The sequence below is a fragment of the Papio anubis genome, chromosome 20 (genome assembly GCF_008728515.1).
Source record: "Papio anubis isolate 15944 chromosome 20, Panubis1.0, whole genome shotgun sequence".
NCBI classification, from domain to species: Eukaryota; Metazoa; Chordata; class Mammalia; order Primates; family Cercopithecidae; genus Papio; species Papio anubis.
In genome coordinates this window covers 40,161,869-40,233,053 of record NC_044995.1, presented here as the reverse complement: position 1 = coordinate 40,233,053, position 71,185 = coordinate 40,161,869, and the positions used below count along the sequence as shown (strand labels likewise).

Genomic DNA, 71,185 nt, shown 5'->3' with positions numbered 1-71,185 from the left:
AGTTGGTTTATGTCCCACTGGCCTTCTCGGGTTCTGCACTGACCATCATGGGGAAACCCTGCCTTTACTAAAAATACAAAATTAGCCAGGCTTGGTGGCGCATGCCTGTAATCCCCACTACTCAGGAGGCTGAGGCAGGAGAATCGCTTGAACCCGGGAGGTGGAGGTTGCAGTGAGCTGTGATCATGCCATTGCATTCCATCCTCGGCAACAAGAGTGAAATTGTCTCAAAACAAACAAACAAACAAACAAACAAACCAATACTGCAGTTTTTAAGTTTCAACAATTTAGAGTTAAAAGTTATTTTGGCAATCTAGGACTCATTCTTCTTTTTTTTTTTTTTTTTTTTTGTGGCTGGGAGACGGTGTCTCGCTCTGTCGCCCGGGCTGGAGTGCAGTGGCCGGATCTCAGCTCACTGCAAGCTCCGCCTCCCAGGTTTACGCCATTCTCCTGCCTCAGCCTCCCAAGTAGCTGGGACTACAGGCGCCCGCCACCTCGCCCGGCTAGTTTTTTGTATTTTTTAGTAGAGACGGGGTTTCACGGTGTTAGCCAGGATGGTCTCGATCTCCTGACCTCGTGATCCGCCCGTCTCGGCCTCCCAAAGTGCTGGGATTACAGGCTTGAGCCACCGCGCCCGGCCTAGGACTCATTCTTCATTCTGGGTGCAGACAGAGCTGTGGATAGGGAATGCCACACATATTTTTGAGGTTATGTTGTCTTTTATGTTAAATGGATAAATGGCGTACATTTCCACTTTGCATTTCCATATGCAATGGAAGGCTAATGCAGCAGAATCCCTTGAGGCCAAGACTTAAAGACCAGCCTGAGCAATATAGTCAGACTGTGTCTCTACAAAATATTTTTTAAATTGTTTCTATAATTTATGAGATTCCAGTGTTATGCTGTCAGCTCATATTAGGAAATTATTAGGTATGACTATGGTATTCTGGTTATGAGAAATGCTTCAATTTTTTTTTTTTTTTTGAGACGGGGTTTCACTCTTATTGCCCAGGCTGGAGTGCAGTGATGTGATCTCAGCTCACTGCAACCTCTGCTTCCTGGGTTCAAACGATTCTCTTGCCTCAGCCTCTCAAGTAGCTGGGATTACAGGCAGGTGCCACCATGCCCAGCTAATTTTGTATTTTTAGTTTCACCGCGTTGGCCAGGATGATCTCCATCTCTTGACCTCCTGATCCACTCACCTCAGCTTCCCAAAGAACTGGCATTACAGGCATGACCCACGGCGCCCAGCCTCTTTTAGATGGGGTGTGGCTCTATCACCCACGCTGGAGTGCAGTGGCGCGATCTCCACTCACTGCAAGCTCTGCCTCCCGGGTTCACGCCATTCTCCTGCCTCAGCGTCCTGAGTAGCTCAGACTACAGGGGCCTGCCACCAAGCCCGGCTAATTTTTTTGTATTTTTATTAGAGATAGGGTTTCACTGTGTTAGCCAGGATGGTCTTGATCTCCTGACCTCGTGATCTGCCCGCCTTGGCCTCCCAAAGTGCTGGGATTACAGACGTGAGCCACTGCGCCCAGCCTTTTTTTTTTTTTTTTTTTTTTTTTTAAACAGAGTCTCGCTCTGTCACCCAGGTTGAAGTGCGGTGGCGTGATCTTGGCTCACTGCAACCTCCACCTACCAGGTTCAATCGATTCTCCTGCCTCAGCCACCTGAGTAGCTGGAAATACAGGTGTGTGCCACCACGCCTGGCTAATTTTTGAATTTTTGGTAGAGATGAGGTTTCACCATGTTAGTCAGGCTGGTCTCAAATTCTAGACCTCACGTGATCTGCATGCTTTGGCCTTCCAAAGTGCTGGGATTACAGGTATGAGCCACTGTGCCCAGCCTCAGAAATGCTTCCGTTCTTGCGATGTGAAAATTGCCTTTTTAGATATACATTTAAAAAAACAGAGATGGAGTCTTGCTATGTTGACCAGGCTGGTCTTGAACTTCTGGCATTAAGCGATCCTCCCATTTCGGCCTCCCATAGTGCTGGGATCACAGGCATGAGTCACCACACCTGACCTTTAGATATACATGTTTTTTTGTTTTTTTTTTTTTGTTTTTGTTTTTTTTTTTTTTTGAGACAGAGTCTCGCTCTGCCGCCCAGGCTGGAGTGCAGTGGCGTGATCTTGGCTCACTGCAAGCTCCGCCTCCTGGGTTCACGCCATTCTCCTGCCTCAGCCTCCCGAGTAGCTGGGACTACAGGCGCCCGCCACCTCGCCCGGCTAGTTTTTTTGTATTTTTTAGTAGAGACGGGGTTTCACCGTGTTAGCCAGGATGGTCTCGATCTCCTGACCTCGTGATCCGCCCGTCTCGGCCTCCCAAAGTTCTGGGATTACAGGCTTGAGCCACCGCGCCCGGCCAGATATACATGTTTTATATTTGCAGTTTTTAATAAAGCAAGCTCAAAAAGGGCAATTTTTAGGATAAATGACCTTAGGCTGAAAACATTTCTATTTACAAGGAAAAATTTGTGAATTCATTCCTATTCCAAAAAATTACATCCAGTTCATTTACTATAGCATGAAATTTTATTGAAAAGAACTTAATAATTTCAAATGTAAGCAGAAGTTATTTTATTCTTTCCTTTCACTTACTGTCTGTCTCCCTGAGTTTCTATAAGCCTTTTGGATTTTTATCTGCCATATAGATAAAACCATGGTCAAAAGTGATACAGAAGGAGGTGGAGCAAGATGGCCAAATAGAACCCTCGAGTGATTGGCCCCCCAACAAGAACACCAAATTGAACACCTATCCACACAAAAAAGTAACTTAGGCTGGGCGCGGTGGCTCACACCTGTAATCCCAGCACTTTAGGAGGCTGAGGCAGGCAGATCGTGAAGTCAGGAGTTCAAGACAAGCCTGGCCAATATGGTGAAACCCCATCTCTACTAAAAAATACAAAAATTAGCCAGACATGGTGGCGTGCACCTGTAGTCCCAGCTACTCCAGAAGCTGAGGCAGGAGAATTACTTGAACCTGGGAGGTGGAGGTTGCAGTGAGCCGAGATTGTGCCACTGCCCTCCAGCCTGGGCTATAGAGCGAGACTGTCTCAAAAAAAAAAAAAAAAAAAAAAAAAAAAGCATAAGAACCAAACATCAGCTGTACAATCACAGTACCTGGTCTTATATTAAGTAAAGAGGCATGAAAGAGGGTGGGAAAGCAGCCTCGAATTGCCTATGCCACCACTTTCCCATCCTCTCACAGAGGCCACATGGCACAGAGAGAGAATCTGTAAGATTGGGAGAGGGAGAGCACGGCGATTGTGGGACTTTGTATTGGAAGTCAGTGCTGCCCTGTCATTAGCAGAAAGCAATATGGAGCAGAACTCAGCCAGTGACCATGGAGGGAGCGTTTAGATCAGCCTTAACCAGAGTCGAATTGTCCATTCCAATTGCCAGAACCTGAGTCCTGGCAAGCCCTGCCACCGTGGGCTAAGATGTTCCGGCGTCCTAAAGAAACTTGAAAGGTAGTCAGGGTCACGAGGACTGCAATTCCCGTGTGAGTCTTGGTGTTGGGTGGGCTTGGAGCCAGTGGATTTGGAGTGCTCATGACCTAGTGAGACACTAGCTGGGGTGGCGAAGGGAATACTTGTGCCACCACTCTCCTGACCCCAGGCAGTACAGCTAGCAGCTCAGGGAGAGATTACTTCCTTCTACTTGAGAGGAAAGGGGGAAAGTAAAGAGAACTTTATTTTGCAACTTGGATGCAAGCTCAGCAACAGGATAATAGGGCACCAGGCAGAGTCCCGAGGCCTCTATTCCAGGCCCTAGCTCCTGGACACTTCTAGATACACCCTGGGCCAGAAGGGAACCTACTGCCTTGAAGAGAAGGACCCAGTCCTGGCAGAATTCATCACCTTCTGAACCCCTGGGCCCTGAGTGATCAGCAGGAGTAGCCAGGCAGTACTTGTATGGGCCTTGGGTAAGACTTAGAGCTGTACTGGCTTCAGGTGTGACCCAGCACATTTCTACCTGTGGTGGCTCTGGGGAGAGACTCCGGCTGCTGGAGCAAAGGAGAGTAGCCAGGCACAGTAGCTCATGCCTGTGATCCCAGCACTTTCGGAGGCTGAGCCCAGGAGTTCAAGACAAACCTGGGCAACATGGCAAAATCCCATCTCTACAAAAAATACAAAAAAATTAGCCAGGTGTGGTGGTATGCACCTGTAGTCCCAGCTACTTGGGAGGCTGAGGTGGGAGAATCACTTGAGCCTGGGAGGTCAAGGATGCAGTGAGTCAAGATTGCACCACTGCACTCCAGCCTGAGAAACAGAGCAAATCCCTGTCTCAGAAACAACAACAACAACAACAACAACAACAACAACAAAAAACTTCTGTACAGCAAAAGAAACAGTCACAGTCAACAAAGTGAAGAGACAACCCACCAAATGGGAGAAAATATTTGCAAATGATCCATCTGACAAGGGATTAATAAACAATATATAGGGAGCTCAAATACCTCAATAGGAAAAAAATTGAATAATTCAAATTTAAAATGGGCAAAATATCTGAATAGACGTTTCTCAAAAAAAGACATATAAATGAAAATCAGACATATGAAAAGGTGCTCAACATCATCAGAGAAGTGAAAAGACAACAATACAATGTCATCTCACCCCAATTAAAATGGCTTTTATCCCGAAGAGAGGTAATAACAAATGATGGCAAGGATGTGAAAAAAAGAGACCCTTGTACATTGTCGGTGGAAACGTAAAATAGTAAGCCACTGTGGAGAACAGTTTGGAGGCTCCTCAAAAATGTAGAATCAGAACTACCCTATGATCCAGCAATCATATTGCTAGGTATATTCCAAAAAGAAAGAAAATCAGCATATGGAAGAGATATCTGCACTCTGATGTTTATTGCAGCACTATTCACAATAGCCAAGGTTCAGAAGCAGCCTAAGAGTTCATCAAAAGATGAATCGATAAAGAAAATGTGGTACATATTGTCTGGGTGCGGTGGCTCACGCCTGTAATCCCAGCACTTCGGGAGGCTGAGGCGGGTGGATCACGAGGTCAGGAGACTGAGACCATCCTGGCTAACACGGTGAAACCCCATCTCTACTAAAATACGAAAAAAATTAGCCAGGCATGGTGGCGGGCACCTGTAGTCCCAGCTACTTGGGAGGGTGAGGCAGGAGAATGGCATGAACCTGGAAGGCAGAGCTCGCCGTGAGCCGAAATGGCACCGCTGCACTCTGGCCTGGGTGACAGAGTGAGACTCCATCTCAAAAAAAGAAAAAAAGAAAATGTGGTACATATACACAGTAGAGTACTATTCAGCCATGAAAAAGAATGAGATTCTGGCATGTGTGACATCATGGATGGAACTGGAAGTCATTAAGTGAAATAAGCCAGGCACGGAAAGGCAAACTTCACATGTTCTCACTAATTTCTGGGAGCTAAAAATTAAAACAATTGAACTCATGGAGATAAAGAGCAATAGAATAGTTACCAGAGGCTAGGAAGGGTAGTGGAGGAGGAAGGAAAGTAGGGGTGGTTAATGGGTAGAAAATTATACTTAGAATGAATAAGATCTAGTATTTGATAGCACACAGGGTGACTACAGTCAACAATAATTTATTGTACATTTAAAAGAGCATAACTGGATTGTTTGTAACACAAGGAAACAATAAATGCTTGAGGTGATTAATACCTGATGTGATTTGATATGGCTTGGTTATGTCCCCACCCAAATCTCAACTTGAATTGTATCTTCCAGAATTCCCACATGTTGTGGGAGGGACCCAGGGGGAGGTAATAGAGTCAAGGGGGCCAGTCTTTCCCATGCTATTCTCACAATAGCGACTAAGTCTCACAAGCGCTGATGGGTTTATCCGGGGTTTCTGATTTTGTTTCCTCCTCATTTTCTCTTGCCGCCACCATGTAAGAAGTGTCTTTTGCCTCCCACCATGATTCTGAGGCCTCCCCAGCCACGTGGAATTTTAAGTCCAATTACACTTCTTTTTCTTTCTAGTTTTGGGTATGTCTTTATCAGCAACTTGCAAATGGACTAATACAGTAAATTGGTGCCAGCAGAGTGGAGTTTTGCTGAAAAGATACCCAAAAATGTGGAAGCGACTTTGGAACTGGGTAACAGGCAGAGTTTGGAACAGTTTGGAAGGCTCAGAAGACAAGAAGATGTGGGAAAGTTTGGAACCTCCTACAGATGTGTTGAATGGCTTGACAAAAATACTAAGTGATATGAACAAGAAGATCCAGGCTGAGGTGGTCTCAGATGGAGATAAGGAACTTGTTGGGAACTGGAGCAAAGGTGACTCTTGTTATGTTTTGGCAAAGAGATTGGTGGCATTTTGCACCTGCCCTTGAGATTTGTGGAACTTTGAACTTGAGAAAGATGATTTAGGGTATCTGGAGGAAGAAATTTCTAAGCAGAAAAGTATTCAAGAAGTGACTAGGTGACTTGGGTGCTGTTAAAAGCATTCGTTGTAAAAGGGAAACAGAGCATAAAAGTTTGGAAAATTTGCAGCCTGATGATGCAGTAGAAAAGAAAAACCCATTTTTTTGAGGAGAACTTCAAGCTGGCTGCAGAAATTTGCATAAGTAGCAAGGAGCCAAATGTTAATCCCCAAGACCATGGGGAAAATGTCTCCAGGCCACGTCAGACACCTTCACATAGCCCTTCCCATTACAGGTCCAGAGGCCCAGGAGGAAAAAGTGGTTTCACAAGCCAGGCCCAGGGTCCCTGTACTGTGTGCAGTGTAGGGACTTGGTGCCCTGTGTCCCAGTCACTTCAGCCGTGACTGAAAGGGGTGAATGTACAGCTTGGGCTGTGGCTTCAAAGGGTTGAAATCCCAAGCCTTGGCAGCTTCCACGTGGTGTTTAGCCTGTGGGTACAAAGAAGTCAAGGACTGAGGTTTGGGAACCTCCCCCTAGATTTCAGAAGATGTATGGAAACACCTGGATGTCCAGGCAAAAGTTTGCTGCAGGGGTGGGGTGCTCATGGAGAACCTCTGCTAGGGCAGTGCAGAAGGGAAATGTGGGGTCAGAGCCCCACTACAGAGTCTCTACTGGGGCACTGCCTAGTGGAGCTGTGAGAAGAGGGCTACCATCCTCCAGACCCCAGAATGGTAGATCCACTGACAGCTTGCACCGTGCACCCGGAAAAGCTGCAGACACTCAACACCAGCCCATGAAAGCAGCTAGGAGGGAGGCTGTATCCTGAAACCTGCAAAACCACAGGAGCAGAGCTGCCCAAGACCATGGGAACCCACCTCTTGCATCAGTGTGACCTGGATGTGAGACCTGGAGTCAAAGGACGTCATTTTGGAGCTTTACAATTTGACTGCCCTATTGGATTTCAGACTTGCATGGGCCCTGTAACCCCTTTGTTTTGGCCAATTTCTCCCCTTTGGAATGGCTATATTTACCCAATACCATTGTATCTAGGAAGTAACTAGCTTGCTTTTGATTTTACAGGCTTATAGGCAGAAGGGACTTGCCTTGTCTAGATGAGACTTTGGACTGTAGACTTTGGGATGAATGCCGAAATGCGTTAAGACTTTGGGGTACTGTTGGGAAAGCATGATTGATTTTTGAAATGTGAGGACATGAGATTTGGAGGGGTCTGGGGTAGAATGATGTGGTTTGGCTATGTCCACACCCAGATCTCAGCTTGAATTATATCTCGCAGAATCCCCACATGTTGTAGGAGGAACCCAGAGGTAGGTAATTGAATCGTGGGGATGGTCTTTCCTGTGCTATTCTCATAGTAGTAAGACGGGTTTATCAGAGATTTCCACTTTTGCTTTTTCCTCATTTTCTCTTGCCACTGCCATGTAAGAAGTGCCTTTTGCCTCTCACCATGATTCTGAGGCCTCCCCAGCCATGTGGAACTGTAAGTCCAATTAAACATCCTTTTCTTTTTTCTTTTCTTTTCTTTTTTTGAGATGGAGTCTCACTCTGTCACCCAGGCTGGAGTGCAGTGGCACAATCTTGGCTCACTGCAACCTCCGCCTCCTGGGTCCAAGCAATTCTTCTGCCTCAGCCTCCTGAGTAGCTGGGGCTACAGGCTCTCACCACCATGCCTGGCTAATTTTTGTATTTTTAGTAACGACGGGGTTTCACTATCTTGGCCAGGCTGGTCTCGATCTCCTGACCCCATGATCCACCCACCTCAGCCTCCCAAAGTGTTGGGATTACAAGCATGAGCCACCGCGCCTGGCCAATATATTTTTCTTCCCAGTCTCAGGTACGTCTTTATCAGCAGTGTGAAAATGGACAAATACATGATTATTTCACATTGTATGCCTGTATTAAAATATCTCTTGTACCCAATAAATATATACACCTACTATGTACCCATACACACACAAAAGATAGTGTTCTTTGTGTTTTTAAATAGGTTTTGCTTTAAAGTCTAGTTAGTATGATAATGGTATATTCACTCTTGTTCTCTTTTGGTTGCTATTTGCATGGAATACTTTTTTGCCTCTGTATTAGGCTTTTCTTGCATTGCTATAAAAATACCCAAGGCGGCCGGGCGCGGTGGCTCAAGCCTGTAATCCCAGCACTTTGGGAGGCCCAGACGGGTGGATCACGAGGTCAGGAGATCGAGACTATCCCTGGCTAACATGGTGAAACCCCGTCTCTACTAAAAATACAAAAAACTAGCCGGGCGCGGTAGTGGGCGCCTGTAGTCCCAGCTACTCGGGAGGCTGAGGCGGGAGAATGGCGTGAACCCGGGGGGCGGAGCTTGCAGTGAGCCGAGATCTGGCCACTGCGCTCCAGCCTGGGAGACACAGCGAGACTCCGTCTCAAAAAAAAAAAAAAACAAAAAACAAAAACAAAAACAAAAAAAAAAAAAAAATACCCAAGGCGGCCGGGCGCGGTGGCTCAAGCCTGTAATCCCAGCACTTTGGGAGGCCCAGACGGGTGGATCACGAGGTCAGGAGATCGAGACCATCCTGGCTAACATGGTGAAACCCCGTCTTTACTAAAAAAATACAAAAAAACTAGCTAGGCGATGTGGCGGGCGCCTGCAGTCCCAGTTACTCGGGAGGCTGAGGCAGGAGAATGGCGTAAACCCGGGAGGCAGAGCTTGCCGTGAGCTGAGATCCGGCCACTGCACTCCAGCCTGGGCGACAGAGCGAGACTCCGTCTAAAAAAAAAAAAAGTTATGGATTGGTTTCATTTAATGGCCTGAAAACACATGTTAACATTCTCCAAATCCCTGGTTCTTCTCTCTTGATAACCCTCATATGATGATTGCTCTGTGGTTCCTAAAGCTGCAATGTTTTCAGGTGCTGAGGTATGTGGCAGTGTAGATAAGTCAGGGGATATCAGTTTAACTTGAATTTTCTATCAGGACATCCAGAAGATCATCTGCCAGAAGAACTAACATCTGATTGCAGATGTTGCCTCTTTGGTGGAAGGTCAATAACACAAATGTTGGATCTGTGGTGTTTGAGGGCTGAAAATATTTAAGCATTGAAGTTTCAGTCTTTTTTCTTTTTTTTGAGGTGGAGTCTCTGTTGCCCAGGCTGGAGTGCAGTGGCGCCATCTCAGCTCACTGCAACCTCTGCCTCCCGGGTTCAAGCGATTCTCCTGGCTCAGCCTCCTGAGTAGCTGGGATTACAGGTGTGCACCACCATCCCCTGCTAATTTTTGTATTTGTAGCAGAGACAGGGTTTCACCGTGTTGGCCAGGCTGGTCTGGAACTCCTGACCTGAGATGAGCTGCCTGCCTTGGCCTCCCGAAGTGCTGGGATTATAGGTGTGAGCCACCGCACCCCGCTGAAGTTTCAGTCTTCATAATCGCAGATGCTTTAGTTGGAAACGTTGTTATAGGAAAAGCTGTTTTTTCTTTCTCTTTGAAGCATCAAACACATCTTGCAATGGTTTTGCTCATGTTATCTCTGGTGACCTGGAAGTGACTTTGATATTAAGCTTCAGAGTATGCTGAAACAAGTCAAGACTTTTGGTGCTGTTGGAATGGTATGAATGTATTTTGCATGTAAGGCTGTAAATTTAGGGGTCAGGTAGAAAATTATTGCTTTATTTGTCCCCTGAAATTCATATATATTTTTTGAGACAGCGTTTTGCTCTTGTTGCCTAGGCTGGAGTGCAATGGCACAATATTGGCTCAATGCAACCTTCACCTCCTGGGTTCAAGCAATTCTCCTGCCTCAGCCTCCCAAGTAGCTGAGATTGCAGGCATGCGCCACCACACCCGGCTAATTTTTTGTATTTAGTAGAGACAGGGTTTCACCATGTTGATCAGGCTGATCTCAAACTTCTGACCTCAGGTGATCCATGCACCTTGGCCTCCCAACGTGCTGGGATTACAGGGATGGGCCACCATGACCGGCCCTGAAATTCATATTTTGAAACCTTACCCCTAATGTGTGGAATGAGGAGATTAGGATGCCTGGGAGGTAATTAGGATTAGTTGGGATCACGAGGGTAGAGTCCTCAGGAATGGGGCTATAAGGTTCCTTAGAGAGCTTGCATTTGCTGTCTATTATGTGAGGACACAATGAGATGAAGAAAGCCTCATTTGAACAAGGAAGCTTGCTCTTACCACGCACCGAATCTACTATCACTTTGATCTTGGAGTTCACAATCTCCTATATACTGAGGAGCAAATGTTAGGTGTTTAATATGCCCAGCTTATGGCATTTTGTTTTAGGAGCCCCCAGTGGATAAAGCACAACCCCATTAAAAGATAGGTCAAGGAGTTGAATAGACATTTCTCTAATGAGGATATACAAATAGACAATAATTACGTGAAGAAGATGTTCAGCATCACTCATGGTTTAGGGAAATGCAAATCAAGAGCAAAATGACATCTATATCCCCTCACCCTCATTAGTTTGCTTCTGTCCAAGAACAAAATAACATGCTGGCAACGATGTGGAATAACGAGGACCCTTGTACGCTATTGGTGGAAATGCAAAATGTCACAACTGCTGTTGAAAACTGTATGGCAGGTAATCAATACATTGAAAAAATGGAAATAACATCTACCATTTTTCCCTTCTGGGAATATAACCAAAAGAATAGAAAGAGGGGCCCAAAATGGGTATTTGTACACTATATTTAATGGGTATTTGTATGCTATAGCAGCATAACTTACCAGTAGGGAAAATGTGGAAGCAACTGTCTTGTATATTGACAGATGGATGATTAAGCAAAAGGTAGTATATGCATAGGATAGAATATTACTCTGCCTTCAAAAGGAAGGGCAGCCTGAGAAATGCTACAACACTGATGAACTTTGAGCACATTATGCTAAGTGAAGTAGTCCATTCATATAAAGACATACTTTATAAGGTCGAGTCACTTGATTTCTTGCAACCTTTCTCCAGACATGGGCTCCTTAAACTCCAGACCCAAAATGTGTTTGCTTATATGAGGTACTCAGAGGAGTCAAATTCATAAAGTAGAATGGTGATTGTGTGGAATCAGGGGAAGCGGGTAATGGAGACTTATGATTTAATGACATAAAGTTTCAATATTGCAAGATGAAAAGGGTTCTGGAGATGGATGGTGGTGATGGCTGCACACCAATATGACTGTACTGAAAGCCAGTAATTCTACACTTAAAAATTAAGATGGGCCGGGTGCAGTGGCTCATGCTTGTAATCCCAGCACTTTGGGAGGCTGAGGCGGGTGGATCACCTGAGGTCAGGAGTTGGAGACCAGTCTGGCCAAAATGGCAAAACCCCGTCTCTACTAAAAATACAAAAATGAGCTGGGCATGGTGGTGCATGCCTGTAATCCCAGCTACTCAGGAGGCTGAGGCAGGAGAATCACTTGAACCGAGGATGCTGAGGTTGCAGTGAGCTGAGATTGTGCCACTGCACTCCAGCCTGGGAGACAGAGTGAGACTCTGTCTCAATAACAACAAAATTGTTTAGATGATAAATTGTATTTTATCTGTATTTTAGTACCATTAAAATGTGTGGGCTTGGTCAGAGTGGTGGGGAAAAACTGTAGAGAAAGGATGCAAACCTTCTGAGAGGTTGGAAGGTTCTGCAGAGCCCTGGGGGAGAATAGCTGAAGGCAGCTGTTCTATAACCCTGAGGCAGAGGGCATGGAGTAAGTACAGGGGAGTGTGGGGGAATTTATCTTTTTTTTTTTTTGAGACAGAGTCTTGCTCTGTCACCCAGGCTGGAGTGCAGTGGCCGGATCTCAGCTCACTGCAAGCTCCTCCTCTCGGGTCCACGCCATTCTCCTGCCTCAGCCTCCTGAGTAGCTGGGACTACAGGCTCCCGCCACCTCGCCTGGCTAGTTTTTTGTATTTTTTAGTAGAGACGGGGTTTCACCATGTTAGCCAGGATGGTCTCGATCTCCTGACCTCATGATCCGCCCGTCTCGGCCTCCCAAAGTGCTGGGATTACAGGCTTGAGCCACCGCGCCGGCCCAGGGAATTTATCTTAAACAGGCTTGTTTACTTGTGTTGACCAGGAACTGACCTTTGATCCTCCCTGTGCCTGATGTTCCCTGATAGGGGAACAATAAGTGTTAATTACCTACAGGTTGTGTTGGCTGCAGGTTTTCAGCATTGTGCCTGGACTGAATAAAAGCAAGCAGCCCCAGCTTCTTGGGGCTGCTTTCTGGCCACTAGAGCCAGGCAGTCACCTAGTTGCTGTTACTGTGCATACCTGTGTCTGGGTACTCATTTCATCCGTTGGCCAGGGTTTTCAGGACAGACCCGGCAGATGGTGCCCCGTGTGAGGAATGCTGCAACAGATCGCCACGGATCCCTCAAAAATGAAAGTGAAGTTAATGTGCAGTAAGTAATTGGTGCCTGCTGGGGGTTTCCAAGTTCAAGGGGATTTTCAAGCTAGGGTTCCATAATGGGACAACAGTTATCAGCTCAACAGCAACAGTATATAAAGTATTGAAACAGCTGCTCTCTGGCCACTAGAGCTAGGTAGTCACCTAGCTGTTCTTACACTGCATTCCTGTGTCTGAGTACTCATTTCATCTGTTGGCCAGGGTCTGTGGGACAGACCCGGCATTAAAAGAGTGGGGAGCACAGTAGTGCAAAGACCCCACTGGACCACCAACATACCAAGCAGTCCTTGGTTCAATCCCTCCTTAACACTGTTTTTCCATTTTTCTTGTCCATGGAGGACTTGTTTCCACACACTTGCTTTGACTCTGATGTCACCTTTAGATTTGATCCTCAGGTGTAGCTCACTTACTGCCTCATCTTTTCTCTACTGATCTTGTTGTTGATGGCTGCTGTGAGACCTTGGTTGTTGCCTTTTTAGTTTAAAAGGATTCAAATGAGACATGCAGCAAAGGAGATGCAGTATATGACAATTTATTGCAAATAAAAAAGAGTATTTTGAAAGTTAAATGCAGAACAGACAGTATGCCCTAAGAGAGCGAGAGAGAGGATTCGGGGCAGGCTGCTCATAAGGATGAGACAGCAAACTGGCACTAGGGAGACTTTTTTTTTTTTAAGTTTAATAATTAGACTTTGGCTCTTTTGAGTGTTTTCAAGTCTGCTGTGGAGGAAGGGGGTAGGGGGAAGGTGGATATGCCCTGAGAGGCAATAGACTCCAGAACATTCCAGACACAGCCCTTCAGAGGCTGGCTAGTATTAAGGAAAGTGGTTAGGTTTGTGAGGTAACAGTGAATGATTGTGGCTTTTCCACAGTGTGTGCACTCAGGCCAGCTTGACTTGGAGGAATGCCATTCAACACTCTTAAAATGGCGCCATCCAGCCCTGGAGGTAACTGTGAAACAGGGTTTGTGCCTCCTCCATCATCCTCAGGGCACTGTGTGTTTCAGGATACTCTGTGGCACTGCTTTATTTCTTTTCTTTCCTTTTTTTTTTTTGTTTGGACGGAGTCTTGCCTGTTGCCCAGGCTGGAGTGCAGTGGCACGATCTCGGCTCACTGCAAGCTCCGCCTCCCGGGTTCACGCCATTCTCCTGCCTCAGCCTCCTGAGTAGCTGGGACTACAGGCATCTGCCACCACGCCCGGCTAATTTCTTTTTGCATTTTTAGTAGAGACGAGGTTTCACCATGTTAGCCAGGATGGTCTCGATCTCCTGACCTCGTGATCTGCCCGCCTTGGCCTCCCAAAGTGCTGGGATTACAGGTGTGAGCCACTGTGCCTGGCCTCTTTTTTTTTTTTGAGATGGAGTCTCGCTCTGTCGCCCAGGTTGGAATGCAGTGGTGAGATCTTGACTCACTGCAAGCTCTGCCTCCCGGGTTCAAGTGATTCTTTTCCCTCAGCCTCCCAAGTAGCTGGGACTACAGGTGCACGCCACCATGCCCGGCTAATTTTTTTTTATTGTTAGTAGAGATGGGGTTTCACCACGTTGGCTAGGCTGGTCTTGAACTCCTGACCTTGTGATCTACTCGCCTCGGCCTCCCAAAGTGCTGGGATTATAGGTGTGAGCCACCACGCCTGGCCAGGAGACTCCTTTTATGGGAATCTTACATGATTATTCATAAGGGGCTGGGAAGAGGTGTTACTAGAAAGCACACTCTGGGTGGTCTTTTGGGTGCGTATGCACAGTAGCTGCACATTCTTGTTCATACCTCTCATCTCATTAGCATCTTAAATCTCCACCCAGGGGTGTGGTTTTTACTAGTATAATGAGCAAAGGGTCAATCTGAAGACAGGTAAAATCAAAATACGCATGTTCCCTACAGGGGAAATTCCCTACTGGAGAGAGCTTTGCTTGAATGAGCTTGACTACAGTGCAAATGCTGAGGCTTATTGTGTTGACTTACGATTGCCAAGTCTCCAGGACATGGTTACTTCCTTGGCTACCTATCCTGTCTCATGGTCCTCCCTCACTTCACACCCATGATGTATGCTAACACCCTCTGGTTATCTGTTTAGAAGGGATAACTTTTCTTTGGTTTTTTTTTTTTTTTTTTTTGAGATGGAGTCTCACTCTGTTGCCAGGCTGGAGTGCAGCGGCACGATCTCAGCTCACTGCAACCTCTGCCTTCTGTGTTCAAGTAATTCTCCTGCCTCAGCCTCCCGAGTAGCTGGGACTACAGGCACGCGCCACCACGCCCAGCTAATTTTTGTATTTTTAGTAGAGACCGGGTTTCACCATGTTGGCCAGGATGGTGTCGATCTCCTGACCTCACGATCCGCTTGTCTCAGCCTCCCAAAGTGCTGGGATTACAGGCGTGAGCCACCGCACCCGGCCTAGAAGTTATAATTTTAACTTTCCCTGCAGAACACTCATAAACATAAATTAAGGATTGCAACGTTTTATTCACAAACAAATCTTCCAGACTGTGAGGGTTAAGCAAGAGAAATGGAAAATAATAATAATGCGATACAGATTTTCCTAACTATAAAAAATTGAGGAAACATACTACAAAATGTGGAATGATTGCCCTATAATTCTACCTGGGCTGGAGGTTCAAGAAATGGACAGAAGGGGTCACTACATCCTCAGGAAAGAATTTCCTGATTTCAATAGTAGAGCTGATGTCAAAGGAGAAATATGTGCTGTAACATGGGAACTTCAAAGTAGGATGAATGAAGGAAATCTTACCCCCCTAATAATATGGAATTTATGCAGAATCAATTTTTACTTCAGAAGGTCAGTAAATTCTGCTTTCATCCAATGTCTTTACATGTAGAATTATTTTTCATTATCATTGTTCTTACCTTTTGTAGTGATTACTCTGTTGTTTACCAAGTAAATGATAACTCATGACCATCAGCATCACTTTTCTTGTGATATATGTCTAATTTTCAGTGATGTACAAAAATATCAACTACAGCTTTCATATTTTTGCATTCTTGGGGTATTTTATTACATGTGTAACAACTCTTGGGATTCCACACATAACAATACATTCTTAGGATTATTACTTTGCCATTGGTAGTCACTGGGTTTGTCCACTTCCTGTATGGTGTTATTTGCAAAAGAAATACACACATACTACATTTTTATATGTTGTAGGTCCAACAACCTATCAACCGATTATTTCACAGGTGAAGAAATACACATTTAGTCTGTCTTTTATACTTACAATATTCTTTAATAGTCATCTTTGTTTTCCCCTTTTTGCCATCATTTGATGTCAGACTGAAGAACTTTCTTTGGTCTTTCTCGTAGGACTTGTGTGCTGGAAATAAGTTCTCTTAGTATGTATGCTTAAACCTGGGAAAGTCTTTGTTTTGACTTGTGATTTGAATGTGAGCTTTGGTGGATATAGAAATGTTCTATTATGTATGTTTCAGAGTAGAGGAATAGCACCTAACTAAAAGCAAATATGTCTGTTTCACCCAAACACTTATCATTACACTAGTCTATATAAGTTAATGTCAAAAAACAATGAGCAATAGGAATAGGATGGAAGAAGGAAATACTGTGATTGAAGATGAAACCGTTGTTTGGGAAAGTAAAGACAAAACAACTGGAAAACTTTTTAAACTGGGGAGGGAGACAATTTGCTGTTTATGGACCAAACATACTATTGAATTAAAATCACATTTCTTGAAAATGTATATTGATTTCTGAGAATAGGACTAACACCATATGCCGTATCTGTGGAAAGTTATGAGTATTTCCTGATGCAATGACCTGCGTGTCACCTCTATAGGTTTATATACGACTTTGATGGATTGAAGGCTCCTCATCCCAACCCTCACTGTAGAGAAATGGTTTAAATGTAAGTAATTCAGGAATCTGATCCAAATTAACTCTTGTATAGTGTTCCAGAAAAATTCACAACATCGAAGAAATGTTATAAAATTTATGCTTTTTTTTTTTTTTTTTCTGACAGAGGGTCTCACTCTGTTGCCCAGGCTGGAGTGCAGTGGTGTGATCTCAGCTCATTGCAGCCTCGACTTGGTAGACTCCAGAAAGCCTCTTGCCTCAGCCTCCCAAATAGCAGGGACTACACACATGGGCCACCACAAATGACTCATTTTTTAATTAAAAAAAATTTTTTTTTTGTAGAGACAGGGTCTCACTATGTTGTCCAGTCCAGGCTGCCTCAAACTCCTGAGCTCAAGCAATCCTCCAACCTCAGCCTCCCAAAGTGCTAGGATTATAGGCCATTGCTACTGGCTTATTTTGTAATTTAATTTAATTTAATTTAATTTTGTTTTATTTTTGAGACGGAGCCTTTCTCTGTCGCCCAGGCTGGAGTACAGTGGTGCCATCTCGGCTCACTGCAAGCTCCGCCTCCTGGGTTCACGCCATTCTCCTGCCTCAGCCTCTCAGTAGCTGGGACTACAGGCGCCTGCCACCACACACAGCTAATTTTTGTACTTTTAGTAGAGACAAGGTTTCACCATGTTGACCAGGCTGGTCTTGAACTCATGACCTCAGGTGATCTGCCCGCCTCGCCCTCCCAAAGTGTTGGGATTACAGGCGTGAGCCCCCGCGCCCAGGCTATTTTTAATTTTTTTAGTCATGGTTTAGCTAGATCACTCAGGCTGTTATAAAACTCCTGGACTCAAAAGATCCTTCCTGCCTCAGCCTCCCTCTCGGGTAGCTGGGACCACAGGTACTTGCCAACTCGCCCAGCCTTTTATTATCAGTGCCTAATGCTTAAGGAGAATGTGGGCTACTTTTTACTTTCAGATAAAAAACATTGAGGTGAGATAATTGTTAATTTTTTTTACACAAAGTTTCATAACTTGAATAGTTTCTCGCTTAAAGTGTTTAATTAAAATTTTTTTTTCATTTTGTAGTCTCTTGGATCTTGGAGTTGATTGAAGTGTATTTTTAATAGCCAAGTAGATTCACTTTTATATGGTTTAAAAATTGTTGGGGGCTGGGCGCGGTGGCTCAAGCCTGTAGTCCCAGCACTTTGGGAGGCCGAGACGGGTGGATCACGAGGTCAGGAGATCGAGACCATCCTGGCTAACACGGTGAAACCCCGTCTCTACTAAAAAATACAAAAAACTAGCCGGGTGATGTGGCGGACGCCTGTAGTCCCAGCTACTCGGGATGCTGAGGCAGGAGAATGGCGTGAACCCGGGAGGCGGAGCTTGCAGTGAGCTGAGATCCGGCCACTGCACTCCAGCCTGGGCGACAGAGCGAGACTCCGTCTCAAAAAAAAAAAAAAAAAAAAATTGTTGGGTATATAAGGGGCATTTGAAACATCAGATTTTTGTATTTGCTGTGATTTTCCTACTGGCCAGTGTGCCAGGTACCGGATATCCTCCCGAACTGCAGGCAGGCCCGTCTCTTTCCTGTGAGAGTCACAACCGACTCTTGGCGGAAGCGGAAACCCTTTCCTCCATCACGTTTCGCCCCTTGCAGGCCGGAAGCAGGCCTGCTCACCTGGGAGCATGTTTCGTCGAATCTGGGTTGGGCGGCTTGGTCGCAGTGTGCCTGTGCTAGACTCGCGGCGCATTCATCGCGGCGCCCACAGCCACTCCAGTTCTCTGGTGGTTCTCGCACGCCAGGAGCCGTGGGCCAGGCCATCAGGCCGTACAAGTGCTGCTAAAGCGGCCTCGCCTTCGGCTGCATCATCTTGGGGATGTTTCACTTGTGTCTTCTCCCAGTTTCATCCCCAGCCCCTCGAACCCACCAGGTCTCCACATCGCACGCTGATCAATATCCCACAGGTGAGGAATATGAAATACTCTATAAAGTGGAGGCCAGTAAGTTGTTCTTTTCAAACTTTCACAAGAAACTACAGATCTTTTTAAAAGATTCTGATTCAGCAGATCATTGGGGAAGGCCTGATGCTCTGCATTTCTGACTCGGTCCTCAGTGTAGTCCATGCTGCTGGTCCGCGGACCGCAGTTAGAGTGCTGAGATAACAATAGACCTGGTTAGGCAGGCAGGCAGGGAACTGATCCCGTGGAGCCTGGTGGGCCATATTGAGGACTTTTACTGGATTTCGAGCAGAGAAGCGATGTGTGGGTTGTGTTTTAAGAAGCTACAGAACAAGTTCTGCCGAGGTGGAAGCAAAGACAGGTTACCCGCTCCTCCTCTTGCCTCCCTGTCTGTTGCCTTGTCGCGGGTGAGCTATGACTATCTGGGCCGGTGGTGCGCCGGGGGTGAAAGAATTTACCAAGACAGTTGTAGGTAAAGGAAGGCAGGTTTATTAGATATAAGTGTGAAAATTCGTTGCGAGGAGGCAACAGGCAAGCCAGCAGAAGAGAAGTTGAATGCAGGAAAACAGGCTTGCTGAGGATTTTATAGACTGGAACTTGGGCTGATCGATAACGCCAAGGCAGCAGGGAGCTAATTTGCATTTTTTTCTGGTGGCTGTGGTGTTTGATAAATTGAGGCCTTTGATAAGCAGGAAGTTTGTGAGTTATGTATGTTATATGAGCAGGAGGGCCCTATGTCCTGGGCCATAAAGAAAGCAGACTTATAGCTTATCTTCCTCTTTTTGTTTATATGTCCTGGACCATGAAGGAAGGCAGATTTAAATCTTATTTACTTTATCTCTTTGCTTTCTGCTGGTGTCACCAGCCTGATTTTTTTTCTCCCCTAATTAGGACTTTATGTGTCTGATTGCTTTTCTCTGCCTTCCTTACTTGCAACTGCCAGGTTATGTGTCCGTGAGAGCGGAATGGAGGTTGTTGCCTCCTAACTCAGCCCCCAGATACACAAAAAAGGGACTGGACGGGGCTAAGGCTTCAAAAAAGGGTGGGCCTTGAGTAAGATGTTGCAGCTGGTCCAGCACCCTCGTGCCCCATTGCCCAGGCCTTGGCAGTCCAGAATTGAGTAACACATACCTAGATAACCCTCCACTGGTAAACCTGGAGGAAGATCCATCCTGTAGGAGATGAGAGCCTGGGAAAGGACATCACTATGGAGGGACCTGAAGTTGTGGTGGAGGTCAGTGGATGGGGTATTGGAAGTGGCTTGGGGAGACCGGGAGATGCGTTTAAAGACCTCAGGTGCCGGTGGGTAAAGTTCTGACAAAGGAACCAGTAAGAAATAGGAGTCAGGTGATGAAACGGATCAGGACTGGGGAGAAAAAACAAGGACCCAACCTGGTGATCTAGATTAAACAATTATTCTGGGCAGGCAGGGGCAAGAAAGAGATAATGATCTGGAAAAAGAAATCGCCGGTGTAGGAGGGATACCAGCTGAGAAGGGTTGCTCCAAGGCTCTTAGTCTACACTTCACATCCTGGGGGGTGCACCTGGTGGGCAACTAGGAGAGAAGGAGGGCCTGGCGTCCAGTAAGGGAATCAGAATGTGAATGCAGTATTGCTGTGGGGAAGGAACCCAGGCCAGCTGGAGCCACCTAAGTGAAAACAAGGGTCAGTGCCTAGGGATGGAAGGATCTGAATGGAAACTCACTTAAGGCCAGGTGGGGTGACCTGAGTAGCAAACAGGTAGAAGTTGGGGAGGAGGACCTGATTTGGATGAAGCCACTCACTGGGATGTCTATGAAGCTATCATTCCAGCTGCTGCCCACCTGGGAGCAGTTGGTCAGTACAGTTAGCTGCGTGTCCCTTGTGTATGAGGGCAGTAGTGAGGGCTGCCCTTCAAGCCTGCCTTGATCACCGGCGGGAGACAGAGGACGTGGAAGTATGGGCTCTTTGTGGGGATGGTGCCTATGAGGAAGGTCTGATCCCAAATCTAGAGAATGGGAGTGTGGGCTGTATCATGGATTGTCAGGCCAGGGTCTGGAGGGTATCATGTCCTAAATGCAGATGTTTTCTGGGCTGGTAGCAGGGACCTGAGACCCAGCCTGGTGAGGCTCCAGATGAATCAGTAACACTGGCTCAGGAGAGCTGGTGTGGGATCTGTTAGACCCAGGGGTCTGGCTTCCTTACCTCCCACTCTACCTCTGTAGAAATGTCTGTCTCTAGCATCATGTCAAAGCAACTGATGACTTCCCTACCCCAGGCATCGCTGAGCTAAATTGGGTGGCAGGAAGGTAATCACCACCCAAGTACTTTCTTTTTTTTTTTTTTAGACTGAGTCTTGCTCAGTTGCCCAGGCTGGAGTGCAGTGGCTCCATCTTGGCTCACTGCAAGCTCTGCCTCCCGGGTTCACGCCAATTCTCCTGCCTCAGCCTCCCAAGTAGCTGAGACCACAGGCACCCGCCACCACGCCTGGCTAATTTTTTTGTATTTTTAGTAGAGACAGGGTTTCACCGTGTTAGCCAGGATGGTCTTGATCTCCTGACCTCGTGATCCACCTGCCTCAGCCTCTCAAAGTGCTGGGATTACAGGCGTGAGCCACTGCACCTGGCCCACCCAAGTACTATCTTATCCCTTGTCTCCTTTTCATCCCAGCCTGTGCCCACTGATCCCTTGGTTACTGGTCCCATTATCCACTCCAGCTCTTGGTACCTCTGTCCTGGGTACAGCTGAACTACCTGGGAAGAGCAGGCTAAGAAATTCTGGTGCCCCTCCTGCAGCAAGGCTATCAGTGGCCACAAGAGGATCAGGGGATGGGCTGGAGTAAGTCCTACCCAGAGCAGGAGGGAGCCCCACACAGTTCTCCCTCAGCTGTTAACTTCCCAGAGACCCACCTCACAGTCCAGAGCACCAACGGGCACTCCTCCCTCCACTCCCCTTACTGGGTCACCAGTTTCTTTCCACCGCAGGCATTGTTCACTATCCCCAATTATTTCAATTCCCATGACTCACAGGAAGAAGTAGGCATATTGTACTGAGATTTTTCTAAATGACATAAAAATACGTATTCATGAAACAGTCTTTTCAAGATAAGGATCCCATCCCTACTGCTTCCTCTCTCTCAGCCACCCCGATGGAATCTTGTAGTTTGTACTGTTCTGTCAGGCTCCTTTCACTCAGCATAATTGAGCTTCATCTGATAGTTTTTTGTTTTGTTTTATTTTGTTTTTGAGACAGAGTCTTGCTCTGTTGCCCAAGCTGGAGTGCAGTGGCGCGATCTCAGCTCACTGCAAGCTCCACCTCCCGGGTTCACACCATTCTCCTGCCTCAGCCTCCCGAGTAGCTGGGACTATAGGCGCCCGGCACCATGCCCAGCTCATTTTTTTTTTTTTTGTATTTTTAGTAGAGATGGGGTCTCACCATGTTAGCCAGGATGGTCTCTATCTCCTGACCTTGTGATCTACCCGCCTCGGCCTTCCAGAGTGCTGAGACTACAGGTGTGAGTCACCGCACCCGGCCATCCAATAATTCTTTATTGTACATGAATAATATTCCATTTTCCAGAGGAAGCAAAATTTACTTCTCCAGCTATTGATGGATATTTGGGTTAATTTCAGTTTTTGGCTATTAAGAATTAAACATGAATATTCACATACCAGTGTTTGTAAGAACGTATCATATTTCTTTTTTGTTTGAGACAGAGTCTCGCTCTGTCACCAGGCTGGAGTGCAGTGGTGTGATCTTGGCTCACTGCAACCTCTGCCTCTCGGGTTCACGCCATTCTCCTGCCTCAGCCTCCCGAGTAGCTGGGACTACAGGTGCACGCCACCACGCTCAGCTAATTTTTGTATTTTTAGTAGAGACGGAGTTTCACCATGTTGGCCAGGCTAGTCTTGATCTCTTGACCTCGTGATCTGCCCACCTCGGCCTCCTCAAGTGCTGGGATTACAGTTATGAGCCACCGTGCCAAGCTGATATTTCTTTAGAAGATTTTATTTTATTCTGCCTAGGAGTAAAATGGCAGGGTGTTGTGCCAGGTGTATGTTTAACTTCTTAGGAAACTTCCAAACTGTTTTCCAAGTGGCTGTTCCATTTTGTATTCCCACCAACATGATATGAGTTCCAGTTGCTTTGCATTGTCACCAACATTTGATACAGCCAATCATACTAACTTTAGACTCCCAAATATGTGTAGTGGTATTAGAATTGTGGCTTAAATTTATATTTACTTAATGAATAATGATGTTGAATGATACTTCATGTTCTTATTTGTCACTGAAAAATATTCTATGGTCAAGTATTAATGACGTTGATTGTTTTCAGATTAGTTTTTGAGAGTTCTTTATATATTCTGGATATAATTCCTGCATCAGATTATGGTTTGTAAGTACTTTGTCCCATCTACGGCTATTCTTTAAAAATCCTTAGCAGTCTGTAGGCTGGGTGCGGTGGCTCACGCCTGTAATCCCAGCACTTTGGGAGGCCGAGGTGGGTGGATCACCTGAGGTCAGGAGTTTGAGACCAGCCTGACCAACATGGATAAACCCCATCTCTACTAAAAATACCGAATTAGCCAGGCATGGTGGCACATGCCTATAATCCCAGCTACTCAGGAGCCTGAGGTAGGAGAATCGCTTGAAGCTGGAAGGTGGAGGTTGCAGTGAGCCGAGATCGCGCCATTGCACTCCAGCCTGGGCAACAGGAGCAAAACTCCATTAAAAAAAAAAAAATCCTTAGCAGTCTCATGCCTATAATCCCAGTGCAGCAGGATGAGCCACAGACAAAACTCCTCAGACACTGAGTTAAAGTAGGAAGGGGTTTATTCGGCCGGGGGCATCGGCAAGACTCCTGTCTCAAGAGCCCAGCTCTCTGGGTGATCAATTCCTGTTCCTTTTAAGGGCTCACAACTCAAAGGGGGTACGTGTGAGAGGGTTGTGATTGATTGAACAAGCAGGGGGTACGTGACTGGGGGCTGCATGCACCGGTAATTAGATGGGAACAAAACAGGATAGGGATTTTCACAGTGCTTTTCTATACAATGTCTGTAATCTATAGATATCATAACCGATATGTCGGGGGTTGATGTTGACCAGGCCCAGGGTGTGGTGCCGGGCTGTCTGCTTGTGGATTTTATTTCTGCCTTTTAATTTTTACTTTTTCTTTCTTTGGAGGCAGAAATTGGGCATAAGACAATATGAAGGGTGGTCTCCTCCCTTACCAGTACTTTGTGAGGCCAAGGCAGGCAGATCACTTGAGGTCAGGAGTTTGAGACCAGCCTGGCCAACGTTGTGAAACCCCATCTCAGGCCGGGCGCGGTGGCTCAAGCCTGTAATCGCAGCACTTTGGGAGGCCGAGGCGGGCGGATCACGAGGTCAGGAGATCGAGACCATCCTGGCTAATAGGGTGAAACCCCGTCTCTACTAAAAATACAAAAAACTAGCCGGGCGAGGTGGTGGACACCTGTAGTCCCAGCTACTCGGGAGGCTGAGGCAGGAGAATGGCGTAAACCCGGGAGGCGGAGCTTGCAGTGAGCTGAGATCCGGCCACTGCACTCCAGCCTGGGCGACAGAGCGAGACTCCGTCTCAAAAAAAAAAAAAAAAAAAAAACCCCATCTCTACTAAAAATACAAAAATTAACCAGGCGTGATGGTGTGCTCATAGTCCCAGCTACTTGGGATGCCGTGGCAGGAGAATCACTTGAACCTGGGAGGTGGAGGTTGCAGTGAGCCGAGATCGTGCCACTGTACTCCAGCCTGGGTGACAGAGAGAGACTGTCTCCAAAAAAAAAAAAAATTCCTTAGCAGTATCCTTCACATAGCAGATTTTTATTTTAATGAAGTTTAATTTCTCAATTTTTAATGGATTCTGCATCTTTGTCATATGTATGCAATTGTAATGTAACCCAAGGTCAAATAATGTCACCCACATTTTCTTTACATTTTACAGTTTAGATTATACATTCAGTTTTGTGATCCATTTTGAGTTCATGTTTGTATACAGTGCAAGATATAGATCTACAGTCTTTATTTTTTTGCATATGCATATTCTATTTTTTAGCATTATTGAAAAGAGAATTTTTGACTGAATTGTTCACTTTGATGAAAAAACTACTGGACCACATATGTGTAGAAATGTAACTGGAACATTTATTCTGTTCCATGGATATATTCGTCTACTTGCCAAAGACATTGTCTTAATTAGGATTGCTAAATTTTTTTTTTTTTCTTTTTTTTTTGAGACAGGAGTCTCGCTGTCAGCTCAGGCTGGAGTGCAGTGGCCAGATCTCCAGCTCACTGGCTCTGCCGTCAATTCCCGCCGATCTCCCTGCCTCAGCCTCCCGGTAGCTGGGACTAGTCTCCCGCCACCTGCGCCCGGCCTGAATTTTGTATTTTTTTTTTTTTTTTAGTAGAAAACAGGGGACTCACTGGTCCAACCAGGATGGTCTCGATCTCCCTGACCTGCGTGATCCTTGGGTCGGCCTCCCCTAAGATGCTGGGATTACAGGCTTGAGCCACTGCGCCGAGCCTGGTTTTCCAGAAGTGTTTGGCTATTTGTTTGGTTATTTCGGGTACTTTTCATCTCTTTTTCTTTTTCTTTTTTTTTTTTGAGATGGAGTTGCACTCTTGTTGCCCAGGCTGGAGTGCAGTGGTGTGATCTGGGCTCACCGCAACCTCCGCCTCCCGGGTTCAAGTGATTCTCCTGCCTCAGCATCCCAAGCAGCTGGGATTACAGGCATGCACCACCACACCCGGCTAATTTTTTGTTTTTAGTAGAGACGGGGTTTCTCCACGTTGGTCAGACTGGTCTCGAACTCCCGACCTCAGGTGATCCTCCCGCCTCGGCCTCCCAAAGTGTTGGGATTACAGGCATGAGCCACCATGCCTGGCCTTCATCATAATTTTATAACTTCATAATACATTGTTAGTTTTCTTTTTTGTTTTTAAAAGGTTCAATGATTTTTTTTAAAGCAATAAAAAATGTAAAAAACCCTTTGTGTTTACTGAAGTGGTTATCATTCCTGGTGTTCTTTCTTTCTGGATTTCCATTTGGCTTCATTTTTCTTTGCCCCCATGAAGTTTAGTGACGTGTCTTGTGGAGCAAGTATGCTGATTAGAAAGTCTTTCACTATGGCTGAATTAATAATTTATTTTCACTTCATTTGGAAAGATATTTTTTTGCTGGATATAGTATTCTCAGTTGATATACTTGTTCTTTTATTACTTTAAGGATGTTGTTCTGTGGTCTCCTGATCTGCATTGTTGCTGGTAATAAGTATGTAATGAATCTTATCTTTGGTTCACTATAGTTAGTCTTTTTCCTGTTGCCTTAAAGATATTTTAGTTGTTCCTGCTGTGAAGTAATTTACTGATGATGTGCCTTGGTGTAGATTTATATACATTTATGTTCATGGTTTGCTGAACTTTTTTGATCTCTGGGTTTATAATTTGCATCCAGTTTGGAAAATGCGAAGCCAATATTTGTGGAAATATTTTTTGTCATGTTCTTTCTTCTGCCAAAGAGTCTTGTTATTAGCATATTATGTCACTTGTAATTTTCCCACTACACAACTCACTTATGTTCACCTTTTTTTTTTTTTTCCTGGATGCTTCATTTGGAATGGTTTCTACTGCTAGGTCACATGGTTCACTCATCTTCTCTGCAGTATCTGATCTGCTATTTATTTCACTCAGTGTAATTTGTTATCCCAGATGTTGTTTTCATGCCTAGTAGCTTGAATCATGTTTTTTTTTCTTTCGTTTTTAAATTGTTTGGAGGTAAAATATACTAACAGAGAATTTGCCATTTCAGTCATTTTTAAAATGTGCCATTCAGTAGTAGTAAATACATTTACAATGTGGTGTAACCAGCGCAGCTATTGATCTCTAGCATTCTTGCATAACTCTAAACAGAAATTTGGTACTCACTGAACAAATCCCCAGTCTCCCTCTCCCCCCAGCTCCCGATAATGTCTATCCTACTTTCTCTATGAATTTGACTATTCTAGGCACCTCATAAAACTGGAAGCATACAATATTTGTCCTTGTGCTGGGCACGGTGGTTCATGCCTGTAATCCCAGCACTTTGGGAGGCTGAGGTGGGCAGATAACGAGGTCAGGAGTTCAAGACCAGCCTGACCAACATGGTGAAACCCCGTCTCTACTAAAAATACAAAGATTAGCCGGATATGGCACCTGTAATCTCAGCTACTCGGGAGGCTGAGGCAGGAGAATTGCTTGAACCTGGGAGGCGGAGGGTACAGTGAGCCAAGATCACACCGCTGCACTCCAGCCTGGATGACAGAGTGAGACTGTCTCAAAACAAAACAAAAAATTTGTCCTTGTGTGTCTGGCTTATTTCACTTAGCATAATGTTTTCCAGGTTCATTCGTGTTGTATAATGTATGAGGAATTCATTGCTTTTTCTGTCTGAATGATACTTCATTGTATGGATAAACCACACTTTGTTATCTACTTTGAACACTTGAGTTCTTTTTTTTTAAAGATTTAAAAAATATATTTTAAAAAAATAGTTTGAGGGTAATTGAACTCAATCATTGGCTGGAAGAGTTGTTTCTACAATAGTACAATAGTATTTTGGCTACTGTGAATTAAGATGGCTATGAAATTGGTGTACATGTGTCTGTGTGAGACCCTGCTTTTACTTCTTTTGAAAGTATGCCTAGAAGTGGAATTGCTGGTGTAAACAGTAATTGATGTTTCCCTTTTCTAGTAATAGCCATAGTGTTATGTTTGTTTGTTTGTTTGTTTGAGGCCGGAGTGCAGTGGCATGATCTCGGCTCACTGCAACCTCCACCTCTCAGGTTCAAGCAATTCTCCTGCCTCATCTTCCCAAGTAGCTGGGATTACAGGCACCCGCCATCACACTTGGCTGATTTTTGTGTTTGTGTGTGTTTTGAGTAGAAATGGGGTTTCCCCATGTCAACCAGGCTGGTCTCAAACTCCTGACCTCAGGTGATCCGCCTGCCTCGGCCTCCCAAAGTGCTGGGATTACAGGTGTGAGCCACCGCGCCTGGCCTAGCCATAGCGTTTTACACAGTGGCTGCAATGTTTCACGTTCTCCTCAGCACCACACGGTAGGGGTTCCCATTTCTCCACATCCTCATCCATACTTGTTATATTCTTTTTTCTTAAGAGAGAGGGTCCCACTATATCCTCCTGCCTCAGCCTCCTGTAGTGTTAGGACTACAGGCATGAGCCACCGTGCCTGGCCACACCCTTAAAACAAAAACAAAAACCTAATCGCCACTTTAATGAGTGTGAAGTGGGATTTCATTGTGGGTTTTATTTGCATTCCCTTGATGATCAGTGATAATGAGCATCTTTTCATGTGTCTAGTGGTCATTGACCTATTGTCTTTGAACAAATTTGTTTTCATTTCCTTTGCTCATTTTGAATTGGGTCATTTGATTTTTTTTTTTTTTTAGACGGAGTTTCACTCTTGTTGCTTGGCTAGAGTTTAGTGGTGTGATCTTGGCTCATTGCAACCTTTCCCTCCCAGGTTCAAGCGATTCTCCTGCCTCAGCCTCCCAGGTAGCTGGGATTACAGGTGGCCACCACCACACCCAGCTAATTGTTGTATTTTTAGTAGAGACAGGGTTTCTCCATGATGGTCAGGCTGGTCTCGAACTCCTGACCTCAGGTGATCCTCCTGCCTCAGCCTCCCAAAGTGTTGGGATTACAGGCGTGAGCCACTGTGCCCAGCCTGATTTTGTTTTGTTGTGGAATTGTAGGAATTCATATATTCTGGGTACTAATCTCTTATGAGATATGTGATAGGAACATATGTTCTCTCATTCTGTAGGTTGTGTTTTTATTCTGTTGAGAGCATCCTTTGGTGCACAGAAGTTTTCAATTTTGATATAGTCCAGTTTATCTATTTCAGTTGCCAGTGCTTCAGGCAACTAAAGCACATATCTGAGAAATCCAGTATCATGAAATTTCCCCCAATATTTTTTTCTAAGTCTTTTTGTTTTTTTTTTTTTTTTTTTGAGACAGAGTCTCGCTCTGCCACCCAGGTTGGAGTGCAGTGGCGCGATCTCAGCTCACTGCAAGCTCCGCCTCCCAGGTTCATGCCGTTCTCCTGTCTCAGCCTCCCAAGTAGCTGGGACTACAGGTGCCCACCACCACACCTGGCTAATTTTTTTTGTATTTTTAGTAGAGACGGGGTTTCACTATGTTAGTGAGGATGGTCTTAATCTCCTGACCTCGTGATCCGCCCGTCTCAGCCTCCCAAAGTGCCGGGATTACAGGCATGAGCCATCATGCCTGACAATTTTTTTCTAAGTCCTTTATACTTTTAGCTTTTAAGTTTAGGTCTGGATTAAATTTAATATTTGTAAAAGATGTAAAGTGATGGTCCACCTTTATTTTGCAGGTAGACACCCAGTTTTTCCAACACCAATTTTTGAAAGATTGTCCTTTTTCTATCAAATTACCTTGGCACTGGTGTCAAAAATCATTTGATCATATATGTAAGCACTTATTTCTTATTTCTAGGCTTTCTATTCTGTTCCATTAGCCTGTGTGTACTTATGCCAGTACCATATGCCTTTTTTTTTTTTTTTTAATTGTAACCTTGAATTCCTAGGCACAAGCATTCTTCCTGCCTCAGACTTCCAAGTAGCTAGGACTACAGGCATGCACCATTGTGTCTAGCTAATTAGAAGAAAAAATTATGTGGAGATGGGGACTTTGCTGTATTGCCCAGGCTGGTCTTGAATTCCTTGCTTTGAGCAATCCTGTCACTCTGGCCTCCCAGAGTGTTGGGATTACGGGTGTGAATCACTGCACCTGGCCTCATGGTCTCTTGATTACTGTAGTTTTCTAGGAGTTTTTGTAATCAGGAAGTATGAGTCCTCCAACTTTGTTCTTTTTCAAGGTTGTTTGGATATTAAATGTCCCTAGACATTTCAAATGAATTTTAGAATGGGTCTTTGTATTTCTATATAAAAGGCTGTTTGGATTTTGAGAGGGACTACCTTGACTGTGCAGATTGATTTGGTTAGTATTCTTATCTTAACAATAGTAAGTCTTGGAATTCATAAACATGTGATGTCTTTCCATTTATTTATGTCTCCTCAAATTTGTTTCAGCAACATTTTGTTGTTTTCAGTGTACAGGTTATTGGCCTCTGAAATTTATTTTAAGTATTTTACTCTTTTTGATACCTTTTAAATTTTTGTTGTTAGCTCTTTTTCAGATTGTTCATTGTTAATTCATAGAAATGCAACTGATGTTTGTGTGTTGATTTTGAATTCTGTGACGTTGCTGAATTCATTTTTGTGTTCTAGTATTTTATTTTTGCCCTGTGGAGTCTTGAGGATTTTCTCTATATAGGATCATATAATCTGTAAATACAAATACTTTTATACTTCCTTTCCAAATTGGATGTCTTTGGCTTGTTTTTCTTAATTTATTTCCCTTGCAACTCCCAATACTGTATTGAATAGAAGTGGTAAAAGTGGGAATTCTTGTCTTTTTCATGATATTAGGGGTAAAGCTTTCAGTTTTTCACCATTGACCAGGTTACCTGTAGGGTTTTCATATATGCCTTTATCCTATTAGGGAAGTTTCCTTACATTCCTGGTTTACTGAGTGTATTTTATTTAAAATCAAGAAAGTATTCAATTTTGTCAAATTACCTTTTTGCACCAATTGAGATGATAAATGTGTTTTTTCTTAGTTTCATAAATGGTGTATTACTACATTGCTACATGTTGAAACATCTTTGCCTTGCAGGAACACAGCCTCCATTTACAATCCTTTTCATAATCCTGCTAAATTCAGTTTGCTGGTATGTTGTTAATGATTTATGCTTCAATATTCATAACGGATATTGTTCTGTAGCTTCTTACAGTGTCTTTGGCACTGCTTTCCTTTTTTTTTCTTTTTCGAGACAGTATTGCTCTGTCGCCCAGGCTGGAGTGCAATGGCATGATCTTGGCTCACTGCAACCTCCAGCCTCCCAGGTTCAAGCAGTTCTCCTGCCGCAGCCTCCCGAATAGCTGGGACTACAGGGGTGTGCCACTACACCCTGCTAATTTTTGTATTTTTAGTAGAGATGGGGTTTCACCGTGTTGGTCGGGCTGGTCTCAGACTCCTGACTTTGTGATCCACCCGCCTCAGCCTCCCAAAGTGCTGGGATTACAGGCGTGAGCCACCACGCCTGGCCCATCTTTGGCACTTTCATATCAAAGTGAGGCTGGCCACATGAATGAAATGAATAGAAAATGTTCCCTCTTTTTCAATTTTATCTTTTCCAAAAACTAAGTTTTTGGATTCTCTGTTGTTTTTCTGTTCTCTATTTCATTTATCTCTGCTCTAATCTTTATTACTTACCTCTCTGTACTACCCTTTAAAAAAAATGGAGATGAAGTCTTGCTATGTTGCCCGGGCTAAAGTGCAGTGGCTATTCACAGATGCATTCATGGTGCACTACAGCCTGGAACTCTTGGGCTCAAGTGATCTTCCTGCTTCAGCCTTCTGAGTAGCTGGGACTATAGGCATATACCACCATACCCAGCTTTTCCACTACCTTTTTAAAAAAAAAAAAGCGCCGGGCGCGGTGGCTCAAGCCTGTAATCCCAGCACTTTGGGAGGCCGAGACGGGCGGATCACGAGGTCAGGAGATTGAGACCATCCTAGCTAACACGGTGAAACCCCGTCTCTACTAAAAATACAAAAAATGAGCCGGGCGTGGTGGCAGGCGCCTGTAGTCCCAGCTACTCGGGAGGCTGAGGCAGGAGAATGGCGTGAACCCAGGAGGCAGAGCTTGCAGTGAGCTGAGATCCGGCCACTGCACTCTAGCCTGGGCGACAGAGCGAGACTCCGTCTCAAAAAAAAAAAAAAGCTTACTCTTCTTTTTCTAGTCCTGTAAGTTATACCGTTAGATTATTTATTGGAGATCTTTATTCATTTTCAATGAAGGCATTCTCACTATAAAATTTTCTCTTGGCACTGCCATTGCTGCATCTCAAAAGTTTTGGTGTGTTTGGTTTCTGTTTTCATTGGTCTCCAGGTATTTTCTATTTTCTCTTGTGATTTCTTTTTTTTTTTTTTTTTTTTTTTTTTTTTTAGTGTGGGGTTTTTTTTTTTCTCCCTGTGGGGGGGTGGCCGGATCTCTGTTCACTGCAAGCTCCGCCTCCCGGGTTTACGCCATTCTCCTGCCTCAGCCTCCCGAGTAGCTGGGACTACAGGCGTCCACCACCTCGCCCGGCTAATTTTTTGTATTTTTAGTAGAGACGGGGTTTCACCCTATTAGCCAGGATGGTCTCGATCTCCTGACCTCGTGATCCGCCCGCCTCGGCCTCCCAAAGTGCTGGGATTACAGGCTTGAGCCACCGCGCCCGGCCTTCTCTTGTGATTTCTTATTTGACCCATTGGTTGTTGAAGAGTGAATTGTTTAATTTCCGCATATTTGTGAATTTGCCTTCTAATATTGACTTCTAGTTTTATTTTAGTGTGTTAGGAAAAAGATACCTTTTATTATTTCAGGTTTTTAAATCGTGTGAAGATTTGTGTCTTAATTATGGTCTGTGCTGGAGCATGTTCCGTGTGCACTTCAGCAGAATGTGTATTCTGCTGTTATTATGTAGAGTAGTTGTTTCATTGTGTTGTTCAAGTTCTTTATTTTCTTATGGATCTTATGTCTGGTTGTTCTATTCATTTTTGAAATTGGAGTAGGAAGTCTCAAACTCATCTTGTAGAACTGACATTTCCTTTTCTTTTTTTTTTAGACAGAGTCTTGCTCTGTCACCAGGCTGGAGTGCAGTGGTGTGATCTTGGCTCACTGCAACCTCCGCCTCCTGGGTCCAAGTGATTCTCATGCCTCAGCCTCCCGAGTAGCTGGGATTACAGAAATGCGCCACCACACTCAGCTAATTTTCGTATTTTTAGTAGAGACAGGGTTTCACCATGTTGGCCAGGCTGGTCTCGAACTCCCGACCTCAGGTGATCCACCTGCCTCGACCTCCCAAAGTGCTGGGATTACAGGCGTGAGCCACTGTACCTGGCCTTCCATTTCAATTTTTAAAATGTTTGCTTCATCTATTTTGGCACTCTGTTACTTAGTGCAATTATATTTATAACATATATTCTGTATGATTTGAGCCTTTTATAAAGTGTTCTTCTTTGTGTCTTTTTAACAGTTTTTGACTTAGTCTATTTTGTATGACAATTGTATAGCCACCCCTGCTCTCTTTAGCTTACTATTTGCATGGAATATCCTTTTCTTTCATTCTCTTTCAACTGACTTGGGTATTGAGATCTACAATGAATGTGCTGTAGACAGGATACAATTTGATTGTATTTTAAAAATTCATTCTCCCTACCTCTGTCTTTTTGTTTGGCAAGTTTATTCCATTTCCATTTAATGTAATTACTGATAACGAAGGCATTATGTCTGCCATTGTACTATTTGTGTTCTGTATGACTGATAGCTTTGTTTCTTATAAAAATACGAGGAATTCCTTATGTTTTCAAAATCAATGTCTAGTTTCTTGGCTTTTGATTGGAAACTTTAATTTATTAACACTTAAAGTCTTAACGGAGGGAGCATATCCACACTCTGCAGATGGGACAGGAGGGCAAGTTGAATGAGCCACCTTGCCCGGCTAATTTTTGTATTTTTAGTAGAGACAGGGTTTCACCGTATTGGCCAGGCTGGTCTCGGACTCCGGACCTCAGGTGATCCATCTGCATCGGCCTCCCAAAGTGCTGGGATTACAGGCGTGAGCCACCGCACTCAGCTTCTGGGGACCTGTTTCGACCGTCTGGCACCCATGGTTGGGAATATGTTTAACCTCCTGAATTGGGGTTTTCCTGCTGAACTGCGTCTGAAAAACTGCTTCTCTGAGCTAGCTCGTGGTTTTGCTTTTCCTCTTATTGATTCCTTTATAGAACATTGCTGCCATATAAGTCCAGCTTTTCCATGAATTTAACAGTTTTATCCTGTTGTCGATGTGTTTTTATTTTCTTGAAAATAAGCAGATTGGGCCGGACGCGGTGGCTCACGCCTGTAATCCCAGCACTTTGGGAGGCCAAGGCACGCAGATCACGAGGTCAGGAGTCCGAGACCATCCTGGCTAACAAGGTGAAACCCCGTCTTTACTACAAATACAAAAGATTAGCCGGGTGTGGTGGCGGACGCCTATAGTCCCAGCTACTCGGGAGGCTGAGGCTGGAGAATGGCGTGAACCCGGGGGGCGGAGCTTGCAGTGAGCCGAGAATGAGCCACTGCACTCCAGCCTGGGTGACAGAGCAAGACTCTGTCTCAAAAAAAAAAAAAAAAAAAAAAAAAAAGAAAAAGCAGATTGAGATCAGGTGGGAGAAGGGCTTGGCCATGTCGCCAGCAGCCTCATGCCAAATTCCTGATCCCTGGAGGACATCAGACACCCCTCCTCCTGCTCTGAGGCCAGGAGGTGGCGCCACTGGACAGTGAGTCTGGGATTCCTAGCACACACTTATGATTGCCCGTCCAGCAGAAAGAATCAGGAAGGGCCACTGAGTACAATCAATCAGGAAATTCTGCTTAAGAGCAAATTTCTCCCCAGGAGGGGTCGGGTCACTGCACTGGGAGGAAGCCGCCTGCCAAGGGCTGTGTTCATCCGGCTGCACTCAGCAGAGAGATCGCCTCTTCTGTTATTCAGTCTCCAGGGGGCAGGACCTGCAGCCCTATCCAATCATGGCCATTGGGTAGGGTCCTGAGAACTGTGGATCAGGCGCTGCCGGGAGGTGGGTGTGCGACGTCTTCGCCCCTCTAAACGCGGCTCCTACTCTGTAGCTAACAGACACCCACAGACGTGTCTGTAGCATCCTCTGTAACACTGGGACCCGTACTGGCAGCAGGAGCTGTAGGGAGGACCCTGGGACACCTGGAAGCCAGGAAATGGTGAGTGTGCGGGGCTGAGGGTCCCGAGACTAGGATGAGACTGGTTGGAACCGGCAGGAATAGGCTGTGGCGGGACCTGGGCCTCTTCGTGGGTGACTCCGGGATCTGGGACCCATGTCCCCCTGGTGTACCTTGACCCTGCTTCCTCTCAGGCCGCGGGATGGGGCTGCGACGGCAGCCGGGACCCCGAGCCGTCCCGTCCGGTCCGGTCCCTGCACAATGGTCTGCGGCCCCGGCCCCGGCCCCAGCGCCCTCTCTGGTCAGCTCCGTGCCCGCTACCCCGCGTCTCCCCAGATTGTACGGGGGCCACGGGAGGGTCATGGGGGGAATCCTGCCTCGCGTATGGGTTCGTGTGAGAGGAGCGGTAGGCTGTGGGGTCCCCAGTTCCCCCTTTCTCACCTGGGGCTTTGAATTTTATCTGAGTTTCCCAAATATACGCGAAGCAGGGTCTCAAATCCGCACCTGTGGTCCCTAGGCTGCCTTCTAAGGCTGGCAGCAAATTTGGGATTTCCTGATCCCTCTCCGCATTTCATAACATGGATTTCCTTTATTCAGTTCACAACAATATCCCTTCTTCGTCCTCCAGGCTATGTTTCAAACACAGGCAGTAGTTTAATTGTCATGTTTTAGAGGGCAGATACAGCTCTTTTAAAAATATTTGCTTCGGGCGCGGTGGATCACGCCTGTAATCCCAGCACTTTGGGAGGCCGAGGCGGGCGGACCATAAGGTCAGGAGATTGAGACTATCCCGGCTAACACGGTGAAACCCCATCTCTACTAAAAATACAAAAATTTAGCCTGGCGTGGCGGCCTGTAGTCCCAGTTACTGGGGAGGCTGAGGCAGGAGAATGCAAGCTCCGCCTCCCGGGTTCACGCCAGTGAGCCGAGATCAAGCCACTGCACTCCAGCCTGGGCAACAGAGCGAGATTCCCGTCTCAAAAAAAAAAAAAAAAAAAAAAAAAATTTGCTGTGTTTGTGAACATTTGAGAGAAAAACCTCCTGATACTCCACTGTGAACAATCTTTGTGTCTCTTTTTATCTGCCCTAGACACAGACAGCTTCCCAGAATGTCTTGGGTTGAGATTCCTCTTTGGAAACTTTACAGTGGTGTGACCTCAGCCCACCCTCTGCCTTTTCCTGATCCTGGATTTCAGGACTACCTGGGGCTGGCCCAAGATGCCCACAGCTGCCAAGTCTCTTCGGGAAGTCTAGTGGATATCATCCCCTAGGTCACTCCTCCCAAAGAGCCTGCGGTGTGGGGGTGAGGCCTCCCCAGGGAGCAGCTGGATGCCCTGGGGTGGGAGCAGTCTCCTATATCATTATTGCAGAAAACTAATCCCTTGGGACACACGCCTTTTCTTCCCCTGCCATTCCTTGGGGACACATGGCTAGTCAGCCAATCAAATTCTGGTATGGAGATCAAACAAATTACTTCCGTCCTATAATCCTAGCACTTTGGGAGGCCGAGGTGGGTGGATCACCTGAGGTCAGGAGTTCAAGACAAGCCTGGCCAACATGGTGAAACCCCGACTCTACTAAAAATTCAAAAATTAGCTGGGCGTGGTGGTATATACCCTTGTAATCTCAGCTACTCGTGAGGCTGAGGCAGGAGAATTGCTAGAACCCAGGAGGTGGAGGTTGCAGTGAGCCAAGATCGTGCCACTGCACTCCAGCCTGGGTGACAGGGTAAGAGTCCGTCTCAAAAAAAAAAAAAAAAAAAAAAGATTTCTGTCCTCTGGATTCTGTCTAGTGAAAGGAGAAAACCACCCTCATTGAGGTGTTGCAAGAACCTGAAAAGCACAGTTTAGTGTCTTCTGGGAGGGTGGCCACTGAGCACTTCAGGGAGCAGCGTGGAGGTGGGGGGATGTCCCAAGTGATAGGATGATGTGACCTGACACTTGAGTCAGACACTTGAGTGTTCCAGGTCAGCACTGCCCCTCCCTGGGTTTAGCACCTTGAAAAAATTGGTTTACTCATTTCAGCTTCAGTTTGTTTGTTTTGTTTTGTTCTGTTGAGATGGGAGTTTCGCTGTTGGCCAGGCTAGAGTGCCATGGCGCGATCTTGGTTCACCGCAACCTCCGCCTCCTGGGTTCAAGTGATTCTCCTGCCTCAGTCTCCCAGGTAGCTGGGATTACAGGCACCCACCACCACGCCCGGCTAATTTTATATGTTTAATAGAGATGGGTTTCACCATGTTGGTCAGGCTAGTCTCGAACTCCCGACCTCAGTGATCTGCCTGCCTTGGCCTCCCAAAGTGCTGGGATTACAGGCGTGAGCCACCGCGCCTGGCCATCAGCTTCAGTTTTTTAATAACTGTAAAATGCACTGTATCATTGGAGATTGATGAAGATAAAGTATTTCAAAACATGCCAGAAGAAGGTAGGTTTTAGGGAAAAAAAAGTCTAGTCTTATATTCCCTTATAAAAATTCATATTTTTCTTCCCAGAGCCTGTGTAGTAAGTCTCTCAGCTCCTTTTTCTATTGGGTGATTTCAAATGGAATTCTAGGCCTTAGCACGAAAATACTACCAGGGAAAAGAAATAGGGAGAAAACCTCTCTTCCATTTTGGTTATAGAAAAAATGAGTTGTTTTCAGAAGAAAGTGTGGTGGATTATACTGGTGAATTACAAAGATGTTCCATAACCTCAGTTCTTCTTCGTGGGTTGAAGAATTTGTGACCGTGGATAAGTGTGTTTCCTGTTATGTGAACTTGGCAGATTAATGCTAAATCCTGTGGGACAGCATTTAGCAACACCTAAAAAAGTACTCAATTATGATTTTTTGTGTACTAAATGATTATTATGGAAATAGCAATTCTGTGTGGAAAGAACACACTCAAACTCCAAAGAGTTTTCTATTTCAATAACAACCATCAACACAGAAGACTTTTGTGACCACAAGTGTGAGTTTTCTCCCTACCAAAAGGCAAGCAGTGTATCCTGCGGTGGACAGCAACTGGGTCTCTTCCAATTCAGTTTTTTTTTTTTTTTTTTTTTTTTTTTTAGGCGGAGTCTTGCTCTATCACCCAGGCTGGAGTGCAGTGGCCGGATCTCAGCTCACTGCAAGCTCCGCCTCCCGGGTTTACGCCATTCTGCCTCAGCCTCCCGAGTAGCTGGGACTGAAGCCGCCACCTGGCCCGGCTAAGTTTTTGTATTTTTAGTAGAGGCGGGGTTTCACTGTGTGTTAGCCAGGATGGTCTCGATCTCCTGACCTGGGGCTGATCCGCCCGTCTCGGCCTCTAAAGTCCTTTTCAGGATTACAGGCTTGGCGACCACAGCGCCCGGCCTTTTTTGAGGCAGTCACCATCTGTCGCCAGGCTGGAGTGCAGTGGCCGGATCTCAGCTCACTGCAAGCTCCGCCTCCGGGTTTCGCCATTCTCCTGCCTCAGCCTCCTGAGTAGCTGGGACTGCAGGCCGCCACCTCGCCCGGCTGATTTTTGTATTTTTAGTAGAGGCGGGGTTTCACCATGTAGCCGGATGGTCTCGGACTCCTGACCTTGTGATCACTTACCGACTCCAGTGCTGGGATTACAGGCTTGAGCCACCACGCCCGGCCCCAATTCAGTTTTGACATTATCTACCCTTGAGATAGTTTCAGAGCCCACAGATTGATGGCTCAGTCCCCACATCCCTCCCTCCCTGCCCGCCACTCCCTACCATTCCAGGTATCAGTGGTAAGTCTGGGCCAATTATAACCCACAGATTTCAAGTTGGAGTTCCTGTGCTGTCGTTGGGTTTAACTTGCTATTGTGGCTCGCAGAACTCATGGAAACACTTACTCATCTTCACAGTCTTCTTTCATTTCATTTCATTTCTTTATTTTTTTCTCGTAGAGTTGGGAGTCTCACTATGTTGCTCAGGCTGAACTCCTGGCCTCAGGTGATCTTCCCATCTTGGTCTCCCAAAGTGCTGGGATTACAGGTGTGAGCCACCATACCTAACTCTCAGGTTTTTCTTTTTTCTTTTTTTGAGACAGAGTCTTGCACTCTGTGGCCCATGCTGGAGTGCAGTGGTGCAATCTCAGCTGGCTGCAACCTCCACTGCCCAGGTTCGAGCTATTCTCCTGCCTCGGCCTCCCGAGTAGCTGGGATTATAGGTGCGTACCACCACGCCTGGCTAATTTTTGTATTTTTAATAGAGACGGGGTTTCACCATGTTGGCCAGGCTGGTCACGAGCTCCTGACCTCAAGTGATCCACCCGCCTTGGCCCCCCAAAATGCTGGGATTACAGGTGTGAGCCACCGTGCCCAGCCAAGGATATTTTAAAGGATACAAATAAACATCCAGGTGAAGAGACACATAAGGTAAGGTCTAGAAGGGTCTTGAGCACAGGAGCTTCTGTCTCTGGGGTTGGGATGTGCCACCCTCATAGCTGATGGATAAGTTCTTGTTTACCTTCCTATAAGCCTGCATGTGTTGAGCTGTCCAGGAGCTTTCTGAATCCTGTCCTCTGGGGCCTTTTTTTTGAGACCTCCTTGGATAGGCATGATACATAACTATGTAGAAATTGGCTGGACAAAAAAGGTAGAATCTAATGCTGATAGACCGAATGGAGAAATCCACCAAGCCCTGTCTGTTCAGATTTGTTTGGTTTCTCTATGCAGCATTCCTTCCTGCAGGGTATGGGACAGGACCCCTTCTGAAATGAGTATCTGATGACCACAATCAGAAAAGCTGGGAAGATTAGACTCCTTCCTTGGGCAGGTGAAGGACAGCAGGAGAAGGTCAGTGAGAGAGAGTCTGTCTTCTGAGTCCTGCCTCTGAAGCCTAAAGTGCCACAGCAGTATAACAGGGCTGTGAGAATTATGAGCCAGGAAAAATGGATGAAAACCAATATATATGTATCATAATATAGTAATGAAATGACATTTGTTGCCAGAGGAGGATGCTTTTCCTGCTAAGCTATAAAATATGGCTTAGTTTCCCTCCCTCCTATAAACATTGAATTGGAGTGATTCCGCTGGATTCATCACATATGGGTATTTTCCTTTAAATATCTATGGAAAGCTTATAAAGAGAAGTAGGTAGCCTTGACCGGGGAGCAGAGACCTGGGGCCGGTGGCTCTGTTAAGGCCAATCTGGACCCTGCAAAGGGAGGTAATTGCAAGTCATGTCATTGAGTTGGTTCTTCTAGGGAGCCTCCCCTGGAGGTGTCCCAGCTTGACCCCTTTATACTGAGAGAAGCTACAGAGCCCTGGAAAGCTGGGGATCCACAGGCAGAGGGGTTGGGGTGATGCCCCGTCTGAAGTTGTATTTGTTATTGTTGTGGGGGTGTTGCTAGACATTCTTGAGTAAAATCTAGATTTAACTAAGAAGTGACTTCATTCTAAAGGAGTACTGCAAAAGGGGGATAGCTCCAAGCATCAGATCTGCAAGCGTCTGTAAGGTTAGGGAGAAGAGGGTTTGTGTTTCAAAGGGAGGAGCAAACAAGATTACAAAGAAGGTGGGACGGGAGGGCAGGATGGAAGATGAAAAATCCGATCCTACATCAGAGGCTTTTACCCTGAAATCAGTCTGGTTTTTTTGTTTGTTTTTTTAAGACGGAGTCTCGCTCTGTTGCCCAGGCTGGAGTGCAGTGGCATGATCTCCACTCACTGCAACCTCCGCCTCCCGGCTTCAAGTGATTCTCATGCCTCAGCCTCCCGAGTAGCTGGGATTACAGGCACGTGTACCACATGCCTGGCTAATTTTTATATTTTTAGTAGAGACGGGGTTTCACTGTTTTGGCCAGGCTGGTCTTGAACTCCTGACCTCAAGTGATCTGCTTGCATTGGCCTCCTAAAGTGCTGAGATTACAGGCATGAGCCACCGTGCCCGGCCCGTTCTGAGTTATTAATGAAGGCAGAACAGTTCAGCAGGTCATTTATGAGGCAAAGAATGAGAATTTGGAGAGTCTTTATTTGGCCTTTTTATAGGTTAAAAAGAGAGGAGGGGAGAGGGGACATATTCGAAGTAATAGGAAGGTTGCTTCTCTGCATTTGGCAGCTTAGCACAAAGACTTAGGTGGTGGGGGGTTGAGGTGATTTCTTCAATTAGAGCTATTCACCAGGACTGTAGAACTTAGATAAAATTCTGCATTATTAGCAGTTTGGTTTGCATTCATTGGGTTGGTGGAATCAGAGCATTCATTGCATAAATTGAGAAAGTCTGTCAGGGCTAACCTAGGGAAAGACTCCTTTCATTCTGCCTGATAGAGAAAGGGTTTATGAATATGATAGTTTATTAGGGTCTCTAATAAAAATATCTTCTTTGTTCCTAGTTCCTGGCATAGAGGTCTTAAAATTGTTGGATTTTCCTGAGTGATAGAAGCGTGTCTTGTTATTCCAAACAAGCTCCTTTCAGACCACACCTTAACTGATGCTGATGAGGTACTCAGAGTGGGGCCACTAGATAACTTGAGGGTGGACACTGGTGACCAGAAAGAACACCACATGACGAGAAGGTTGGGACTTTAAATGTCATCTTTGGACCTCCGAAAAGGATAGAGTTTGGAGATTGAGTTATATAAAAATTTTTTGGCCGGGCACGGTGGCTCACACCTATAATCCCAGCACTTTGGGAGGCCGAGGTGGGCGGATCACCTGAGGTTGGAAGTTCGAGACCAGCTTGACCAACATGGAGAAACCCCGTCTCTACTAAAAATACAAACTTAGCTGGGTGTGGTAGCGCGTGCCTGTAATCCCAGCTACTTGGGAGGCTGAGGCAGGAGAATCGCTTGAACCCGTGAGGTGGAGGTTGCAGTGAGCCGAGATTGCACCATTGCACTCTAGCCTGGGCAGCAAGAGCAAAACTCTCAAAAAAAATTTTTTTTCTGACAACATTGAGACAGCTTCCAGGCTGGTGAACACGCTGATATGTTGGGTGGGTGGTGACCCAGCAGGGGAAGTATTACCCATCTCTCCCCTTTTCTTGCTGTATACCTCTCCTCCACCTGGCTGTTCTTGTGTTTTTTTTTGTTTTTTTTTTCCCCTGAGACAGGGTCTTGCTCTGTCACCCAGGCTGGAGTGCAGTGGTGCAGTCATAGCTCACTGCAGCCCCAAACTCCTGGGCTCATGTAGCTGCAAATTTTATTTTATTTTTTCGTAGCGATAGGGGCTCTCTATGTTGCCCAGGCTGGTCTCGAACCCCTGGCCTCGAGTGATCCTCCTGCCTTCATCTCCCAACATGTTGGGATTACAGGTGTTTAAGTTACTATACTTGGCTGCCATCTTATATAGCAAATTGAAAACGTTAACTAAGTTGTTTTGCTGAGTTCTACAAGTAGTTCTAGAAAATTATGGATCCTGGCCGGGCACAGTGGCTCACTCCTGTAATCCCAGCACTTTGGGAGGCCAAGGCGGGTGGATCACTTGAGGTCGGGAGTTCAAGACCAGCCTGGCCCATATGGTGAAACCCCATCTCTACTGAAAGTACAAAAATTAGCCAGGCATGGTGGCGCATGCCTGTAACCCCAGCTACTGGGGAGGCTGAGGCAGGAGAATCACTTGAACCTAGGAGGTGGAGGTTGCAGTGAGCCGAGATCACACCACTGCACTCCAGCCTGGGCAACATAGTGAGACTACATCTCAAAAAAAAAAAAAAAAATTACTGAGGATGAAGTTGTTGGATTTATACACAGTTGGCTACAAGGTTGGTTCCCGGGGCTTGCAGATGGCATTTGTAGTTGGAGCTGGGTTGTGGGACAAGCTCTTAACTTGGGGATCTCTACTCACACTGGGTGGTATCAGAGTTGAATCATTGGACACCCAGTTGTTAGAGAATTGGTTGGTGTTTAGTAAAAGGCACATATTTGTTGTCTGAAGTTGCCTTGGGGAAAAAGACAACCCAGGTCAGAATTTTCAACTGATTCTGACTAGGTGTTTGTGATTCTTTATAGGTTTACCAAGTATTTTTCCGGAGGCACTGTTTACCTCCTTTGAGTTTTCAGTTACTTACTATCACCATTAATATTGTGCTGAAAAGGGTTTGTGTGTATGTGGCGGGGGATGTGCCTCCGTCTGTCTCACATGCTGTCCGAGGCTGTGGATCACCCGATTTGCTCACGTGCTCCACTGCTTATAGGACTTGAGTTCTCTCGAGTTTGATTGCTTTTCATTTATTTCATTGCAGAGAAAGAGTCAGTGATGATCATGTTTAAAAAAATCTTATAATGTCACTCTTGTTTTTGTCCCTAAGTGGTAATGCTTCATACTTTTTTTTCTTTTTTTTGAGACAGAGTCTTGCTCTGTTGCCCAGGCTGGAGTGCAGTGGCGCCATCTTGGCTCACTGCAAGCTGTGCCTCCCAGGTTCAGGCCATTCTCCTGCCTCAGCCTCCTGAGTAGCTGGGACTACAGGTGCCCACCACCATGCCCGGCTAATTTTTTGTATTTTTTAGTAGAGACGTGGTTTGACCGTGTTAGCCAGGATGGTCTCGATCTCCTGACCTCAGGTGATCTGCCCGTCTCGGCTTCCCAAAGTGCTGGGATTACAGGTGTGAGCCACTGCACCCGGCCCATACTTTTTTTTTATTGTAGAAAAAGTCAGTGATGATCATGTTTATTTTTCCCATTGGTCTGACATCTTGGCATAACGAAATATCCCATAAAATGTACAACGTAAACGTCTACAACCAAATCCACTAGATCCCCACCAGGGCAGGGCTACATTTTTTTTTTTTTTTTTTTTTTTGAGACGGTCTCACTCTGTTGCCCAGACTGGAGTGCAGTGGCGCAATCTTTGGTCACTGCAACCTCTGCTTCCCGGGTTCAAGTGATTCTCCTGCCTCAGCCTCCCGAGTAGCTGGGATTATAGGCATGTGCCACCATGCCCGTCTAATTTTTGTATTTTTGTTGTTTTTTTTTTGTAGACACAGGGTTTCACCATGTTGGCCAGCCTGGTCTTGAACTCCTGATCCACCTGCCTTGGCCTCCCAAAGTGCTGGGATTACAGGTGTGAGCCACCGTGTCTAGCCCAGGGCTACATTTTATAGCTAGTCTCCAGCAAGACACTGAAAGATCAAATTAGAACACATATAACATCTGAGAAAGACAAAAAGTAAAACATTTTCAGAAGGCAAATGGTTTTATGACTTCACAGTAGGAAGAATTTTCTTGTGTAAGAAAATTAAGTAGGTCTAAAGGAGGGGACTGTTATAACAGATAATTATAATTCAAGATCAATTCAAATTTACTAGGAAATGCTAATAATGTGTGTGGAACAACAGTCTGACCACTCATACATGTGTGTTAATATCTTGTAAGTATTTATCTTCTTGGGATTTTATGTCTTTTGACTGATTAGTATTAGTGTTGAGCATTTGTTCTATGTAGTGTTGCCACTACATAGTTCTCTCTGTTGCCAGGCTGGAGTGCAGTGGTGTGATCTCAGCTCACTGCAACCTCCGCCTCCTGGGTTCAAGTGATTCTTCTGCCTCAGCCTCCTAAGTAGCTGGGACTACAGGCGCACACCACCATGCCCAGCTAATTTTTGTAGTTTTAGTAGAGACAGGGTTTCACCATGTTGGCCAGGAAGGTCTCGATCTCTTGACCTTGTGATCCACCTACCTTGGCCTCCCAAAGTGCTGGGATTACAGGCGTGAGCTGCTGTGCCCTGCCAACTCTTCTTAATTTTAATTATGTTGAATTTGTCAGTTCTCTTCTTTATACTTATTTTCTAACATAAAAAAATTCTTCCTTTGCTCCTGTGGCTTTGCAAGGTTTAGCCCCATAGCTGCTATCATGGGCTAGCATTGAGTGTCTGTGGCTTTTCCAGGTGCAGGGTCCTAACTGTTGGTAGATCTACCATTCTGGGGTCTGGAAGATGGTCCTCTTCTCAAAGTTCCACTAGGCAGTACCCCAGCAGGGACTCTGGGGGCTCCAACCCCACGCTTCTCCCCCATACTGCCCTGGTAGAGGTTCTCCATGAGGACTCTGCCCCTGCAGCAGGCTTCTGCCTGGACATCCAGGCTTTTCCATACATCCTCTGAAATCTAGGTAGAGGCACCCAAGCCTCAACCTTTGCATTCTGCACACCTGCAGGCTTAACACCACATGGAAGCCACCAAGGCTTATGGCTTGCACCCTCTGATGCAGTGGCCCAAGCTGTATCTGGGGGCCTTTGAGCCAAGGCTGGATCTGGAGCAGCTGGGATTTAGGGTAGTGGTGTCATGAAGCCGTGCAGGGCAGTGGGGCCCTGGGTCTGGCTCACAAACCATTCCTCCCTGCTAGGCTTCTGGGCCTGTGATGGGAGGGGCTTCCATGAAGGTCTCTGAAATACCTTAAAGGCTTTTTCCCCAGTGTCTTCGCTGTTAACACTTGGCTCCTTTTTGCTTATGCAAATTTATACAGCCTGCCTGATTCCTTCCCTGAAAATGTGCTTTCTTTTCTACCACATGGCCAGGCTGCACATTTTCTAAATTTTTTACTCTGCTTTGCCCCTTTAAATAGAAGTTGCAGTTTTGTGGCATTTCTTTGAGCATAGGCTGTTAGAAGCAGCCAGGTCCTATCTTGAATGCTTTGCTGCTTTCAAATTTCTTCCACTAGATACCCTAAGTTATCATTCTTAAGTTCAAAAGTTCCACAGATCCTGGCTGGGCACAGTGGCTCACACCTGTAACCTAACACTTGGGGAGGCTGAGGTGGGCGGATCACCTGAGGTCAGAAGTTTGTGACTAGCCTGGCCAACATGGTTAAAACCCTGTCTCTACTAAAAGTTCAAAACTTAGCTAGGCGTGGTGGCACATGCCTATAATCCCAGCTACCCAGGAGGCTGAGGCAGAAGTGCTGGAACCCAGGAGGCGGAGGCTGCAGTGAGCCGAGATTGTGCCACTACACTCCAGCCTGGGTGACAGAGTCACCACTCAGTCGCAAAAAAAAAAAAAAAAAAAAGTTCCACAGATCCCCAGGCAGAGGCACAGTGCAGCCAAGCTCTTTGCTAAGGAAAAACAAAAAAGACCTCTGCTTCAATTCCCAATAAATACTAATAAGTATTGTCCTTTCCATCTGAGACTTCCTCAGCGTGAACTTTATTGTCTATATCACTATCAGTATTTTGGTCACAACCATTCAGCAAGCCTCTAGAATGTCCCAAACTCCCTCATCTTCCTGTTGTCTTCTGAGCCCTCCACACTCTTCCAACCTCTGCCTGTTAAGAAGTTCCAAAGCCAATTCCACATTTTCAGATATCTTGATAGCAGTGCCCCACTTCTCAGTACCAATTTTCTTGTATTACTCCATTCTTGCAGTGTGATAAATACCTGAGACCGGATAATTTATAAAGAAAAGAGGTTGAATTGGCCCATGATTCTGCAGACTGTATAGGAAGCACGGTACAGGAAGGATGGCATCTGCTCAGCTTCTGGGGAGGCCTCGGGAAACTGACAATCATGGTGGAAGGCAAAGGGGGAGCAGCACTTCACATGGCCAGAGAAGGAACAAGAGAGAGCAGGGCAAGGTGCCACAGACTTTTAAATGACCCGTTCTCACAAGACCTTACTATCACAAGAACAGTCCCACAGAGATTGTGCTAAACCATTCATGAAGTACCACCATTCAATCACCTCCCACCAGGCCCCACCTCCAATATTGGGAATTAGAATTTGACATGAGATTTGGGTGGAGATTCAAATCCAAACCATGTCCTTTTGCTTTTTTCTGTTTTCTGTTTGCAGGGTAGATTTTTCTCCATCCCTTTACTTCGAGCCTAAGGGTGTCACTGTGTGTGAGATGGGTCTCTTGAAGACAGCATACCATTGGATCTTGCGTCTTTATCCAGGTTGCCACTGTGCCTTTTAATTGGGGCATTTAGCCTGCTTACAGTCAAGGTTAGTATTTATTTATATGTGTAGACTCGATCCTGTCATGTTGTTAGCTGGTTATTATGCAGACTTGTTTGTGTGGTTGTTTTATAGTGTCACTGGTCTGTGAACTTAAGTGTGCTTTTGTGGTGGCTGGTAATGGTCTTTTCTCTCCATATTTAGCACTCCCTTCAGGACTTCTTGTACAGATGTTCTCTTTTATTGTAACCGCACAGGATGGGCTCTGTCCCCCAAATAACATGTGGTGATGAAACACGTGAAATGTTATCTGCCAGGGTCACTCATTACAGACTCTGTGCCCAGAGTATTTTTTCATGGCTCTGTTTTCTGTTAGTTGTAATAGAATACTTGAAATCTGGCTGGGCATGGTGGCTCATGCCTGTAATCCCAACACTTTGGGAGGCTGAGGCAGGTGGATCGTTTGAGGCCAGGAGTTTGTGAACAGCCCAGCCAACATGGTAGAACCCCATCTCTACTGAAATACAAAAACAAAGCCGGCATGGTGGTGCAAGCCTGTAATCCCAGCTACTTGGGAGGCTGAGGCAGGAGAATTACTTGAACTGGGAGGTTGAGGCTGCAGTGAGCCAAGATTGCCCCACTGCATTCCAGCCTGTGCAACACAGCAAGACTGTTTCAAAACAAACAAAAAAACACCCCTGAATTTGGGTTAATATATAAAAAATACCTATTTTGTACAATTCTCAAAGTTTGGAAATCCAAGGGCAAATGGGGGGTACATCTGGTGAAAGCTTCTTGCTCTTTACTATCTGAGGCAGTGGAGATCACTAGGCAAGGGGGCTGATTGTGCTAACTCTGGTCTGTTTCTCTTCTTACAAGGCCACAAGTCTTATTTGTAGGATAACCCATTAATTCATTACCTCTTCAGTTCATCAGTGGATTAATCCATTCATGAGGCAGAGTCCTCATGACCTCTTAAAGGCCCTGCTTTCAGTACTGACACATTGGGGATCAAATTTTGTTATGAGCTTTGGAAGGGGAAATTATTAACACCTAGCAAGGGCTGATTAGGTACACTGCCTCAGCTGAAAATATCAAAATAAGGGAAAATGGGAATTAGGCAAATACCATATTGTTTGCATAAGTAGTTAAGGAACACACAACCCCATGTGTTAGTTATGTTGGTGCAGGTCTTCCTAAATCTAGCCCCTAGATACCATCAAAAGTTCAGCTTTCTAAATAAATATGTACGAATACGCAGTTATGTTTGGGACTCTCTCATGAGAGGTTGTACCGACCCACTATACAGAGAGACACTAGAGGTGATCCAGGCAGCATATCTCAGTCTCTGAAATCACCAGTGAGAGGCGTGTCCCTGTTGGCTGTTACTTTACTGAATATATTCAGTTCTAGCATCAGAATTGCTGTGATGGAGAAAGTGAGTGTAGACGGGAAAGGCTGACCAAGTCATTGAATAAATGTTTGGAGTCTATAGCATTGTGTGAACTTCCTCTAAAGTGAGTGTAGATTCCTAGCGCTGTCAGTCTGAACCTTCCTTCTCTGCACATGTGGGATGTTTCAGGACTCAGTGACCTGAGGATGTGGCTGTGAACTTCACGCAGGAGGAGTGGGCTTTGCTGGGACCTTCCCAGAAGAATCTCTACAGAGATGTGATGCGGGAAACCTTCAGGAACCTGGCTTCTGTAGGTAAGGATGACATCATTTCTTCACTTAGTCAATTACAGAACAAGTGTTTCCTGGTCATCTCCACTGCTCAATGATTTGGAACATGGTAGGCAATACAGTAGACCCTTGAACAAGGTGGGGGCTACAGACTCTGATCGTCCACACAGTCAATCAGATGCCTGTGAATTTAGAGTCCCTAAAAAGTTAACTACTAATAGACTACTGTAGACCAGAGCTTTATTGATAACAAAGTCTATTAACACATATTTTATGTTTGGTATATATCTATATACATATACATACATGGCCAGGTGTGGGGGCTCACACCTGTAATGCCAGTACTTTGGGAGGCTGAGGCAGGAGGATTGCTTGAGTTCAGGATTTTGAGACCAGCTATAGCAATGAAGTGATAATCCTGTCTATATAAAAAATTAAAAAATTAGCCAGGCATGGTGGCACACCTGTGTTCCTAGCTATTCAGAAGGCTGAGGCAGAAGGTCTGCTTGAATCAGGAAGGTTGAGCTTGTGGTAAACCATGATTGCACCACTACACTTTAGCCTGGGCAACAGAGTGAGTCCCTGTATGAAAAAAATAAAAACTAAATAATAAACGTGTGTGGCTGGGCGCAGTGGCTCACACCTGTAATCCCAGCACTTTGGAAGGCTGAGGCAGGTGAATCACTTGAGGTCAGGCGTTCGAGACCAGCCTGGCCACCATGATGAAACCCTATCTCTATTAAAAATGCAAAACTTAGCTGGGTGTGGTGGTAGGCACCTGTAATCCCAGCTACTTGGGAGGCTGAGACATAAGAATCACTTGAACCTGGGAGGGGGAGGTTGCAGTGAGCCAAGATCACACCACTGCACTCCAGCCTAGGTGACAGAGTGAGACTTTGTCTCAAAAAAAAAAAAAAGTGTGTGTGTGTATATATATATATGTTTAAGACAGTGTCTCTTAGACATAGACTTGCTAGGTCTACAGGCGAGTACCACCATCCCCAGCTACTTTTTGTACAATTTTTTTGTAAGGTGGAGGGTCTGGAACTCTTGGCCTCAAGCTTTCCCCCTCCCTAGCATCCCAAAGTGCAGGGATTACAGGCATGAGCTACCATGCCAAGCCTGTTTGGTATATTATATGTACTGTATTCTTACAATAAAGTAAGTTTTTCTTTGGAAAAGGTTATCAAAAAAATTAGAAGATATATTGACTTTAGTAAGTCAAAGTGGATTATCAAGGTGTTCTTCTTTATCTTCACATTGAGTAACCTAAGCAAAAGGAGGGCTTGGTCTTGCTCTTAGGGATGGCAAGAGCTGATGAAAACGTGCATGAGTGGACTGTGCAGTTCAAACCCATGTTGGTCAAGGTTCAACTGAACTTTGGTGAATAAATCAGCCATGGCCACAGTGTCCCATGAACATAGAATCTAATAATTTTTATATAATTTTGTAATAACTTATGACTTTTATGGGTCTAAATTTTATTCCTAAAATACAAAGACCAGATCACTGAAGATCAGTACAATAATTCCAGAAGAAACATAACATAATATGCACTTACAACCTAGAGCTATGTCCTTTAAGATATTGTTAGAATGGACCAGGTGTGGCGGCTCACGCCTGTAATCCCAGCACTTTGGGAGGCCGAGGCGGGTGGATCATGAGGTCAGGTGATCGAGACCATCCTGGCTAACATGGTGAAACCCTGTCTCTACTAAAAATACAAAAAATTAGCTGGGTGTCGTGGCGGGTGCCTGTAGTCCCAGCTGCTCAGGAGGCTGAGGCAGGAGAATGGCTTGAACCCAGAGGCATAGGTTGCAGTGAGCCAAGATCGCGCCACTGCACTCCAGCCTGAGTAACAGAGCGAGACTCTGTCTCAAAAAAGAAAAAAAAAGATACTGTTAGAATGACAAAATAATTTTAAAAGCAAGCAAAGAAAATGAAGCAGCTCATCTTCAAATTCATTCATTTTTAGAAAAATTTTCCCAGGCTGGGCATGGTGGCTCACGCCTGTCATCCCAGCACTTTGGGAGGTCAAGGGAGGCAGACTGCTTGAGCCCAGGAGTTCAAGACCAGCCTGGGCAACATGGTGAAACCCCATCTGTACAAAAATATAAAAGTTAGCCAGGCATGGTGGCATGCGCCTGAGGTCCCAGCTACTAGGGAGGATGGCTTGAACTCAGGAGGTCAAGGGGGTGATGAATCGTGAACATTCCACTGCACTTCAGCCTGGGTGACAGAGTGAGACCCTGTCTCCAAAAAAAAAATCTTTTTCCAAAAAAATATACTTCCACAAGACATAAATATCCAGTGTTTTCAAAATAGTTGCCTTGGAACCAGTGTTAACATTGATGTTCGTAGTCAATTTCTTTTGATAATAAGTGTAATGCAGCCCTTTTGCAGAGTATTCAGTCCATTGACATTTACACCGTTCAGACAGGCCAGAAAACCTACACTTTCCATCATAATGTAAAATATGTAAATCAAATACCTGCTAATGAACATAAAATCATTTATAAACCAACCCTTTGTATTGTGCTTCTGATTTCTCACAGCAGTCATATGGTAGAGAGAGTCTGTGAAGGTAAAGAAGATGGTCAATGTGAAGAAATCTTAAGCCTTATTCCACATGGTATAGTGAAGAAGACTTTTACTGGAGTCAAACCATGTGAAAGCAGTGTGTGTGGAGAAGGCAACATGGATCATTCATCTCTTAATTGCTGCATCAGAGCTGACACTGGACACAAATCATATGAGTGTCAGGAACACAGAAGCCACATAAGCAGTGTGAAACCTTCCCTTCTGTTCAAACCTTTCGAAGAAACCTGGTAATTCAGTGAAGATGAACCTTACAAACGTAAGTTTTGTGGGAAGGCTTTTGATAATCTACATTTATATCTTAGACATGGAATAACTCACACTGGAGAGAAACCTCATGAAAGTAAACGATGTGGTAAATCCGTTGGTTATGCCGCTACCCTTTGAGTGCACGGAAGAACTCACACTGGAGAGAAGCCATATGAATGTAGTAAATGTGGGAAAGCCTTCCATTGTCCCAGTTCCTTTCATAGATATATAAGGTTTCTCTCCAGTGTGAGTCCTTTCAGGTGTAAACAATGTGGGAAAACGTCCAAGTGTTCCAATTACATTCAAATGCATGAACTCACACTGAGAAAAACCCTATGCATGTCAGCAATGTGGGAAAGTGTTATCTCATCTCACAAGCTTTCAAAGACACGTGGTAATGCACACTGAAGATGGACCTCATAAATGTGAAATATGTGGGAAAACCTTTTCCTCACCCTATTCATTTAGAAGACATGAAAGGACTCACACTGGAGAGAAACCCTGTGAATGTAAGCAATGTGGGAGAGCCTTCAGTTGTTCCAGTTCCATTTGAAAACATGCAAGAATTCACTCCGGAGAGAAACCCTATATATGTAAACAATGTGGCAAAGCCTTTAGATATCCCAGTTCTGTTCGAAATCATGAAAAGAATCACACTGGTGAAAAACCCTATGAATGTAAGCCATGTGGGAAAGCCTTTAGTTATTCCGGTTACTTTCGAATACATGAAAGAATTCACACTGGAGAGCAGGTGTATAAATGTAAGGACTATGGAAAAACATTCACTTATCCCAGTGCCTTTCATAAACATAAAAGTACCCACACTTCACAAACTTTATGAATGTAAGGAATGGGGGAAAGCATTTGATTGATTTAGTTCCTTTCATAGTCATGAAAGGATTCACACTGGAGAGAAACCCTATGAATGCCAAACATGTGGAAAAGCCTTCGGTAGTTCTAAGTACTTAAAAATACATGGACGAACTCACTGGAGACAAGTCCTATGCATGTAAAGAATGTGGGAATGTATTTTATTGCCTTAGTCCCCTTCAAAGACATGAAAGGACTCACATCAGAGAAAAGTTGGATGAATGTAAAAAATGTGATAAAGCCTTCCATTCTTCCAGTACTGTTACAAACCATGAAAAAACTCACACTTAAGAAAAACACAGTGATACTCAGAATATGGGAAACCTTTCTCTTCCAGTCTTTTGAAGGCACGTGGTGTGACACACTGGTGACAGACCTTATGACTGTAAGAAGTGTAGAAAAGTATTAGTCCTTGTGTGTTTTAGATTCATGAATCATGAATTTACTCTGGAAGGAAACTATGAATGTGGTAAAGCCTTGGGTAGTTTCAGTTTTCTCTTGAATAAAGTCATTTCCTGGTATTCTCAGGGATTGGTTCCAGCACCCCTTGAGAATGTATAATTTTGCTCAAGTGCTTTATATAAAACAGTGTATTTGCTTATAACCTAGGCACATCCTCCCGTATCCTTTAAATCATCTCTAGATTACTTGTAATACCTAATGTATTGTAAATGCTATGAAAACGTATTGTTTAGGGAAGTATGACAAAAAACATCTATACATATTCAGTACAGACACAACCACCCTATGGCTACCTACCTAGTACACATCATCTACAATATAACATTTTTTTAAAAAACAGGTATGGATTGGTTTCATTAAATGACTTGAAAGACTGTGTTAACATTCTCTAAATCCCTGGTTATTTTCTCCTGTTAGCCCACACATGATGACGATTAGGATGCTCTGTGGTGCCTAAAGTTGTACTGTGTCAAGGTGCCAAGATATGGAGCAGTGTCAATAAGCAATGAGATACCAAATTGACTAGAATCATCTGACAGGACATTAGAAGTATCATCTAGGTTGGAGGTACCAAGTTCTGACTGCAGATGTTGACTCTGGTCAATAATACAAATGTTGGATTTACGGAATTTGAAGGTCAAAGATATTTAAGCACTGATGGTCCAACAGATTCTAGTTGGGGACATTCTCAAGGATGTGATTTACCCAGAGGGATTAACCCCAGTGAAGGAGCTAGATTAGGAGAGTTTCTGGGGTCATGGTTAAGACTAGGTTCTACTTGGAATGGATATCTGACCAGAAATCTTTGAGACAGAGTCTTGCCCTGTCGCCCAGCGTGGAGTGCAGTGACGCGATCTCAGCTCACTAAAAGCTCCACCTCCCAGATTCACGCCATTCTTCTGCCTCAGTGCCTAGAGTAGCTGGGACTACAGGTGCCCACCACCAGCTAATTTTTGTATTTTAGCAGAGACGAGTTTCACTGTGTTAGCCAGGATGGTCTCGATCTCCTGACCTCGTGATCCACCCACCTCAGCCTCCCAAAGTGCTGGGATTACAGGTGTGAGCCACTGTGCCTGGCCCAGAAATCTTTCTTGTATCATTAGTAGAGTTGCCCACTTCATCACCGAAGCCATCAGGACACAAGAGAAGTCCTTAGGTTCTCTTGCCCACATAGCCCTAGACAACCACATTGGGACTATCTCCCTACTTCACAAGGTTGTGTCTGTGCTAACACTTGCTTCTGCATCTGGGAAGATCTTCTAGTCAGGCTCAATTGGGAACATACAAGATCTTAAAACCAGCCAAATTTCTGAGCCTTCCTGTCTAGACTTCCTGGGTTACATTTCCAATCCTAAGCTTTCCCTTGTTCTCTGGAACAAATATTTTGGTTACAAGCTCCTTATGCCTTTTCCCCAGAAGTATGTAGAAATTATTCCTTCTAAAATGTGATCTTGATAACAGAGTGCAGTGGCACGCTCTTGGCTTACTACAACCTCCACCTCCCGAGTAGCTGGAATTACAGGTGTGCGCCACCATGCCCGGCTAATTTTTTGTCCTTTAGTGGAGATGGGGTTTCACCATGTTGGCCAGGATGGTCTCAATCTCCTGACCTCATGATCCACCCGCCTCAGCCTCCCAAAGTGCTGGCATTACAGCTTGAGCCACCGTGCCCAGCTGATACCAGGGAACTCCCAGAGCAAAGCACTAAATTACTTTCATTCCTCTAAGGTCTATGACTCTAATCAGCAGAAAGTACAGCAGTCATCACTCCTTTTTCTTCAAGATTTAGGAATGGACATAAAAGGAGGGGTTTGTAACAACAACAGATTATGTGGTACAACTTCTATATAATGAAGCTGAGTTTTCAGTTGCCATGCACCCAACACTGAAGGTCACATAATCTGAGCATGTCCAGATGAACCAAGTGTGTAACCACGGGTGGAACCTGTATGCTCGGACTGAGATGTGGAGATTAAAGTAAAAGGAGATACCAGGCTGGGCGCGTTAGCTCACACCTGTAATCCCAGCACTTTGGGAGGCTGAGGTGGGTGGATTGCCTGAGCTCAGGAGTTCAAGACCACCCAAAGCAACATGGTGAAACCCTGTCTCTACAAAAGATACAAAACAACCGGGTGTGGTGGCGCACGCCTGTAGTCCCAGCTACTTGGGAGGCTGAGGCAGGAGAATTGCTTGACCCCAGAGGTGAGGGTTGCAGTGAATGAGATCGTGCCACTGCACTCCAGCTTGGGCTACAGAGTGAGAGTCTGTCTCAAAAAAAAAAAAGATAACACATGACAGAATCCAGGATCTAATCAGGTTGGGCCCTGGTATCATCCTGGTATCATCCCATGGCAGGATCCAATCGAGTCACATCAACCTGGCATCAGATCATTGCAAGATCCAGTGAGTTCATGTCTTATTACCCTACGCTTATAAAACTTGGCAAAGCCCCCAGTTCAGGGAGACAGATTTGAGCATTTCTTCCTTTCTTCTTGCCAGTCAAACTTGTAAGTAAAGCTTTTCTTTCTTCAAAAGCTGGTGCCATGCAATATATTGGCTTGTGTGTACATCTGGAAGTAAGCCAATTCATTGCTTGCTAACATAACAAAGAATCAGCAACTGTGAAAATGAAACAATTAAAATTATCCAGTCTGGGCCTGGCACAGTGGCTCACGCCTGTAATCCCAGCACTTTGGGAGGCCCAGGGGGGTGGATCACCTGAGGTCGGGAGTTCGAGACCAGCCTGACCAACATGGAGAAACCTGGCTCTACTAAAAATACAAAATTAGCCGGGCGTGGTGGCACATGCCTCTAATCCCAGCTACTCGGGAGGCTGAGGCAGAAGAATTGCTTGAACCCAGGAGGTAGAGGTTGCAGTGAACCGAGATTGCGCCACTGCACTCCAGCCCGGGCAACAAGAGTGAAACTCCATCTCAAAAAAAAAAAAAAGAAAAAAATTACCAGTCTGTGGAAAAAAAAAAAGGAAAGAAATTGAGAGAATGTGTTACTAGTATACCTGCCTTGCCCGTCATGTTAAAGTTCTTCAGAACAAAGGAAACTGATACAGGTTGGGAAATCAGATGTTTCAAAAACAAAACAAAACTTGTTAGAAAACAATTAAATGGAGGCACAAAAATGACTTTCTTTCTTCTCCCTCATAGATAAATGTTTGTTCAAATGAATATCAACAATGTATTGGGTGGTTATAGCTTCTAAGAGGTCAGATGCTTGACAGTGATATTATATGGGATTGGAAAGAAGAATTCAGAACACTCTAACATATTGGTACTACCCCAGAAACCAGTATAGTGTTACTTGAAAACGAAAGTCCATTAGTTGCAAAATGTAAACTGCAAACTATGGAATTCACTAATAAAATTTAAGAAACAATGTAAACTTACTATACTAATAGAAGCAAGCAAAGGGAATATAGAATGCTCAAAAGAAGGCAGAAAAATAGAGCCAGTAGAAAAAACCACAGGTACAACAAACCATACATATGAACATATTAATCTAATCATGTCTATTACCACTTTGAATTTTTTTTTTTTGAGATGGAGTCTCACTCTGCCCAGGCTGGAGTGCAGTGGCGTGATCTCGGCTCACTGCAAGCTCCGCCTCCCAGGTTCACGCCATTCTCCTGCCTCAGCCTCCTGAGTAGCTGGGACTACAGGCGCCCGCCGCCACGCCCAGCTATTTTTTTTTTTTTTTTTTTTTTTTTGTATTTTTAGTAGAGATGGAGTTTCACTGTGTTAGCCAGGATGGTCTCGATCTCCTGACCTCGTGATCTGCCCGCTTCGGCCTTCCAAAGTGCTGGGATTACAGGCGTGAGCCACCGCACCGAGCCTGAATGTGTATTATCTATATACAACAGTAAAAAAGACAGGCACTGGCAGAGTAGAATAAAAAAGAAGGCCCAGCAATGTGTGAAAGATAACCATTTTAAACAAAAAGACACATATACATTAAATAGAAAGGTATGGAGAAATATATGCCGTTCTAGCCCTAATCAAAAGTATGGAACAGCTATATTAAATTCAGATAAATTAGGTTTTTTTTTTTTTTTTTTTTGAGACGGAGTCTCGCTCTGTCGCCCAGGCTGGAGTGCAGTGGCGCGATCTCGGCTCACTGCAAGCTCCACCTCCCGGGCTCACGCCATTCTCCTGCCTCAGCCTCCTAGTAGCTGGGACTACAGGCGCCCGCCACCACGCCCGGCTAGTTTTTTGTATTTTTAGTAGAGACGGGGTTTCACCATGTTAGCCGGGATGGTCTCGATCTCCTGACCTCGTGATCCACCCGCCTCGGCCTCCCAAAGTGCTGGGATTACAGGCTTGAGCCACCGCGCCCGGCCAAATTAGGTTTTTTTGAGACAGAGTCTCTGGCACCCAGGCTGGGGTGCAATGGTGTGATTACAGCTCACTGCAACCTGTGCCTCCTGAGCTCAAGCAATCCTCCCACCTCACTGGGACTACAGGCGTGTGCCACCATGCCTGGCTAATTTTTGTCTTTATTTTTTGTAGAGACAGGGTCTCACCATGTTGCTCAGCTGGTCTTGAACTCCTGGGTTAAGTGATCCACCCATCTTGGCCTCCCAAGTGCTGGGATTATAGGCCTGAGCCACCATGCCCGGCCCAAAACATGTTTTAGATCAAGGAAAATTACAAGGGATGGAAGGTTTTATAATGATAAAGAAGTCAATCCTACCTTGACATACAAGACATTAATATCTATGCCCATAAAACAAAGCACCAAAATACATAAGCCGAAAACGCATGAAACTGCACGGCAAGGCCGGGCACAGTGGCTCATTCCTGTAATCCCAGCACTTTGGGAGGCCAAGGAGGGTGGATCAACTGAGATCAAGAGTTTGAGACCAGCCTAACCAACATGGTGAAACCCTGTCTCTACTAAAAATACAAAAATTAGCCGGGTGTGGTGGCATGCACCTGTAGTCCCAGCTACTTGGGAGGCTAAAACAGGATACCATGGAATATTCACCAAGGCAGACCACATAGCATAAAATATATCTTAACAAATGTTAAAAAATCAAATCCCGTCAAGTATGAAATCAAACCATATTAGCATTAAACTAGAAATCAGTAACAGAAGCATAGTTTAAAAGCCTCCAGAAAGTAAAGATTTAAACCACAAACTTCTAAACTATGCAACAGACAGAATTCTCCAGAGATATTTAAATATTCCAAAAATTGAAAAAAAACTTTTAGCAACATTTGTAGAATACAGCAAAGGCAGTGTTTAGAGGGTTATTTAAATAATTAAATGCAAACTCTTGAAAGTAAAGATCTAAAAAACAATGCTCTAAATTCCACTAAGAAGAAAGAAGAGCAAGATAAATGTAAATTAAGGAGAGGAAAACAACAATGAGAGAGAGATTAATGAAAGTGCAAACAGGAAATCAATGGAAAACATCAACAAATCAAATCCTGGTTTTCTGAAATGATGAAAATAGATAAACACCCATGCTAACTCACAAAAGGGTGAGCATCTCTAAGATTCCCACGAACATTAAAAGAACCATAAAGGAGGCCGGGCGCGGTGGCTCAAGCCTGTAATCCCAGCACTTTGGGAGGCCGAGGCGGGTGGATCACGAGGTCAGGAGATCGAGACCATCCTGGCTAACACGGTGAAACCCCGTCTCTACTAAAAATACAAAAAACTAGCCGGGCGAGGTGGCGGGCGCCTGTAGTCCCAGCTACTCGGGAGGCTGAGGCAGGAGAATGGCGTGAACCCGGGAGGCGGAGCTTGCAGTGAGCTGAGATCCGGCCACTGCACTCCAGCCTGGGCGACAGAGCGAGACTCCGTCTCAAAAAAAAAAAAAAAAAAAAAAAAAGAAGATGGGGCTTAAAATTTCAACCCTCGTCATCATGCATTTGCTCTGTCAGGTCACCAGTCCTGATCCTGAAGTCACCTAGTAGCCGCATCCTGAGTCACCTCATTAGCACAACTTCAGGTAAGGTCTAAAAGGAGCTTGTTTTTTCTTTTCTTTTGTTTTGAGATGGAGTTTTGATCTTGTTGCCCCGGCTGGAGTGCAATGGCGCGATCTCGGCTCACTGCAACCTCTGCCTCCCGGGTTCATGCGATTCTCCTGTCTCACCCTCCAGAGTAGCTGGGATTACAGGCGCACACCACCATACCCGGCTAATTTTTGTATTTTTAGTAGAGACACGGTTTCACTGTCTTGGCCAGGCTGGTCTCGAACCCCTGACCTTGTGATCTGCCTGCTTCAGCCTCCCAAAGTGCTGGGATTACAGGTGTGAGCCACCGTGCCTAGCCTTTTTTTTTTCTTTTTGAGATGGAATCTTGCTCTGTCATCCAGGCTGGAGTGCAGTGTGCAGTCTTGGCTTACTTCAATCTCTGCCTCCTGGGTTCAAGCAATTCTCCTGCCTCAGCCTCCCAAGTAGCTGGGAGTACAGGCCTGCACCACCAAGCCCAGCTAATTTTTGTATTTTTAGTAGAGACAGGGTTTCACCACGTTGGCCAGGCTGGTCTCGAACTCCTGACCTCAATTGATCCGCCCCCCTCGGCCTCCCAAAGTGCTGGCATTACAGGTGTGAGCCACCCTGCCTGGCTTTGAAAGGAGCTTGTTGGGGATAACAAAACTAGGGACAAAGACCAAATATAGTTTTTATTGTATCACAGACTCAAACTCTCATATTCATAAACCCTTTGTCCAGCAGGCAGAACCAAAAAGTATTTTTCTCTAAATAGGCTCCTGACAGAATTTCTCATTTTATGCAACTTACACTCTGATTAAACCAAGTCAGTGAATGCAAAATGAAACTGCTGCTGATGCTGAATTTTATCCAAGCCCTATAATTGTAGTAAATAGCTATGATTAAAGATATTATTCCAACTTCCCCACCAACCAGTCCAGGGTATTCTGGACAAGCAGCCAAATGCATTGTAATAACCTCTACAATACTTAGACTATACCCATTTTTTACTTATAACGAGGCCAGATAAACACTGACCAAATTCTCATTCTTTGTCTCATAAATAACCAAAACAGCTGTGACTTCACTAATCAGTCTGAACAATATACTGTAAAGTAAACGTTGCTTAAATTTCTCTCCTTCCTCCAGACCCTTGAACTCTGAAGTACCCTCAGCCTGAGCCAGCACACAGCCTCTCCTTCACGACCCTGCGAAGAACAGGCTGAAGGCAGGGTAAAACACGCTCTGATCTAGGATGTGATTTTCACTCTCCATCCTGCCCTCCCCCTCCCACCTTGTTTGCTCTTCTGTTGGAAAGAAAAAACACTTTTCTGCCCAATCTTTGAGATGTTTGCTTATCTTATGCTTGGTGCTTCTCCCTTTCCCTCTTTGCATTCCTTTCGAATGAAGTCATTTCTTCTAAATCCCTATTTATTATCCCTGAGAATGTCTAGTAACAGCCCCACAACAATAACAAATACAGCCTCAGACAGGGCATCACCCCAACTGCTCTGCCTGTGGAATTTCAGCCCTTTTCAGTACAAAGGGCTTCTCTCATGGTCAGCGTGATCAGGCTGGGACACTTGCAGAGGCTTCCAGAAGAACCAACTGAACTAGCCCTTCAGTGATCTTTTTTGTGCTCACAACTGGCCTTAGCTTGGAGTCACTGGCCTCAGGTCTCTGCCCCTCAAGGCTGCTCATTTACCCTTTTATGCCTTACATGGATACTTAAAAACAAAATATCATCTGGGCATGGTGGCTCACACCTATAATCCCAGTGCTTTGGGAGGCTGATGTGGGAGGATCGTTTGAGGCCAGGAGTTCAGTGGGCAACACAGTGACCAGTGTGGGCAACATAGTGAGATCTCATCTCTACAAATAAAAATCAGCCACACATGGGGGTACATGCCTGTAGTCTCAGCTACTTGGGAGGCTGAGGTAGCAGGATTGCTTGAGCCCAGGAGTTTGAGGCTACAGTGGGCCATGATTACTCCTGCCTGGGTGACAGAGGGAGACCCTGTCTCAAAACAAACAAACAAAAAACCAATGCTTGATGAATGCAGCAAAATCACTCCAACTCAGTGTTTGTGTTTATAGGAGGGAAGGGAATTGTAAGGCACTTATATTTTATAGCTCAATAGGAAAAGCGTTAAGTAACTACCCATTTCAGACAAATATTTAATTTCTACTTCCATAATAAATTGTTTAGTAAACTAATATTATTTCAGTTCCTTAGGCTGTTGCAAATTCCTCTCCCATAGAATTTAGCATTAATCTGTCAGGTGCACATAAAAGGAACACAGAAAGTTAACCCACTGTCCCAAATTCTCTACCCTATAAAGGAGAGGAACCGAAGTTTTGATGAGTCTTTGTAATTCATTGATGTACCTCTGACACTTTCTCATGAAAATATATTCATTTTTTTTTCTGCAGCCATAATGGAAAACAGGTTTTCTCAAATTATTTTCCCTCCTAGTATTTTCTCTGCTAAGCCCTCAAATTTCACTTGAAATCATCCAATAAAAAAACAGAACAGAGAAATTTACTACACAGGCTCTGGGTGGGGCGGGGGGAAGTAAGATCTTTAAAAAATGAAGACCAGGCACAGTGGCTTACGCCTGTAATCTCAGCACTTTGAGAGGCCAAGGTGGGAGGATCACATGAGGTCAGGAGTTCGAGACTAGCCTGGCCAACATGGTGAAACCTCGTCTCTACTAAAAATGCAAAAATTAGCCAGGTGTGATGGCAGACACCTGTAATCCCAGCTACTCAGGAGGCTGAGGCAGGAGGATTGTTTGAACCCAGGAGGCGGAGGTTGCAGTCAGCCAAGAGCATGCCACTGCACTCCAGCTTGAGCGACAAGAGTGAAACTCCATCTGAAAAAAAAAAAAAAAAAAAGAAAAAAAAAGAGCAATATAGGACTAAATATGTAATTTGTTTCCTGAAATCCAACTCTTCCCTCTTGTTTTCCCTCTATCTCTAATGATAGGATACATTTTATAAAAAAAAAAGTAAATCTGAAATGAGTTTACAGATTTATTCAAGGTGACAAATCCATGGAGGGGCAGTGCTGACTGAAAACAGACAAGTCTGACTGAAGTATCAGGTCAGGTTCTCCTGTCACCTGAGATACACCGCTTCCCATGCTGCTCACCGAAGTGCTGAGTGACCACCCTCCCAGGAGAGACTGCACTGTGTACTTTTGAGGTTCTTGTACCACATCACTGGGGTGGGTTTTCCTTTCCTTAGGGTCAGTTTTTACCCTTCACTATGTGGCAGGCCAGGTCTCACTAACACAGGCCTCCATAACAACTGTTTCAGCACTGACTGAGTGGTTAAGTTAAACATTAAAAGTTGAGACAGCCAATGCCTCTAAACAAAGGCTGGAATGTAACGAAAACCCACCAAGAGTTTTGCCTAGGCCTTTCCTGGGCCTTGAAGCATGACAAGATAACGAAGGAATTCTTAATGGGACCCAACAAGCTTTAGTGGGGGTCTGAAGAAACTCCCCCGGCCTCCACAAACAGGTTTACTGGGGGTCTAAGAAACTCCCCAAACCTCCATGATTTAGCAGGAGACAAGATAAGGGTAATCACCCCAGCACCTGGACCCATTTAGATTAAATGAATTTACTGAGGTTTCAGAGGAAGGTCTTCAGGACTCAGATCTTATAGATTAGAAGAAGTTAATCACTTGTGTGTTTAGATGAATGCACACTTACATGTAGACATATGGCTTACAAGGTATATACGCTCTGGAAAACTTGGTAATTTTGAGTTGGGCTGGTGATAATTTCCAGGTCTTCTCCCTATAACTGGTTACAGAAATAAAAATTATCTTCTTCCCCAGTTCATTTGCATTTTGTTATTGGACTTTGAGAATAACCAGCCCCACTGTTTGGTCCGGGAACAACTAGGCTAAGAGAATCCAAAGAACAGGGATCATTTCAATCCTTTCCCTTCAATACCAGCAGTTGAGTGGCTGACCAGGCATGTGTCTCCATGAAATGGAAACTACACTCGGGGTGAGAAGAGCTGTGTCCCAAGGGCTTTGCTTGTGGTATGAAGGGTAAACCAGGAGACTCCTCCCATCCCAGGGCTTTCAGCTTCTGCCCTGGGACCCCTCACCCCTACATCTCTGGCTCTCCCTATGGGAGAAGTGACCAGGAACTGATATTCATGAAACCCTCCTAGACAAAGCTGCTGTGTGCACCTTATGCCAGCCCAGGCAGTTCTGAAATACACCACCACGAAAAGATAGAGGATGGGCTGAGGACACATCACCCCGTAAAATTTTCAAAGGAGAACCTCAACCCAAAGACATTCTAATAAAGTGCCTGTGCCCAGGGAAGATAAAAGAGAGGCATAAACTTAAGAACCATAAACAATGGCTCTTTTTAAAAGTGTTTTCCCTTATGTTCATGAACATTTCATGTGTGAGGAAAGCAGAGGATAACCAATTAACACTCTGTTTAAAAAAAAAAAAATGTTTAGGTTGGGTGTGGTGCCTCCCAAGGTGTAATCCCAGCACTTTGGGAGATCACAGCCGGCGGATCATGAGGTCAGGAGTTCAAGACCAGCCCGACCAACATGGTGAAACCCCGTCTCTACTGAAAATACAAAAATTAGCCGGGCGTGGTGGTGCGCACCTGTAATCCCAGCTACTCAGGAGGCTGAGGCAGGAGAATCGCTTGAACCCGGGAGGCGGAGGTTGTAGCGAGCAAGATGGCGCCACTGTACTCCAGCCTGGGCAAGAAGAGCAAAACTTCGTCTCAAAAATAAAAACAAACAAACAAAAAAACTTTATTTGCCAAGGTTAAGGACCCATCCGTGACAAAGCCTCAGGAGGTCCTGACCACACGTGTCCAAGGTGGTTGGGGTACAGCTTGCTTTTATATTAATACATTTTGGGGAGACACAATACATCAGTCAATACATGTAAGAGGTACATTGGGTCCGTGTGGAAATGAGGGACAACACAAAGTGAGGGGGAGGGGCTGGTTCCCAGGTCACAGGTAGATTTTCCCATAAGTGGTTGTAGAGACCAAAGTTTCATCATGCAGATGAAGCCTCCAGGTGGTAGACTTCAGAGAGAATAGCTTGTAAATGCCTCTTATCAGACTTAAGTTCTGTGTTGATGTTAATACTGATAGGCTTTTCCTGGATTCCAAAAGGGAGGCCAGTATAATGGGGCACGTCCAGCTGAAACGGTTTGACTGTGTCCCCACCTAAATCGCATCTGGAATTGTAATCCTTTCGATTTAGGCTATTGTGCCATAGAGCCTGCTTGCAGGAATTGTAATCCCCATATGTTGAGGGAGGGACCTGCTGGGCGGTGATTGGATCATCGGGGTGGTTTCCCCATGCTGTTCTCCTGATAAGAGAGTTCTCACGAGATCTGGTTGCTGGATAAGTGTCTGGGCTCCCGGCTTCTCTGTCTCCCTCCTGCCGCCATGTAACACTGCCTGGCCTTTCTTCCCCTTCTGCTATGATTGTAAGTTTCCTAAGGCCATGTGGAACTGTGAGTCAATTAAAACCTTTTTAAAATAATAAATTACCCAGTCTCAGGTAGTATCTTTCTAGCAGTCTGAGAACAGACTAATACACGGACCACCCTTCCATGATGGCCTGAACAAGTTTTTTCAGGTTAATTTTGTAGCGCCCTTCGCCAGGAGGGAGGGATCTGTTCAAAATGATTGGGGGGCTTAGAATTTTATATTTGTTTTAAAGAAGGAATAAAGGAATAAAGCACTGGGGACCTCAGACCGTAGCTCCTTCCACGCACGAACCCCACACACGAGTCGGAATTTCCCCCCATGATCCTCCCGTGGCCCCCGCATTATCTGGGGAGACGCGGGGCTGCGGGCGCGGAGCTGCCCAGAGACGGCTCCGGGGCCGGGGCCACAGTCACCGCGAAGGAACGGGACAGGACGCCCGGGGTCCCGGCTGCCGGCCCAGCCCCACCCTGCGGCCGAGGGGACCGAGGGCCGAGCTGCGCCAGGGGGATTCCGGTCCACAGAGCCCGGAGTCGGGGTAGGGAGCCCGGTGTCCCGCCACGGCCAGTTCCAACCAGCCCCTCCTCCCGTCTCGGGATCTCTGGCCCCTCACGCTCACCATTTTCCGAATTCCTCCGTGTCCCGGGGTCCTCTCTGCGGCTCCCACGACCACTGCAGGTCCTTGTGTGACAGAGGCTGCCACAGACTCTCCAGAGTGCCTCTCGGCGACAGAGACAGGAGCCCAGCGAAGTGGCGTAAAGACGCCACCAGCTTGGTCAACCTCGCACCCTCCTCCTTGCAGGGCGCCTGATTGACAGTTCCCGCGAACCCGCCCCGCGGCCCTGATAGGATAGTGCGACAGATCCCGCCCCCTGACGACTGAGTGACAGAAGAAGCGATTTCACGCTGGGGAGTGGAGACCGATGAACGAGTTCCAGACACAGCCCTTGGCAGGGCGGGCTTCTTCCCTGCGCTGTGCCCTGACCCCTCCCAGGGGACATCTGCATTTAAGCAGAATCCCCCGTCTGTACTCAGTGGGACCTTCCTGCTTTTTCCTCCTAGACTGGGGGTCACGAGTGCAGGGAAACCAAGACACATGCAGGTCACGGGTGCAGGTCACGAGTGCAGGTCACGGGTGCAGGTCACGGGTGCAGGGAAACCAAGACACATTGCCCAGTGGAGCCATTCCCTGGCCTCGGAGTAGGAGGGGAGCCGAGGCCACACGGGCCACACTGCAGCAAGAATAAGGGCTTAGGCCGGGCGCGGTGGCTCAAGCCTGTAATCCCAGCACTTTGGGAGGCCGAGACGGGCGGATCACGAGGTCAGGAGATCAAGACCATCCTGGCTAACACGGTGAAACCCCGTCTCTACCAAAAAAGACAAAAAACTAGCCGGGCGAGGTGGCGGGCGCCTGTAGTCCCAGCTACCCGGGAGGCTGAGGCAGGAGAATGGCGGGAACCCGGGAGGCGGAGCTTGCAGTGAGCTGAGATCCGGCCACTGCACTCCAGCCTTGGCGACAGAGCGAGAGCCCCGCTCAAAAAAAAAAAAAAAAAAAAAAAAAAGAATAAGGGCTTAGGCTGGGCGTGATAGCTCACGGCCGTAATCCTAACACTTTGGGAGGCCGAGGCCAGCACATTGCTTGAGCCGGGGAGTTCGAGATCATCTCGGGCAACATAGTGAGAGCCGGTCTCTACAAAAAATACAAAAATTAGCCGGGAATGGTGGCCTGTACCTGTAGTCCCAGCTACTCGGGAGGCTGAGGTGGGAGAATCACTTGAGCCTGGGAGGTTAAGGCTGCAGTGAGTCAAGATCGTGCCACTGCACCCCAGCCTGGGCGACAGAACGAGACACTGTCTCAAAATAAATAAATAAATAAATAAATAAATAAATAAATAAAAATAAGGGCCCGATGTGTTCCAGGGATCAGAAATTTTGGATGAGGCTGTTGGCTGCATGGCCAAGACTTTCTCCCACCTTCTCTCTCAATCTACTCATTTTCAGCCAAGGAAGCAAAAACATGCCAACAACGGAATAAAATCATTAGAGGTATGGAAAAAGTGGAATCACATAGTAGCAATATTTTATAAGGAAATCGAAAGAGAAGAAAAGCAAACACTTGAACTAGTCGAGATAAGTAGCCTGCTGCACCTGCAGTTCACAAACCCGCGGTCAGAAGGTGATACGCGTTCCCAAGCTTGTGAGTCAGACTTTGCTGAAACGGAGACCCAGAGCGGATCACATCCTGGTTATGAGGCAGGGGCACTTCAAGATTTAACTCTAGGAACTCAACGTGGCCTCCTGCCCCTTCTCCAGAATGTGGAAATGCTCCCTCCTTCAAGATCTTCATTTTCTTTGTTTTCTTGTTTTTTTGTTTTTTTTTGAAACAGAGTCTCGCTCTGTCGCCCAGGCTGGAAGGCAGTAGCGCGATTTCGGCTCACTGCAACCTCCGCCTCCTAGGTTCACGCCATTCTCCTGCCTCAGCCTCCCGAGTAGCTGGGACTACCGGCGCACGCCGCCATGCCCGGCTAATTTTTTGTATTTTAGTAGAGACGGGGTTTCACCGTGTTGCCCAGGCTGGTCGCAAACTCCTGAGCTCAGGCAATCCGCCCACCTCGGCCTCCCAAAGTGCTGAGATTACAGGTGTGAGCCACTGCTCCCAGCCCACTAATTTTTATATTTTTAGTAGAGACGAGGTTTCGCCATGTTGGCCAGGCTGGTCTTGAATTCCTGACATCAGGTGATCCATCCACCTCAGCCTCTCAAAATGCTGGGATTAACAGGTGTGAGCCATCCTGCCGGGCTAAGACCTTCCTTTTCGCCAGCAGGAAACTCTCATCTAAAAATCAGTTTAATGCATTGACCCATGTTAACTGTGAAATTCATAACTCCTTTTCCAGAAGGCAATCTAATGAGTCTTTAAGTCTGACCTTCACAGGTTTTCATCCCATATACAAATTACAGCCTGCCTCCTGTGACTCTGTGCATGCCCAAGGCAAAACACTTGAATGTACTGAGATCTTCAGTATTTACAAAAGAAGACAGTCAGATTAAAATATTCTGTCTATGCCCTCAATAAGCAGGTAGTAGAACAGCTTAGAGAGGACAACATCAAATAAAATGGACATGGAACTTACCCATGATATCACAGTCTATCCTGGAGGATTTTTGTTGTTGTTTTGTTTTGTTGTGCAGACAGGGTCTCACTGTGTCACCCAGGCTGGAGGGCAGTGAGTGGTGTGCTCCCAGCTCACTGCAGCCTCAAGCTCCTGGGTTCAAGCCATCCTCCTACCTCAGCCTCCCAAGTAGCTGGAACTACAGGCATGCACCACCATGCTTGGCTAATTTTTAAAACTTTTTGAGGTAGACCTGGGTCTTACCATGTTGCCCAGGCTGGTCTTGAACCCCTGGGCTCAAGCAACCCTGCCCCCTCAGCCTCCCAAAGTGCTGGGAATACAGGTGTGAGCCACCGTGCCTGACGATCATCGTTTCTAAAAAGCAATCTACTTCAAAAGAGTTAGAGAACCACAGGTGGGTTCCCCTGCGGCCAGACTGTTTGAAAAGGAAAGCTATTTACGCAATAATGTGCAGCTGTCTAGGAAATGCCCCAAAGTACGCAGAGTTACAATCTCAAAAAGGACACAACCCCCTAGCTGCATCTACTTGTGGTTTTCCTGCTTTCCAGGGCACTGCAGCTTCTCAGAATCCAATCCTTTAGCTGTTCTGAGCAGCTGGAGGCCATCCGCAGGGGCAGGCAGGCTGCCCAGGAAGCCCCAAAGGCAGCTCCATTCTCCTCCCTTTGTAGGCTCAAGATTGCTCTCAGCTTAAAGTCACTGGCCTCAGGCTCTGCTGCCCATTCCAGGTTTTTAGGGCTCAGAAAACAATGCTCCTCAAAAAAGGCCTGGGAAGCAAAAGTTTTTCTCTAACCTTCTCTTGCCCTCCTATCTCTCAGTCCCATTTCCTACCAAGGGTAGCCATAGAAGCTAGAATCCCTCTTCCCCAAGAGCAGTCGTAAAACACAAACAGATAACTTTCCCTGTGCCTGCCTTTGGAAAAACTGGTCACAAAGAATTTATCTGACCTACCTTATTTGACTGTAGGTCATAAGACTGTCATTTAAGAGAGGATTCTGGCTGGGTGCGGTGGCTCACACCTGTAATCCCAGTACTTTGGGAGGCCGAGGCAGGCGGATCACAAGGTCAGGAGATCAAGACCATCCTGGCCAACATGGTGAAACCCCGTCTCTACTAAAATACAAAAAATTATCTGGACATGGTGGCACGTGCCTGTAATCTCAGCTACTTGGGAGGCTGAGGCAGGGGAATTGCTTGAACCCAGGAAGCAGAGGTTGCAGTGAGCCGAGATCGCACCACTGCACTCCAGCCTGGCAACACAGCAAGACTCTGTCTCAAAAAAAAAAAAAAAAAAAGGATTCTGTCTCATACCTAGAAGGAAGGAATGCTACTCAGACCAAGAAAAATCTAGACAGACAGGTCTTGCTGGGTTTCCTCACTCAGTCTATCAGCATTCAATCATAACTTCTTTTGTTCAATCAGATTTCTACATAGCTGTTCACACATTGTTTAAACGCAAGCACAAAAATGTACAACTTTGCCTATATCTCTGAGTCTTCATTCTGAAGGCTCCTGTGTATATACATTAAATACAATGTGTATGCCTTTTCTCCAGTTAATCAGTCTTTTGTGAGTTGATTTTTCAGTGCAACATGAGAGGGTAAAGGAGAACTTTCCCCATGGCCCCTACAAGGTTATTCACCTGCCTTTTACCAACACTGGTTGGTTAAATGAGACAAAGACCCTCAATCCCACTGTTTGAATAAGAAGCCAGCAGACTCCTGGGTTTTCTCCTATGTTTATATATAAAGTAGAGGAAGAAAACTCTAAGGTATTTTATATGGGTTAAAAAATATTTTTTAAGGCCGGGCGCGGTGGCTCAAGCCTGTAATCCCAGCACTTTGGGAGGCCGAGACGGGCGGATCACAAGGTCAGGAGATCGAGACCATCCTGGCTAACATGGTGAAACCCCGTCTCTACTAAAAATACAAAAAACTAGCTGGGCGAGGTGGCGGGCGCCTGTAGTCCCAGCTACTCGGGAGGCTGAGGCAGGAGAATGGCGTAAACCCGGGAGGCGGAGCTTGCAGTGAGCTGAGATCCGGCCACTGCACTCCAGCCTGGGCAACAGAGCGAGACTCCGTCTCAGAAAAAAAAAAAAAAAAAATTTTTTTTTAAAAACCCTGGAAATGGTTGGCTGTGGTGGTTCATGCCTGTCATCCCAGCACTTTGGGAGGCTGAGGCAGGCAGATCACTTGAGGATAGATATTTAAGACCAGCCTGGTCAACATAGTGAACCCTTATTTCTACTAAAAATACAAAAATTAGCCAGGCATGGTGGCCCATGTCTGCAGTCCCAGCTACTAGGGAGGCTGAGGCATGAGGATTGCTTGAACCCGGGAGGTGGAGGTTGCGGCGAGCCAAGATTGTGCCACTGCACTCCAGCCGGGGTGACAGAGCGAGACTCTGTCTCAAAAAATAAAAATGAAAAAAATTTAAAACCTGGATATAATTATTCCTTTGAGAAAACTAACATGCTAACAAACTTATTTTCATCTTAACAATTATGTAAAACAACTAATCAGGCTGGGCATGGTGGCTCATGCCTGTAATCCCAGCACTTTGGGAGGCCAAGGTGGGCAGATCACTTGAAGTCAGGAGTTCAAGACCAGCCTGGTCAACATGATGAAACGCTGTCTGTACTAAAAATACAAAAATTAGCAGGGTGTGGTGGTGCATGCCTATAATCCCAGCTGCTTGGGAGGCTGAGGCACAAGAATCACTTGAACCTGGGGAGGTGGAGGTTGTAGTGAGCCGAGATTGAGCCACTGCACTTCAGCCTGGGTGAAAGAGCAAGACTCTGTCACAAAACAAACAGACACAAAGACACACACACGCACACACTAATCAAAAGTGAACTCTCCCCTTTTCCCTCTGTTTCAGCAGCTCCCTGACCTTCACAGTTCATGGTTGTCATCATGTGCTCTGTACCCGGTGATGGACATGTCCGGTTTATCCATTTGAAACTCTCAACCCCACTCCATCACCACTGACCCATCCAATAATTTCTGCAGCTAAATTCTAAGCATTGTGTAAATACCTCTTCCCTTTAACCAGTCCAGCTGGCCCAGGTTGAATACACCTGTGGCTCTCTCATTTCCCTCAATTTCAATTATTTATTCGAAACTATCTTCCAGGATTGACTGTGATATCTTGTATGATGACCACATTTATTTTATTTGCTTCTGTTCTTCCTAACCCATGTCGCCACCTGTTCATTGAGGGCACAGACAGAGTATTCTAAGCTGACTATCTATCACCTGCTGTAAATTCTGGAGGTCCCAGCGCAACCGGGAGAAATCTACAGCCCAGAGAGCATGTTAATGCCATCCTTACCACAAGAGGGAGCTTCTTATTTTTCACTTCCAGAAAATGACTAATAACAGAATTTTGGAGGAGTTTTGCATAGAGCAATATAGATGATAGAAGTAAAGGTAACACCATTCAATTTTGTTTCATTTTCTTTCTTTTTTTTTTTTTTTTTTCTTTGAGACAGGGTCTCACTCTATTGCCCAGGCAGGAGTGCAGTATGACGATCACAGCTCATTGCAGCCTCAACCTCCTGGGCTCAAGCGATTCTCCTGCCTCAACCTCCAGTTAGCTGAGACCACAGGTGTGTACCACCATGCCTGGCTTACTTTTTAAAAAGTTATTTGTAGAGGCGGGGGTCTCACTATGTTGCCCCAGGTGGTCTTGAACTCTGGGCTCAAGTGGTCTTCCTGCCTTGGCCTCCCAAAGTGTTAGGATTACGGGTGTGAGCCACTGTGGCCAACCTGGTTTCATTTTTATGATTTAACTTTTCCTAGGTTAAAAAAGCAAATAAGGCCAGGCACGGTGGCTCACCTCTGTAATTCTAGCACTTTGGGAGGTCGAAGCTGGAGGATCACTTGAGCCAAGGAGTTTGAGACCAGCCTGGAGCCTGGGCAACCTAGTGAGACCCTGTCTCTACCAAAAAAAGAAAGAGAAAGAGAGAGAGAGAGCAAGCAAAAAAAGTCTGTGAATCTTAACTGAATTTCTCTGAATATGAGAAGTGCAAGGAAATATCTCTACAAACGGAAAGATGTAGGAGTAACTGAGGGGGTACAAAGGATTCTCTCTGAGATGGTGACATTTACTGTGAGACCTGAAATAATATATTAGGGCAATAAAAACTTAGGGCAGAGGATTAAGGGAACATGGCAGAGTAGCAAGCATAAAAAAGCTGTTTCAGGCCGGGCGCAGTGGCTCACGCTTGTAATCCCAGCACTCTGGGAGACCGAGGGGGGCGGATCATGAGGTCAGGAGTTTGAGACCAGCCTGACCAGCATGGTGAAACTCTGTCTGTATTAAAAATACAAAATTGGCCAGGTGTGGTGGTGCATGCCTGTAATCCCAGCTACTTGGGAGGCCGAGGTAGGAGAATCGCTTGAACCCGGGAGTCGGAGGTTGCAGTGAGCCAAGATTGCACCACTGCACTCCAGCTAACAGAGTGAGACTCCATCTCAAAAAAAAAAAAAAAAAAAAAAAAGAAGCAAGCTGTCTCAGCCAGGCGTGGTGGCCCACAGCTGTAAT

The 71,185-nt window shown here is 45.6% G+C and overlaps 1 protein-coding gene and 1 long non-coding RNA gene across 7 annotated transcripts; one reads left to right on the top strand and one right to left on the bottom strand.

Moving 5' to 3' along the window:
- Window positions 1–12,307: 12,307 nt before the first annotated feature.
- Window positions 12,308–59,829, top strand: LOC108583169. Of its 5 annotated transcripts, XR_004180378.1 has the most exons (4): window positions 45,314–46,244; window positions 47,779–47,903; window positions 50,435–50,736; window positions 59,162–59,829. It is a non-coding gene; the product is annotated as an uncharacterized LOC108583169 (long non-coding RNA). The 5 variants fall into 5 exon arrangements; XR_004180375.1 differs by lacking the exons at window positions 45,314–46,244; window positions 59,162–59,829 and adding an exon at window positions 12,308–12,763 and having other exon boundaries at window positions 50,435–52,440; XR_004180377.1 differs by lacking the exons at window positions 45,314–46,244; window positions 59,162–59,829 and adding an exon at window positions 18,088–18,549 and having other exon boundaries at window positions 50,435–52,440.
- A 3,034-nt stretch (window positions 59,830–62,863) lies between these two features.
- Window positions 62,864–64,852, bottom strand: LOC116271694. Of its 2 annotated transcripts, none has more exons than XR_004180373.1 (2): window positions 64,126–64,852; window positions 62,864–63,530 (listed from the first exon to the last, which is right to left on the bottom strand). XR_004180373.1 is itself a non-coding variant. In XM_031659879.1 (2 exons), the coding sequence occupies exons 1-2, from the start codon at window positions 64,602–64,604 to the stop codon at window positions 63,067–63,069; spliced, it is 927 nt and encodes a 308-aa protein (XP_031515739.1). In that variant the 5' UTR covers window positions 64,605–64,852; the 3' UTR covers window positions 62,864–63,066. The 2 variants fall into 2 exon arrangements, 1 of the variants encoding a protein (XP_031515739.1); XM_031659879.1 differs by having other exon boundaries at window positions 62,864–63,514.
- Between the last annotated feature and the right edge of the window lie 6,333 nt (window positions 64,853–71,185).

Excerpts from the sequence above, each read along its gene's own strand:
- LOC116271694 (XM_031659879.1), bottom strand. The coding sequence starts at position 64,604 with ATGTGTCTTGGTTTCCCTGCACTCGTGACCCCCAGTCTAGGAGGAAAA. Across the intron at positions 63,515-64,125 it reads ACGGAGGAATTCGGAAAATG|GAAACTTACAATCATAGCAG; the intron begins GTGAGCGTGAGG and ends ACATGGCCTTAG.